This window comes from Pelophylax lessonae (assembly GCF_965119305.1).
Source record: "Pelophylax lessonae genome assembly, chromosome: 4".
Classification (NCBI taxonomy): Eukaryota; Metazoa; Chordata; class Amphibia; order Anura; family Ranidae; genus Pelophylax; species Pelophylax lessonae.
In genome coordinates, this window is record NC_138771.1 from 475,897,963 (window position 1) to 475,970,051 (window position 72,089).

General features: G+C 45.5%; 1 protein-coding gene across 1 annotated transcript; it reads left to right on the forward strand.

Annotated features, from left to right (window-relative positions):
• The first annotated feature begins 2,272 nt into the window (after positions 1-2,272).
• Positions 2,273-57,044, forward strand: LOC309554417 (solute carrier family 45 member 3-like). Its single transcript, XM_082256111.1, has 5 exons — positions 2,273-2,412; positions 41,924-42,227; positions 43,188-44,012; positions 53,220-53,485; positions 56,116-57,044. The coding sequence occupies exons 2-5, from the start codon at positions 42,083-42,085 to the stop codon at positions 56,578-56,580; spliced, it is 1,701 nt and encodes a 566-aa protein (XP_082112237.1). The 5' UTR covers positions 2,273-2,412; positions 41,924-42,082; the 3' UTR covers positions 56,581-57,044.
• The last annotated feature ends 15,045 nt before the right edge of the window (positions 57,045-72,089 follow it).

Consider the following 72,089-nt stretch of genomic DNA (forward strand, 5'->3'; position numbering starts at 1 on the left):
CTTGCAGAGTGGCCCAATTTACTTGAATGAGTCACAATTGGCAGGCGGTAGCACCCACCAATAGCAACAGGGGGCTTACCTTTGGCTGCTGCCTCAGCAGCTAGAGGGAGTAGGGATTGGAGGCTGTAAATCCGCAACTCAACCGCAGGGTTTTACCTACCCAACTTTACATGTGAACGAGCACTAAGGGCGTCATTGCCAAATGCAACCAAGGCCTTATTCACAAGTGCAGCAGGCGCTGCTGCTCCTCTGAAAAGCGTTTGGAATAAACAAGTTTAGCTTTTAGTTTGCAATGCACTGCGGGCAAGCAGCAGCTGTAAGCAAAGAGATGCACCCGTATGTCACTGCCTACTACCGGGTTTAGGGCGCACGCATGCATGCCCCCTACACAGTTTCAGCTGTAATTGTACACAGCGGGAGCCTGTCACCGAATCCTGGTCAATGATTCACAGGCCGAGACATGCTGATCGGCTGTGTACCATCACAGCCCAGAGCTCTGTGTTGGTAGACAACACAGAGCTCTGTACACAGGGAGCGATCTGTCAGTTTCTCATCCCTGCACTGCAGAGTGGACACGGACCAATCATCCACCTACTAAGTGGGGATCACCTGCTGGGCAGGCCAATTCTGCTTGGATGGATCTGCTCTGTTTTAAAGCGGTTGTATCCCGCTTTTTTACACTTTTACCTACAGGTAAGCCTATAATAAGGCTTACCTGTAGGTACAAATAATATCTCCTAAACCGGCATGGTTTAGGAGATATTTACAGTGCATGCAGCCGCTCGCGCGAGCAGCGCATGCTCTCTGAAGGTCCGGGGGGACCTTCAATCTATTTGCCGGGAGCTTGCCGGAAAATCACTCCCACGCGCATGCGCGGGAGTGACGTCATCGCGGCTCCGGCCAATCATCGCGCCGGAGCCGTCTCTTCCAGCCAATCACCGCGCCGGAGCCGCTGAACCCGGAAGAGACGGCGAGGGATCATGGCAGCGCCCACAGCGATGTCCGGGGGTCCGTGTCGGGGCTTCGTTCTAAGGTAAGTAATACATAATGAGCTAGTATGCGATGCATACTAGCTCATTATGCCTTTGTCTTGCAGGTTTTTTTTTTTTTTTTTTTGGAACTTTGGGTTTACAACCGCTTTAAAGAGGAAGTAAACCCTCCTCTGTAACTTTTACCTATAGGTAAGCCTATGATAAGGCTTACCTATAGGTACTGTAAATATCTCCTAAACATGCACCGTTTAGGAGATATTTACCTTACAGGCAGCCAGTGACATCACTGGCGCATGCGCTCTGAAGGAACGGCCGCTGGTGCCGTTCCTTCAGAGCCCTGTGCCGTAACCGTCGGCTCCCGCATGCATGGGCGGGAGTGACGTAATCGCGGCTCCAGCCAATCAGATGGCCAGAACATGTCACCCGTGAGAGAGGTGAGCGGGCGGCACTTCAGGGCTTCGTTCTAAGGTAAGTACAGTATTTCATAATGAGCTAGTATGCGATGCATACTAGCTCATTATGTGTTTGTCTTTCAGGTGTTTTTTTTTTTTTTTCCCCCCAAAATATTTGGAGGTTTACAACCTCTTTAAAGGGGCCTAACAGAGCCCTGGATAGCAGTAAAAACATGACAGGGGTTCTAACCCTCTCTCACTCTATTGAAAACTAAGAAAAAAAAGGTTTTGTCTGGGCTTAAGCCTGGTACACACGATGAGATTGTCGGATGAATGAACGTCCATTTTTTTTTTGCATGCTAGTCTCCATATCGAAAAGGAATAGGTTACTAAAGTACATAAATTCTCGTACGACAGAATGAAAATTGGGAAGTGATGTATTTCTATTGTATTTTCAGACAAAAACTGTACTGATTAAGTGAAAATCGTTGGATCGGGAAATTTTTTTTAATGTTGGTCCCTTTGGAAAATTTCGGACAGCTGTGTACGATTGATCAGATCATCGTACGATCGATATGAAAGCAGTTTTTTTCATCTGATTTTCTTGTGGTGTGTACGGGGCTTTAGACTTTAGGAAATGTGTTCTAGCTGATTGTCACTCTATGAAATGCTCCCTTTAATGACGATGGACCTTACTATCACAGATAAGATGCCAGCACTAGTAGTGCCAACTCTGCTGATAGTCGTAGGTTTGGGTGGAGCTGTCCTTTAACACGTGTGTGCAGAGTGGTGTACCTTTGTCTGCCCCCTCCCTCCCTCTCTCCCCCCCCTGGTAAGCCCACCCCCGTTCATCTCCAGCCTCCTCCAGCCGCCGAGTCTCGCCCAGCCTGTACTGACTCAGGCTCTCCCCCTCTCCGGAGTTTCCGTTTCCTGCCGCCTCCTCCAACTACCGGAGACTCCTCACCGAGCCGGGACAGGCGATCCAATCAGAGGCCGGCCCCCGGGGCCGTACCGTCCGGAAGGATGAGGTAAGAGACTCCGTACATTCTATCTTCAGCGCTGCCCTCTGATAGGCTGACACACAGTACCAAAACTTTCTCCAACTTCATCCTGGGATCGGGAGAGCCTCCCTGCCACATCACCCGGGACTGGGGGGAGCGCACAACTTCGGGGGGATGGACAGGAGGGGGACTCACTTCATTAGAGTCACATCCCCACACCGAAATGTCCCCCCCCCCCCCCAGTCTTATGTATTTAGTATCAATTTATATTTCTACTGCATCGTCCCCAATGTTAGACGTTTAGTAAATTACACCCTCCCTATGTCATGTGTATAGAAAGACACCCCCAATATTATATGTTTAATGCATGATTCCCAATGTTGTACTTGTGGTACATGATCCCCCCCCCCATGTTGTACTTGTGGTACATGACCCCCCCCCCCAATGTTGTACTTGTGGTACATGACCCCCCCAATGTTGTACTTGTGGTACATGACCCCCCCCCCCCCAATGTTGTACTTGTGGTACATGACCCCCCCCCAATGTTGTACTTGTGGTACATGACCCCCCCCCCAATGTTGTACTTGTGGTACATGACCCCCCCCCAATGTTGTACTTGTGGTACATGACCCCCCCCCCCAATGTTGTACTTGCGGTACATGACCCCCCCCCCCCCCCAATGTTGTACTTGTGGTACATGACCCCCCCCAATGTTGTACTTGTGGTACATAACCCCCCCCCCCAATGTTGTGCTTGTGGTACATGACCCCCCCCCCCCAATGTTGTACTTGTGGTACATGATCTCCCCCCCCAATGTTGTACTTGTAGTACATGATCCCCCCCCCCCAATGTTGTACTTGTGGTACATGACCCCCCCCCCCCCCAATGTTGTACTTGTGGTACATGATCTCCCCCCCCAATGTTGTACTTGTAGTACATGATCCCCCCCCCCCCAATGTTGTACTTGTGGTACATGATCTTAATACTTGTGGCACATGTAAGGGTCTTGTAAAGACTCCCCTTAATCTTGTAGTTTCCTTTCAGCACATAATCACCCCGGTGTTGTGCTCGTGGCACATGTCCCCCCCCCCCCCCGGTGTTGTGTTTGTGGCACATGTCCCCCCCCCCCCCCCGGTGTTGTGCTTGTGGCACATGTTCCCCCCCGGTGTTGTGCTTGTGGCACATGTTCCCCCCCGGTGTTGTGCTTGTGGCACATGATCACCCCCGGTGTTGTGCTTGTGGCACATTTTCCCCCCTGGTGTTGTGCTTGTGGCACCTGATTACCCCTAGGTGTTGTGCTTGCAGCACATGATTTCCCCCCCCCCCCCCGGTGTTGTACTTGTGGCACATGATCCCCCACCGGTGCTGTACTTGTGGCACATGATCATCCCCCCCCCCCTCCACCGGTGCTGTACTTGTGGCACATGATCCCCCCCCCGGGTGCTGTACTTGTGGCACATGATCCCCCCCCCCGGTGCTGTACTTGTGGCACATGATCCCCCCCCCCGGTGCTGTACTTGTGGCACATGATCCCCCCCCCCCGGTGCTGTACTTGTGGCACATGATCCCCCCCCCCCCCCCGTTGCTGTACTTGTGGCACATGACCCCCCCCCCCCCCCGGTGCTGTACTTGTGGCACATGACCCCCCCCCCCCCCCCCCCGGTGCTGTACTTGTGGCACATGACCCCCCCCCCCCCCCCCGGTGTTGTACTTGTGGCGCATGATTCCCCCCCCCTCCCCTTGGTGTTGTACCTGTGGCACATGATTTCCCCCCCCCCCCCCCCCCGGTGTTGTACTTGTGGCACATGATTCCCCCCCGGTGTTGTACTTGTGGCACATGACCCCCCCCCCCCCCCCGGTGTTGTACTTGTGGCACATGATTCCCCCCCCCGGTGATTTAACAGAGCAAGATGGGTCTTGCATGCACTTCATACATAATTACAGTTATTTTTACATATAAGAAGTCTCTGAATCTGCCTTGATATCTCATTTGTTGTAGTGTACACAAACCATTCACATCTGTTGTAGCGCACTGGTTGTTTCACACCATAGTGCACAACGCACTGATTGTTTCACACCATAGTGCACAACGCACTGATTGTTTCACACCATAGTGCACAACGCACTGATTGTTTCACACCATAGTGCACAAACCTTTCACTTCTGTTGTAACGCACCACAGGACGCAGATTGCTCACTGCTACAGGGCGCAGATCGTTCACTTCTGTTGTAACGCACCACACTGCACAGATTGGTAACAAATGCACCACAGCACACAGATTGTTCACCCCTATTGTAACATGCACTGCATAGTACCCGTGCATGCTATGGTACATTTATTGCTGTGTGTTTGCATGAATGCAAGGTAAAATGCACATTTTAAAGCACGTTAATTCAATGCACAAGTGGGAACAGACCCTAAGGCGTTTTATCACAGTACGTTAGTTAACACGTGCGTGCGTTGTGGTGTGAACAAGCCCATACTGTGGGTATGCTCTCTGGGTGGTACAAAATGCAGCACTTCTCGGGGACGGTGTACTTTGTTTGACCTTCTAAACTGGTGAGTTAATTAGCGGTAGGGGTCAGCCTCATCTGACCCGAGTCCATAATTTATCTTAAAGGGGCTGTCTGTGTTATTAGGCACAGTTCTCTGCACCTCCCCCCTAATAAATCAGCTCTTTTAATTCGGTGCCTAGCTGACTATGTTAATTAACTGTGTGTCAGCTTCTCTGTGTATAAAGTTACCTACAGGCAATCTTTTAGCCAGACTCCATTGTCATTCCACACTAGAACCAGCAGACAATGAGGACAACAGGTTGTGAATGGGGACTTTCTGTGCATTCCATGGCAGCCAATCAGAATCCAAGTGACAGTCTTCTAGTGCAGCTTACAAAATGAAAAGGAAGAATGTACAGTAATTGCTATAGACAACATATAGAGTCTATTGTTTTATTTAAGGGATGTGCAAAATTGTATTTCCAAATTCTGGCATGTTATGTGGTTCTTTGAAGAACATGTAAACCCTAACAATGAACGCCCTTTATTTGTTCCTTTTTAGTCTGTTTAAATATAACCACTAAAACCATTTTCTTATAGTTGTTCAATCAGTGCAAAAAAAAATATATATATATATATATATATATATATATATATATATATACATACCGTATATATGTTGATCCTTTTAGAAATCCAGTGCTGTTCTGTGCACTTTACAATTTTATGCCCAGTTCACCTCTGTAAACTTCATAGCAACACGCTCCAATGGGGAAGGTGTTCTGTAGTCCTATTACATGTTATATGATGACAACGCTGCCTCATAGTTATAGTACAGCGAGTGAGCATTGTCATCCTGGCTGGATTGCCAGGTGAAAGTAAAGGGAGTTACATTGTCCCAACAAATGCCAGGATTGTTCACTGCATATGCAGAAAAATGTACGCAGTAGGGACACAGTTTTTATGGCAGAAGAGACATAAATACAACTTTGCTAACATTTTTTTAAGTGTTTAGCTGACCATACGCTGCTGGTTGTGTTTTTTTTTTTTTTTAATCCAAAGGGGGTTGTTGATGTTGCTTCCTGGCTTTGCTACCTGAGGGAGGTGACATTAATTCTTGGCCCTGGTGCCAGAGGGAGGTTACAATGATCTCTGGCCTGGGTTCCCAAATGAGATGACCTTGCTTCCAGGTCTTGGTGCTTGAGGGAGGTGACATTCCTCCCTGGCCCTTGTGCTAAAACGAGTTGACATTGCTCATTGGGCCTTAGTGCCCGAGGGAGGTGAAATTCCTCCTTGGCCCTTGTGCCTAAACTCGTTGGCATTGCTCATTGGGCCTTAGTGCCAGAGGAGGGGGGACATTGCTTCCTGGCCAAGGTGCCAGAGGAGGGGGGGACATTGCTTCCGGGCCGAGGTGCCCGAGCAGGGGGGGACATTGCTTCCTGGCCGAGGTGCCCGGGGTGGGGGGCATTGCTTCCTGGCCGAGGTGCCCGGGGTGGGGGGCATTGCTTCCTGGCCGAGGTGCCCGGGGGGGGCATTGCTTCCTGGCCGAGGTGCCCGGGGGGGGCATTGCTTCCTGGCCGAGGTGCCCGGGGGGGGGGGGCATTGCTTCCTGGCCGAGGTGCCCGGGGGGGGGGCATTGCTTCCTGGCCAAGGTGCCCGGGGGGGGGCATTGCTTCCTGGCCGAGGTGCCCGAGGAGGGGGGGGGACTTTGCTTCCTGGCCGAGGAGGGGGGGGGGCGTTGCTTCCAGGCCGAGGTGCCCTAGGGGAGGGGGGGCGTTGCTTCCTGGCCGAGGTGCCCTAGGAGGGGGGGACATTGCTTCCTGGCCGAGGTGCCCGAGGAGGGGGGACATTGCTTCCTGGCCGAGGTGCCCGAGGAGGGGGGGGGGGCATTGCTTCCTGGCTGAGGTGCCCGAGGAGGGAGGGGGGGACATTGCTTCCTGGCTGAGGTGCCCGAGGAGGGAGGGGGGGACATTGCTTCCTGGCCGAGGTGCCCGAGGAGGGGGGGGGGGGACATTGCTTCCTGGCCGAGGTGCCCGAGGAGGGGGGGGGACATTGCTTCCTGGGCGAGGTGCCCGGGGGGGGCATTGCTTCCTGGCTGAGGTGCCCGAGGAGGGGGGGGCGTTGCTTCCTGGCCGAGGTGCCCGAGGAGGGGGGGGCGTTGCTTCCTGGCCGAGGAGGGGGGGGCGTTGCTTCCTGGCCGAGGTGCCGGAGGGGGGGGGGCGTTGCTTCCTGGCCGAGGTGCCCTAGGGGAGGGGGGGCGTTGCTTCCTGGCCGAGGTGCCCTAGGGGAGGGGGGGCGTTGCTTCCTGGCCGAGATGCCCGAGGAGGGGGCTTTCCAAACTGGTCCTTTTGAAGGCGGGTGGTTTGTACATTCAGGTCGAACTGCTCCTTGTTCATTTTTAGCTAGTTATCTAAGGCTCCATGCACACAGGGCGTTATAAAAACGTGCTCAAAAGCTGTTTACTTGACGCCGGGAAAAAGCGGCGTCAAAAACGCGCGTCAAGCCGCGTTTTGCATTGGCGTTTAGGCGCGTTTAGGCGCGTTTAGGCGCGTCAGCGCTAACAAGCGTTTTTTAAAGTAAACACAACTTTTTACATAAATTCACTCACATATTACCCAGAATTCCATAAAATATGATAAATATCACATGACTATGCCATTTTGTGAGGAGAAACTGAGGAGAGAGCATTTGTTTTGAGGAAAATGGATCCTGTGATTCAAAAAATCGATGAGGCAATCCTTCTGATTGCTCTGCATAGGATGCGGCGGAGGAGACAGATGGAGGAGGAGAGAAGCAGCAGACGGCGTAGATTCTGGGTACATCCCATTGTATCCCAGCGTCCTACGTTGGGGTACTTTCAGAGCATGTACACCCATCTTCGCATGCATCCTGAAAAATTCTTCAACTTTACAAGAATGTCAGTATCTGTCTTCGATGACCTGCTGGGGATGCTCAGGCCAAGGTTAGAAAGGATGGACACCAGGATGAGAAGCAGTGTGTCACCAGAGGAACGACTGCTCGTGACACTCCGGTAAGTGATATTTGCTTTGAAAGGGGGGTTAGTGCCTGTTCACACATATGCAATGTCACACATTGCATGACATTGCATGCATGCAATTTGTACCGAACTGCTATGCAAATCGCATGCGATGTCTGTTCATTGCGATTTCTTGCAAACCGATTGCATAGCTTATGTCGCATTGCATGTGTACAAAATGTATTGCGTTGTATTGTTTTGACACTCCCAATTTTGATCTTTTTTAGGTTCCTTGCTACAGGATCGAGTTTCGTGTCCTTACACCACCACTTTCTTCTTGGTGTCTCGACGATTGGCAAGATAGTCCGAGAAAGCTGTATGACAATATGGGAGGAGCTTAATCAAGTCGTAATGCCGGAGCCAACTGAAGACCTCTGGGAAGCAGTGGTTGATGAATTTTGGGAAAAAACTCAGTTTCCCAATTGTCTGGGCGCACTGGATGGCAAACATATCAGGGTCAAGAAGCCTCCTCACTCAGGTTCGTCATATTTTAACTATAAAAAATACTTTTCGGTGGTCCTGCTGGCATTAGCTGATGCGAATCTGCGTTTCATTGTGGTTGACGTTGGAGCATATGGCAGCCAGAGTGATGCCCGCATTTTTCGTGAGTCAGCGTTTGGACGTCGGCTAAACGAAGGAAGGTTCAACATTCCAGAAAGAAGGCCTCTACCTTGTACCGAGGAACCAAGCTTACCATTGGTCATGGTAGCGGACGAGGCCTTCGGACTTAGTGAAAATATAATGAGGCCATACAGTGGCAATTGTCTCAGCGACAGCCAAAAAATATTTAATTATCGTCTCAGCCGTGCACGCCGCGTTGTTGAATGTGCCTTTGGAGTCCTGACAGCAAAATGGAGAGTGTTACTCACCTGCATGCAGCTTGATGTGGAAAATGCCATTAGGGTGGTCCTGGCATGCTGTGTTCTCCACAACTTCCTGCGGGAGAAGGAGAGGAGCACCGTTGAACCGGAACCCCGAAACCAAAATCAACGAGTGCAATATTTGGACTTAAGGTCAACGGCACGGGTGATAGGCATTCGTAACCAGTTTGCCGATTTCTTCTTATCACCTGATGGAGAAGTTTCGTGGCAAAATGATTTTATTTAAAAAAAATGTTGTATCTTTCTAAGCTCTGCCTTCTTGTTTTTTTTAGAAATAAAGCAATTTAAAATTTGGCAGTTCTTTTCATGTCTCCCATTTCTTCAGTTCAGCTGTGCCTTGTACCTTGTTGGGCAGAAGAAAAAGAGTCCTTTTCTTCTGCTTGAGGCAAGCGTACGATATCCCTTGTTGGGCTGCACTTACGCTTGCCCCAGGCAGAAGAAAAAGAGTCCTTTTCTTCTGCTTGAGGCAAACGTATGATACCCCTTTTTGGGCTGCACTTACGCTTGCCCTAGGCAGAAGAAAAAGAGTCCTCTTCTTCTGCTTGAGGCAAGCGTATGATACCCCTTTTTGGGCTGCACTTACGCTTGCCCCAGGCAGAAGAAAAAGAGTCCTTTTCTTCTGCTTGAGGCAAGCGTACGATATCCCTTGTTGGGCTGCACTTACGCTTGCCCCAGGCAGAAGAAAAAGAGTCCTTTTCTTCTGCTTGAGGCAAGCGTATGATATCCCTTGTTGGGCTGCACTTACGCTTGCCCCAGGCAGAAGAAAAAGAGTCCTTTTCTTCTGCTTGAGGCAAGCGTACGATATCCCTTGTTGGGCTGCACTTACGCTTGCCCCAGGCAGAAGAAAAAGAGTCCTTTTCTTCTGCTTGAGGCAAGCGTATGATATCCCTTGTTGGGCTGCACTTACGCTTGCCCTAGGCAGAAGAAAAAGAGTCCTTTTCTTCTGCTTGAGGCAAGCGTACGATATCCCTTGTTGGGCTGCACTTACGCTTGCCCCAGGCAGAAGAAAAAGAGTCCTTTTCTTCTGCTTGAGGCAAGCGTATGATACCCCTTTTTGGGCTGCACTTACGCTTGCCCTAGGCAGAAGAAAAAGAGTCCTCTTCTTCTGCTTGAGGCAAGCGTATGATATCCCTTGTTGGGCTGCACTTACGCTTGCCCCAGGCAGAAGAAAAAGAGTCCTTTTCTTCTGCTTGAGGCAAGCGTACGATATCCCTTGTTGGGCTGCACTTACGCTTGCCCCAGGCAGAAGAAAAAGAGTCCTTTTCTTCTGCTTGAGGCAAGCGTATGATATCCCTTGTTGGGCTGCACTTACGCTTGCCCTAGGCAGAAGAAAAAGAGTCCTTTTCTTCTGCTTGAGGCAAGCGTATGATATCCCTTGTTGGGCTGCACTTACGCTTGCCCCAGGCAGAAGAAAAAGAGTCCTTTTCTTCTGCTTGAGGCAAGCGTATGATACCCCTTTTTGGGCTGCACTTACGCTTGCCCCAGGCAGAAGAAAAAGAGTCCTTTTCTTCTGCTTGAGGCAAGCGTATGATACCCGTATGCTAACATACTGCTGAAGTGTACCTTAACCCCAAAAAAAAAACATACAAATTCTTGTTTAAAGATTTATTGAACAAGCTGGAGTAACAAAACAAAAAAGAAAACTGGAGTAACAAAACCAAAAAAGCTCAAGTTTATAACTGCTGATATTGAGCAGATTGGTCAGCAGGGCTCAGATGAGGTGATTGGGGACGGGGGACAGTGGATTCAGGGTGGGAATGGGTAGGTTGGGGCAGGCGCTCATTCCCAAAGTCCTGGGGATGGTAGGGTCCTTGGAAGGCAGGGGGTATGGCAAAATTGGAGCATGTTGCATGTCCTGGAGGAGGGGGAGGAGTAAATTCCGTGGGGAAATGTGGGGAGTAATAGGAATTGCCAGATGGTGGCTGCCATCTAGGCTGCTGATATGAGGGGGGTGGTAGCATTGCTACAGTCCTGGAGGACATTGATAGATCCTGAAGAGCACTGGATGGATCGCTAGGTGGTCGCCCACCACTTAATTTTGATGTACGATATTGCATAGCAAAAACGTACATGCGATCCATACAGTGCCTCTCCTCGGGTCCACCAATCTCCTCCAGGACGTGGTACAGGTTCCGCAAGAATGAGGCGCGCGCATTCAAAGGATCCAAAAATGGGTCCACGACGCGCCTCTCCTGCCTCACTTCCTGCAGCAAGGCTACCACCCTATCCTCTGTTTCAGGGGCGAACATGCCACCCCTCTGGCGCTGATTGCGGCCTCTGCCACGGGTACTGCCATTGCCACGGCCACGAACTTCCACCTGGTATTCAGGTTCCTGGCGGATGCTGCTGGCAGGTGTAACCTGGCTCGTAGATTCCTGTGAACAAAAATGGGCATGTTCAGATTGGTACATAGACTGACAGACAGAAGAGACATAATGGACAGATAATTACCTGTGCTGGTGATGGGCTTTGGGAAATGGAGAGATTGGGGGATAGCACCTCCGCTTCTGTTACACTCCCACTTTCTATACAAGCTGCATCTGGAGCATCCACCTCCTCCTCGATAGGATCCCTGTGGTCTGAAATGTTTGATGTTGTTCTATAGAGAATTAAAATGTGAATGTACATTTTTTAATTTTTGTTAGGGTATATGTGACATAAAAAAAAAAAAATTAACTTACTCTCTTGCATTTTGCAGCATTGATCGGCGCAGGAACGCTAGGTTGTTATGAAATAAATATTGTTTTCTGGGTGGAGCTGCTGCTCCACTCCGCTGAGATTTTTCTATTTCTGTTAAATCTCTCCTTACTCTGTCCCGTATTGATTTCCAGCGCCGTTGTAATGCTTTGGCTATGGAAAATTGAAAAAAGGGTTAATATGCTTTCTAATAAACATAGCAAAGGAATTAAAAAAAAAAAAAAAAAACTTACTTCGTTCTTGTTTTGATGAATTGCTCAGCCGGGCCCAGTCTGGTATGAGAGCATTTGAAATTTCCGTCCAGATCTTTGTTTTACGTATTCTGTCATTATATGATGGGTGGGATAAATCCCAGAGCTCTGGATTAACTTCAATTGCTGAAATCAGCTCTGCCTGTTGAATGTTAGTAGCCATGCTTCTTTTACACACTATCCACTCTTCTCAACAGGGGCAAAGGTCTCTTGGGTAATGTGGGCATGTATTTGCTGTTTTCCATGTGATTACAGTCACCAATCACATTTTTTCTGTATTTCCTGGTTTCCAGGTCATTACAATGACCAATCACAGTTAAAAAAAAAAAAAAAAAAAAAAACGCTTGACGCTGCTTGACGCGCGTTGTGCCGCGTTTAGCCGCGTTTAGGCGCGTTTAGTAGCGTCAGGCGTTTTTTGCAGCTTGACGCTGGAGCTCCTGAACCCACAGTTTCTGGGTTTTTTTTGGAGCTGTAAAACGCCTATGCCACTTGGAGCTCCTAAAAGCTCTATGTGTGCATGAGTCCATAGAATAACATGGATGGGCGTTCTGCAGCTGCAAAAAAAAACGTCTGACGCTGCTAACAGCAGCTCCAAAAACGTCCAGTGTGCATGAGGCCTTACATATCCGTAGATCTTATACAATACTTGATCTATTTTTAGTATTAGTGTTAGTACGAAGTCACTGCACCTATTGACTTTATGGGGTATATTATTTTAAAGCAGCTTTTAGCATTGGAACCGAACGTAAATCTGTTCCCCAAATGTGAATTGACATTCACCACACCTTAGCAAAGCCTGTAACTTAGAGCCTCATGTGTGCAAGTGTCCATTGCTAAGAGCAGCCAATTGGGTTCTTTTGCTTAGGAAACCTGCTCTGGCTTGTATTTGACTGGTTGCTATATACAGTACACTTAGTTTTTTTTACACACACACACACACACACACACACACACACACACACACACACACACACACACACACACACACACACACACACGTGCTGTATTCTCAATAGTATTGGGGCACATGAACTTTAATGGCACCCCAGTCTTAGTCCGTGGGTTCAATATTGAGTTGGCCCACCTTCTGCAGCTATAACAGCTTCAACTCTTCTGGGAAGGCCGCCCACAAGGTTTAGGAGTGTGTCTATGGGAATGTTTGATCTTTTTTCCAGAAGCGCATTTGTGAGATCGGCACTGATGTTGGACAAGAATGCCTGGCTCGTGAGCATGGCTCTAATTCATTCCAAAGGTGTTCTATTGGGTTGATGTGCAGGCCACTAAAGTTCCTCCACCCCAAACTCGCTAATTTATGTCTTTATGGACCTTGCTTTGTGCACTGGTCCAAATCATTTGGTGGAGGGGGAATTTTGGTGTAGGATCATTTTTCAAGGGTTAAGCGTGGCCCCTTAGTTCCATTGAAGGGAACGCTTGTTCTTGTTCAATGAAGGCATCAGCATACCAAGACATTTTGGACAATTTCATGCTCCCAACTTTATAGGAACCGTTTTGGGGATGGCCCCTTCCTTTTCCAACATGACTGCATACCAGTGCACAAAGTAAGGTCCATAAAGACATGGATGAGCGAGTCTGGGGTGAAGGAACTTGACTGGCCTGCACAGAGTCCTGACCCTAACCCGATAGAACACCTTTGGGATCATATAGAGCGCAGACTGGGAGCCAGGCCTTCTCATCCGCATCAGTGTCAGACCTCACAAATGCTCTTCTGAAAGAATGTCCCATAGACACACTCCTAAACCTTATGGACCGCCTTCCCAGAATAGTTGAAGTTGTTATAGCTGCAAAGAGTGGGCCAACTCGATATTGAACCCTAAGGACTAAAGCTGGATACACACTACACAACTTTTGTTGTTAGTTGAAGGTAAATCTAAAGGAAATCTATGTAGTGCAAGGGCCTGCCGGATTGCATACAAATTGAAAGTGTTTAGATTTGACCCCATATTATATGGTTTTGGAAAATCTAAAGACAATTGTATAGGGTGTGATGCTATTAAAGTTCATGTAAAGGCAGGCGTCCCAATACTTTTGGTAATATAGTGTGTATGTGTGTTTTATATATAATAATCTCAGAAACTCATTGCTCATTGTAACTATTGTAATAAACTGTAATTTTCTAGTTTAGGTGATGAATGAAAGCTCACTCTGGGCTCCTGCTTTTTCTTTTCCTTTGCAGTTTTCTAGGCTCTCCATTGCTGTGTTGATACCATTTGTATACACAAAATAAAGATTCCCTGCAGTGCCCTTCATAGGATTACTAAGAGGAAATTTGCATTGCAAAGGAACACTATCTTCCCCCATGATCTCAAATAGCTTCAGTTCTGATAGGAGCTTGAAAACTTTGCTGTGAATGTTATCAATCTGTCTTTCATGTGAGTATTCCCAGATGGAGGTCTTCAAAGCTGTTTACCCATGAAGGCAGGCCCTGAGCTAGGAATGAAATGGATAAGCGCAGGGCATACATGACAGGGTGGAAGGAGAACCCTCTAGCGTGGGGTTAATTGTATAATAAGTGTCAAAGTTATAGTGTTTACTGGATTGGCTGAAGAGACGGGGTGATGGGGAGCAGTGTAGGAGCACAGTTTGCAGGCAGGGGTGTGGCAGAATCAGTTGGAGAATTGAAGCCATTGGATGAAGTCCCTCTGTCCTTCTTGCGGCCGAGCTGTAGGGATCGGCCTGGGTTCGTAGCCAGGTGCCGGACATGCTGTATGTGGTGGAGCGGGTTCAGCAACAGCCGGAACCTGCCCAACCAGTATGGGCTTGGAGGTCCAAGCCTGTGGAGCACCTCAGTAGACTACCCCTCACTGCCATCTGGGGAGCCCCAGCAGGGATCCCACAGGGCCGCCTGCTTAGCATCCATCTACTGCTGAGAGTGGTAGACCTGGGAGGAATCCTTGTCCTAGGAGGAGCTGGTGGGTGGGAGACTCTTACCATTCAACAGCCCGAGTCCACTCAGCTACCGGCAGGATCCTGGACCAGGCGGCTAGCTCTCGGGGCAAGGTTCCTGGAGGGTTGTCAGCCCAGCATAGGAGCGTTTCGGCAGCGAGCACCGGCCTGTCTCCTGTTACAGCTGGCGGCCCTTCATCTTTACAGCGGGATCAGAGTGGAGCATCTGCATGTGGTATCGGCAACCCAGGATCAGCATGGCTAGATCGGGGCTTGGGAGAGCGGCCTGTGGTAGCAGCAGAGCGGAGCCAGTTCATGAGGTGTCGGCTAATGACATCACCGGGGGGGCAGAGAGGAGCTACCGCTGCTCTGCAAACACAGGAGTCAGGACTGACAGCCTAGCAAGGCTCAACAGCTGCCTACGGGGGAGAAGGCGAGAGCTGCAGCCAGGAGATTTTGCTGTTGTACTAGCCAAATGGGCTGGGCTGAAGGTAGATTGGTATTTCCGAAGAGGGCGAGGCCCAGGAGGCGGCGAGGGCATCCAGAAACACGGCTGGGGGGGGGGGGGGGGCTTCTGGCCCAAAGCAGCCTGGTCAGAGACATCCTTCTGTGTTTCTATATTTCTTCTTCTGTCCCTGTGGGGTCCGAGGGCTTGGGAAGAACAGGGAGCATTGGGGGGGCTGCGAGTGCCAGTCAGTTGGTCATTAGGGAGTCAGTGGGGCAGGCTTTTGGGAGCTGCTGTAGTTGGATCCATGGTTGGCGAGTGAAACCCCCACCAGTGACTGTATGGGCTACGCCATGGGGGACAGTGGAGGTGGACGGTGGGATTTCCGCCTCAGTGGTGGTAGAGAGAAAGTCGGCAGCTGGACAGTAGATAGCTAGTGGGGATCAAAAAAGTGCAGAAAAGCGGACACAGTGCAAAAATATAAATAAATAAATAAATATACTGTGTGTGTGTGTGTGTGTGTGTGTGTGTATGTATATATATATATATATATATATATATATATATATATATATATATAATCAAAAATTAAATGCGTGAAGGGGGGACAGGAGGTGCAGTCTACGTTTGCGTCGCGGGAAATTTCAGGGCCCATTTTAAATGGAAGATATGTGAGAAGATTTGGAAGGGGTAGTAGGTGGGAATCGTTTTTTTACTCCGGTGGGAGAAGTTTAATCTGGATAGGGTCAAGCCGGTTGAGAATGGAAAAGGGATGGGTGCATTCAGCCTGTCCATACATGGTTAGAATCTTGGGCGGTTCCTGCTGAACAGGCCGCGATACAGTACATTCAACCTGCCCATACACGGTTCGAATTTTGAAAACCCTAAAGCTAGTCATACACAGCTAGATTTCTCTAGTTCAGCCCACGTGGAAGCAGGAATCTACAGACCCACAGCTGCCTGAATGCCCAAACTGTGACTGCAGCTGACTGGATGCAGTCACTGTTTGGCTGACAGTCTTCCACCCGACATCTTTGATTTTGTAATTTAAGTTTGCTGAGACAGGTGGCGCCAACAGGGCACTTCTGTTTGACAGGAGTTGATTGTGCTAGCCATACGGCTCAAGTTTCAATCATCATACTGGACTATGGAATGGAGACTATGTATTGCCAAACATGCAATTTTCCTGGTTCCATGGTTGAAGGAAAGAAAATCCCCTTCTTCAATGTTGATGGGGGGGAATCTCTCCTGCTGAGCCATTGTATTCTGACAGCGGGAGGTTTCCCAGCCGTCAGAATACAATGATCGCTGCTGGTGGCTATATCAATATCCAGTGATCGAATGAAAAAGAAACCCAACAGGCTGGTTGTACTGAAGCTGTTCGATTGACTTCAGTACAACCAGCCTGCTCATAGATTAAAGTTCGGCCAGATCCTGCCGACTGGGACTGGGAAGCTGCAAAAGTTTTTCTTCTTAGGTTTAGATAACCTTTTAATGATTTTAGTTAATTAATGACATTTTGTTGGCAACTAGGCCGTAGGGTAGTGTGCTACAGAACAGTAAATCTACTTTGAAATGCACACGATGATCTCGGCTGCAATGATGAATGTTTTACTGAGGATCTCAAGCTCAGTTAATCTGGTCAAACAATGGAGTTGTGTGATACATTCCATTCCGTTCATACCTGGATTCTCCAGTAACAGCTACTTGCAAGGGATCATTCCAGGAATAAGCGTAGAAACATCATTAAAGAAAATCTATGAGAAAAGATTAATTATACTTGGTAAAATGTTTTATTTTTTTAAGTCTTTTTACTATGCATCTGCCTCTAAACCTACAGATAGAGTGCTTCTATACCCCACTCCAAGAGAAGAAAGGGCTGCCACCCAAGGGGTACTTTGTTTCTTTTGTTCCTTCCCATGTTTGTTCCTTCCCATGTTATGTAGGAAGGTGAGGGCAGGCGAGAAGGAGCTGGGCCAGCACAGACAGTATTAGAAGTGGAAAGAGCTACAATATGCACGTGCAGGAGGAGGCAGGGCTGTGGAATTGACTCCTCATGGAGTAGTCCAATTTTTTTTTTTTGCAAATGCATAGCGCATACTCAGACTGGTCTGGGGTGGTAAGTGGGGTCCCCCAAGGCTCAGTCCTGGGACCAACCCTTTTCAATTTATTCATAAACAGTATGAGGACGGGATCAGTAGTTCTATATCAGTTTTTACAGAAGACACAAAATTGGGCAGGGCAATAACTGCACAGCGTGAAGAAGATATCTTACAAAATGACCTGAACAAAATAACAGAGTGGGCAACAACATGGCAAATGAGGTTTAATGTGGAGAAGTGTAAGGTTTTCCAAATGGCGACTAAAAACATAAAAACACAATACAATAGGGGGGGGGGGGGAACCTTTTGTGGGAGTCAAGAATGGAGAAAGATCTGGGCGTCTTGTAGAGGATAGACATGTAATGTCAAGGGGCAGCTGCCAAAGCCGGCAGAATATTGGCATGCATAAAGAAAGGGATGTATTGCAGCGACACTTTATAAAACTCTGGTCTGATCGCATCTGGAGTATTCTGTCCAGTTCTAGTGGCCAGTCCTCAGGAGGGATGTGTTGGAGCTGGAGAGAGTCCAGAGAAGGGCAACTAAACTAATTAGGGGATTGGAGGACCTTAATTATGAAGAGCGTCTACAATCGCTTAATTTATTCTCCTTGGAGAAGAGAAGTTTAAGAGGGGACATGATAGCAATTTATAAATACCTCAATGGTGATCTCGGCATAGAAAAAAGCTATTCAGTCACAAGGATTGCATGAGGACTCGAGGACATACAAAGTTTTTTGACCTCCGGCAACGCAGGGGGTTCTTTACTGTTAGGGCTACAGGATTGTGGAATTCTCTACCACAAGAGGTAGTTTCTGCGAGAAGTATGGCTACTTTCAAAAGACTCTTGGACGTACATCTCAAGGATCAGAACATTAAGGGGTATGAGAGATGATTACGGCCACGCGCGCCTACACAGGTTGAACTGGATGGACTATTGTCTTTATTCAACCTCAACTACTATGTAACTATGTAAAATGCACATTGCTTATGAATAAAAAACAGTTTATAGAAAGGAAACATACTGCAAGTAACCAGCTGAAGATTTCTGTGCTTTTACCTGTAGTTTTTTTATAGTTGGCAACAGGGTCTCTTTAAGAAGCAGCAATAGCAAGGAGTATCCTGTATATCAGCCTTTTTCAACCATGGTGCCTTGAGGTTTCTTCAGGGGTGCCTTGGCAAAACGCCGAAAATTTGTCCTGAAATTGTATACAAGCCGGTGGGTGGATGAAACTGCCTTTTAGTTACACAAAGCCACAGGTTTTCCTTGTACGCCATTACAGCCTTCTAGCTGCTAACTTCCTAACGACCAAAGACATCATCCGTTGATGAGGAGGATGTCAGTTGCCTGCAAATCATCCTTGTTTGACCCTCCCTTGCCTCTCTCCATCAGCTTTGGGGGTCTTAAAACTAAGGGAGAAGAGAAACCTTGGAATACTAGTCAGTACCAGTGTGCAAAAGTAAATTTGCTTTGGTAAGTAAGAGTAAATCACCTCTAACGTTGGGTGTCCTACATGTATTGATGTTGCTGCATTATGTAAAACTATCAGAATAGTTTCGACATTTTAGAATGGAGTTCCTCAATTTTGGAGGGTGCCTCGATTGTCTATAATTTTTAAAGGGTGCCTTGACTGAAAAAAGGTTGAGAAACCCTGCTGTAGATGAATGTCTCAGCTAGGCTGGGCAGTTATTCATGCAGGACACTGGTCGGCCTTGTCCATTACTGATCTCACGTTGCATAGCTGCTTTTCCCAAATATCCGGTATAAAAGGCTTGTTTTATAGCGGCTTCTGCAGACGTGTCCCTGTTTGGTTGTAAAAGGAGATACCGAGCAGTAAATATGTAAATAATTTCTGTGTTTAGGTTGGACTGAGGTCTGCGACGCAGCATAGATTGCGAAAAAATGTAAATGTTAGCAGCAAGAATAATCCTGTTATAGTTAACCTAAAAAAAACATCAAACTGTTATTTTCTTTTGGAACCGTCTGATTTCTTCTCAGTTTGTGAATGTCCCTACTGAACAGAAGTTGATCATTTGATCGATCTTCTGTCAAAGGGACATTTTGGAAAAGATGCAGCCACTGATCGATGTATTCTGACATTGGTGGGTCCCCCTGTCAGAATACAATATCCTCACTAGGGAGATTCTTTCACCTACCTTGCTTTTGTGCAGTACTCCGTGCAATAGTACTGTACAGAGCGCCCCCTTACCTCCTCCTCCTAGGGTCCTCCCCGGTGGCACTGTCTGCTTCTCCTCTTTTTTCAGCATGCATGTAACCTGTGTGCTATGGGGGTACCTGTGCAGGCCAATGACTCCTGCTGCTGCCTCTGTGTCCTGTGAGAAGAGAGAGAGCAGCGCTGCTGCAGAGGAGCACAGCAATGGATTAAATAAGGATTAGGGTAAGTGTTTCAAGGGGCCTGGGGGGAGCTGATATTGGAAGGTTTTTTAACATTAAAATGGAACTTGAGTCAGAAAATGAAGTCCTAGATCACTTCAGACTGGCCCCTTTTGCAGGTTACGCTATATAAAACGATAAAGTTCCTATTCTGTTTAAAATCCAGTAATCCACTGTCTCAAAAAAGAAAGAAAAAGGTGCTATTACCCCAAATCAAAACACCAGTAGAAAGCTGTAGAATGAGTTTTTCAGCGCTTTTTTTTTTTAGCTTTTGTTAGATAAACTATACTTCTACAAAAGCTTATGGCTCAAAAACGTTGATAAACGCAGAATAGCCACGATTTCCAGCAGTTTTTTTGGCGTTTTTCAGCTTTTATCAGGGATGGAGCATTTTTAAGATGAAAAACTTTTCTCAAAACCCACTAGTTCTGGGGTTTCAAAAAACGCCCCGGCCAAAAACTGCTGATAACAGCCTATGCTTGCATGGACATATAAGATAACATGCTGGGGAGTTTACTGGCTGCAGAAAAAAATATCTGACGCCAAAAACAGCCGCTGTAAAAACGTCCCGTGTGCATGAGGCCTTAAATGTTAATGGTAAACAGGACAAATAGAGAGGGTGAATCTCCCCTTTGGTATGGGGACACAGACCCCAAAAGTAAAAAAAAGCCTTTTAGTTATACTTTAAGGTAAAAACCATATGCCTTTAGAATCACTTTAAAGGAAAAAAGCCTGAAAACAAATGCAGTCACCACATCTAAGCACTTTTAAAGCTGACTATGGTCCTAATGAACCGGCAAAAATTAGATCAGTGGGTGATCCTGTCAGCAGTACTCAAAGGAGTTAGGCCCCTTTCACACAGGCGGACCCTTCAGATCCGCCTGTCAGTTTTTTTGGCGGATCTGAATGGTCACCCCATGCATTTCTATGGGGCATCGGATGTCAGTGGAGACATGTCCACTGACATCCGATACGTCAAATCTGGACGGATGGAAACCCTATTTTCCATCCGTCCATCGGATCGGATGAAAACGGACAGACGGTCCGTTCCCATCCGATTCCCCCATGGAGATGCATGGGGACCTGACAGCTGTGTCTCCGCACACAGCATGGAGAACAGCTGTCATCCTCCTGCTCAGCGGGGGATCGGCGGATCGTTCCCCCGCTGAGAAAAACGAATTCCGTCCGATGGACTCCATGTGTGAAAGAGCCCTGAGGCAAAAAACTGTCGGTTGAACAGCACCTACAGTGGTTCCTCCTTATGCCTCATGCACATTGAGCATTAACCACTTGCCTAACGGGCACTTTCACCCCCTTCCTGCCCAGGCCAATTTTCAGCTTTCAGTGCTCTCACGCTTTGAATGACAATTGCGCGGTCATGCTACAGTGTACCCATATGAAATTTTTATCATTTTTTTCACACAAATAGAGCTTTCTTTTGGTGGTATTTAATCATCTCTGGGTTTTTTATTTCTTACAAAAAAAAAGAAAAAAGACAGAAAATTTTGAAAAAAAAAAAAGTTTTTCTTATTTTCTGCGAGTAAATTTTGAAAATAAATACATTTTTCTCCTTCACTGATGTGCACTGATGGGCACTGATGAGGTGGCACTTATGGGCACTGATGAGGTGGCACTGATGAGGAGGTACTAATATGCCGCACTGCTGGGCACTGAGAGGCGGCACTGCTGGGCACTGAGAGGCGGCACTGCTGGGCACTGAGAGGCGGCACTGCTGGACACTGGCGGGTGGCACTGCTGGACACTGACGGGTGGCACTGATGAGCACTGATGGGCAGCACCATCAGCGCCCACACTCAGTGCCCATAGTGCTGCCAGTCAGTGCTCATCAGTGCCTAGATGAGCAGGCACTGATGGGCACTGACTGGCAGCACTGTGGGCACTGATGGGGGGCACTGATGGGAGGGCACTGTGGGCACTGATGGTGGGCACATTGTATTTTATTTACCTCTGTTGTAATCAGGGCACTGGTGATCAGTGCCCTGATTACATTTTACTTTGTCCCTGAACGCAGTCTCTGTGTGAGGAAGGAGAGCTGGTGATGAGAGATGATCTCATATGTTTACATATGAGATCATCTCTCATTGCATGGGCTGATCACGTGGTAAATGGCCGCTGTGATTGGCCATTTACCACGATCTGTGATTGGCTGTGTCCAAGGGACACGGCCGACACAGATTTTCCCCGATGCTTGCGCGCGGGGAGCCTGTCACTGGGAGGCCGTATAAAGACGGCCTCCTGGAAATTAGAGCCCGCGCTGTAGCCGTCTTTCGGCTATAGCGCGGGCCGGAAGAAGTTAAAAATGCTGCTTTTAGGGGTGTCTGGCATTTTTTTTCTGCCTTTTTAAATGTCCCTCCATGTTAGCCTTTTTGTTTCGTGCACTCAGAGGCAGAAAGAAACCCCACTGCCAGTGCTTCAAGGAGCAGCACCGTTTTTGGCATAAAAAAAAAATTATTAACGTTTTAACACTAGAAATGTCAACCGCTTGAGAGTAAATTCATTTCAGTCAGAATAATTAGTTATTCTGACCAACGAAATGTATTAGCACATGTTCTAAACACATCAAGCGTTTTTTTTTTCTGCTAAAATGCTGCTGCCCGGAGGAAAGGCGTTTAGGAGAGCTGGGCCTACTCCTTGTGTGCATAAGGCCTAATCCTTGCAGCATATGTGTACCACCTGGAAGGGGTCACCATTTTAAACATTTTTACAAAAAGTAACAAATGGGCTTTCTTTCTGCTTAACATACTACATGTGTTTATACTAATCTCAGTAACACTGTAGACCCTTTGCTGTTAATGGAAACATCATGCTATATAGCATTAGCATGTAGATGATTCCGGTTCTTTTATGGCTTCCTGTGTCAGTTACTGATGGCAGATGTACAGCTGCCAACATTGTACACTGATGCTCCCACATGGGAAGACACATGTTGCAGAATGAGGCAATGTGAAAATCACACTTTCTCTTTCGTTCATTGACGGACACAGCTCCTGATCTTATGAACCATTGGTTTATACTGCCCCCTACAGGAGTAGGACATTGGCAGAAAAAAAAAGTCTGACTACGCCTATGGACAGTCCCAGGGGGTATACTCCCTCTCTCTGCTATAGGTACTCAGTTTTTTCCTGCCTAGTCAGGAGTAAGGACCTAGTTCCTTGCTGGAATCTGTAATCCTGGCAAATTTTTCTTTTTAGATAGAAATTTTTCTCCTGGGTTTTTTTCCTGTGAGATCTACAATCAATTGCCGGACTGGGCAACAGGCTGGACAATCTAGATCCAGTGGTCACCCTAGTCTGGTCAGCGAGCAGGCACAAACCTCAGCTCTGCACTAGGTCGGGCGCGACATAGCACCCCCTGGACGGGGGCTGGCCTACAAGTTAAATGCCTCGCGAGGTCGCATTCGACTGGGTCTCCGTTCGAGTCGCAGCGTTCCTCCTTGTCGACAGCCTCCCCATTTCGATGGAGGGGAGGTTTTGTCTGGAGCAGTGAATGCCTGGTTCCTAGTATGGTGAGTAGCTGTCCCACCTTCTCCCCCTTGGAAGAGTTTTGGGGTTGATGTGGGCCCCTCCTTGGGACGGTGGGACCCCCGGGTTCCCCTCCTTCCCATCAGGCACCCCTTCATCTGTCCTCTGATTCTACCCCTCCTCCACTTATGCTGGGGCTGTGTGGGTGGGTTGATCTACCTCCTGGGGTGGGGGTAGGGTACTATGCTAGCGATGGGGCGGAGGGGTGCTTCGCCGGTGATCGGAGGATCGGCTGTGCTGGGGGGGGGGTGTTGTACCTGGTGGGGGCTCCTTCCACGGCATGTCCTTGAGGCCTAGGGATCCCTTCTGCGTCCCTGGGAGCCTCGGGTGCCGCCATTTTCTTGTAGCCTGTGTGCTCAATGCACAGCGGCCATGTTTGTGTAGTCTGGCAGGCGTTTTGCTGTGGTTTGCCATTGAAAATAGCCACGGCCATAACAGTGGAGCCCTGCGTGCGGTGAATTTGGTGGTGGGTGCCCCTGGATCTTTTCACTTCCTGATCGCCGCACGTGGAGAACAGATTGTCCTGGTGGCTGCAGGTGCCTGTTTCTGCTGGGTGGGGAGTCTGGTGGGGTCCTCTTCCTCTGCTGAGGATCGCTTGGTGCTTTGTGCCTGGCGACTGGGTGGTGCTGCCAGCGCGGTGGGGGTTGTCCCTTTGCAGTGTTTTACACTTTTTGTGGGGTCCCCCTGGTGACTAATTGAGTATTTGGTGCACATCTCCCCACCTGATCCCCTCTGAGGCTGCCGGGCCCTCCAGGTCCCAACCATCCATCGATGCAATGTTGGCGGTCCTTTGTGTCTGATCCTGTCTGATTCGGCCGCCGCTGACGTGGGTCACCCTGTTGGGTCTGCGACCACGCGCCTGAACTGATTGTATCTGTGCACGAGACCTTAAAGATGGAGGACGCAGCTGTGACGGTCTCTGGACAATCCGATCCGGCTGAGCTGGGGAACGAGGGAGTCCCTGATATGGTGGCTTCGTTCTCCCGCACTTTGGCTGGGCAAATCCATACTCCGCTTTTATTGGACAGTGGTCACCACGGATGCCAGCCTGTCCGGCTGTGGAGGCGTCCTCTGCAAATATTCTGCTCGGGGGCTCTGGACACTGGAAGAGTCCAGACTACCAATCAATGTCTTGGAACTCCGAGCAATCAGACTGTGCCTGGAACAATGGACAGATCATCTTCAGGGATGTCCAGTGTGCATTTAATCGGACAATGCCACAGCCGTGGCTTATGTCAATCACCAGGGGGGCACAAGAAGTGTCCTGGCGGCTCTGAAAGTAGCCGGAATTCTAAGATGGGCAGAGCGGTTCATTCCAGTCCTCTCCGCTGTACACCTTCCCGGGGGGAAAACTGGTAGGCGGATTCGTTTAGTCGGCAGGTGTTGGACCAAGGGGAGTGGTCCCTTTATCCATAGTTACATAGTTACATAGTTACATAGTAGGTGAGGTTGAATAAAGACAGTAGTCCATCCAGTTCAACCTGTGTAGGTGTGTGTGACTGTAATCATCTAACATAGCCCTTTATCTCCTGATCCTTGAGATGTAAGTCTAAGAGTCTTTTGAAAGTCACCATACTACCCGCAGAAACCACCTCTTGTGGTAGACAATTCCACAATCTTGTAGCCCTAACAGTAAAGAACCCCCCACGTTGCCTGAGGTTAAAACGCTTCTCCTCTAATCGCATTGTATGTCCTCGAGTCCTCATGCAATTCCTTCGAATGAACAGCTTTTTTTCTAAGCTGAGATCCCCATTAAGATATTTATAAATTGCTATCATGTCCCCTCTCAGACGTCTCTTATCCGGAGGTGTTACATTAGTTGTGTCTCCGGTGGGGCATCACCGAGGTGGATCTGTTGGTGTCTCTGCTTAACAGAAAGGTGCAGAGGTTTGTGGCTCAGTCACGGGATCCTCTGGCTGTCGCCTGGCAAGTCGTCCCAGTGTAAACCGAGCCTTAAGTTAGCCCTATTTTTTTGTATATTGTGAAAGATGATGTTACACGGAGAATCATGATCTTTATTCGAAGCAAAAAAATTGTGATCCTCGTTTTATCTAGAATCGGGCAGCTCCTTTGTGTTGTTGGTCAAGAGTGGTTGTAGTTTCTTCATTGCTTTTATATGTAAGTTTCAGAAAACAGCATGCAACCAGCTGAGATTATGTAACTCTCGTTTTGAGTATAGCGGCCCTTTAAAGGGTTTTCGGATCCCGGTGATCAAAGCCACCATGCAAACAAGCCTGGTCATGGCCAGTATTTGATCACAATAAATCACTTGTTCCATTTGTCTGCCTTCCAAATGGAGCATGGCTCTTGCAGGGTCTGCTTATGGGTCTCCCACGCCTTCACAGGGACAATTATATTTTAATTTCCTTTTACTGCTGAATAATCCGGTTTGAAGAACTACAGCAGTTAGTGATGTCTTGTTTCACATGACCTGGGGAGGAAATTCCACCTGTGCATTCTTTGATGTGGTGCGGCAATAAAAATACATTAAAATATATTTTCATTTGATCAATGTGCCCTGCCCTCCTTTCCATTCACACCAATCTGTTTTTCTTCTTGCAAATCTGTCCCTCTTTTAGGTAATGTACAGTGTCTCACAAAAATGGTACACCCCTCACATTTTTGTAAATATTTTATTATATCTTTTCATGTGACAACACCGAAGAAATGACACTTTGCCACAATGTAAAGTAGTGAGTGTTCAGCTTGTATAACAGTGTAAATTTGCTGTCCTCTCAAAATAACTCAACACACAGCCATTAATGTCTAAATCGCTGGCAACAAAAGTGAGTACACCCCTAAGTGAAAATGTCCAAATTGGGCCCAAAGTGTCAATATTTTGTGTGGCCGCCATTATTTTCCTGCACTGCCTTAACCTTCAATCTCCGAAGGGTGGGGATCATGCTCTGCTTCAGTATGTCACAGTACATGTTGGCATTCATGGTTCCCTCAATTAACTTGGCAAATGAGGTTTAACGTAGAGAAGTGTAAGGTTTTGCACTTGGGGACTAAAAACATAAAAGCACAATACACGTTAGGAGGGGAACCCGTTAGGGAATCAAAAATGGAGAAGGATCTGGGAGTCTTGGTTGATGATAGACTAGGCAACAGCATGCAATGTCAAACGGCAGCTGCCAAAGCTAGCAGAATATTAGCATGCATAAAGAAAGGGATGTATTCCAGAGATAAGACTATAATCCTTCCACTTTATAAAACTCTGGTCCGACCGAATCTGGAGTATTCTGTCCAGTTCTGGTCGCCAGTCCTCAGGAGGGATGTGTTGGAGCTGGAGAGAGTCCAGAGAAGGGCAACTAAACTGATTAGGGGGTTGGAGGACCTTGATTATGAAGAGCGTCTGCAATCGCTTGATTTATTCTCCCTGGAGAAGAGACGCCTGAGGGGGGACATGATAGCAATTTTTAAATATCTCAATGGGGATCTCAGCTTAGAAAAAAAGCTGTTTAGTCGAAGGGATTGCATGAGGACTCGGGGGCATACAATGCGATTAGAGGAGAAGCGTTTTAACCTCAGGCAACGTGGGGGGTTCTTTACTGTTAGGGCTACAAGATTGTGGAATTCTCTACCACAAGAGGTGGTTTCTGCGGGTAGTATGGTGGCTTTCAAAAGACTATTGGACGTGCATCTCAAGGATCAGAACATTCAGGGGTATGAGAGATGATTACAGCCACACACACCTACACAGGTTGAACTGGATGGACTATTGTCTTTATTCAACCTCACCTACTATGTAACTATGTAACTGTAGCTCTTCAGTGCCGGCAGCACTCATGCAGCCCCAGACCATGACACTCCCACTACCATGCTTGACCGTAGGCAAGGCACACTTGTCTTTGTACTACTCACCTGGTTGCCGCGACACACGCTTGACACCATCTGAACCAAATATCTTGGTCTCATCAGACCACAGGACATGGTTCCAGTAATCCATGTCCTTAGTCTGCTTGTCTTCAGCCAACTGTTTGCGGGCTTTCTTGTGCATCATCTGTAAAAGAGGGATGACAGCCATGCAGATCAGTGTGCGGCGTATGGTCTGAGCAATGATAGGCTGACCCTCCACCCCTTCAACTTCTGCAGCAATGCTGGCAGCACTCATACATCTATTTCCCAAAGACAACCTCTGGATATGACGCTAAGCATGTGCACTCAACTCCTTTGGTCAACCATGGCGCGAGGTCTGTTCTGAGTGGAACCTGTCCTGTTAAACCACTGTATGGTCTTGGCCACTGTGCTGCAGCTCAGTTTCAGGGTCTCTAGCAATCTTCTTATAGCCTAGGCCATCTTTATGTAGAGTAACAATTATTTTTTTTCAGATCCTCGTGGAGTTCTTTGCCATGAGGTGCCATGTTTAACTTCCAGTGACCAGTATGAGAGAGTGAGAGCGATAACACCAAATTGAACACACCTGCTCCCCATTCACACCTGAGACCTTGTAACACTAACAAGTCACATGACACCAGGGAGGGAAAAATGGCTAAGTGGGCCCAATTCACTTAGGGGTGTACTCACTTTTGTTGCCAGCAGTTTAGACATTAATGGCTGTGTGTTGAATTACTTTGAGGGGACAGCAAATTTACACTGTTATACAAGCTGTACACTCACTACTTTACATTGTAGCAAAGTGTAATTTCTTCAGTGTTGTCACATGAAAAGATATAATAAAATATTTACAAAAATGTGGTGTACTCACTTTTGTAAGATACTGTATACATTTGGGTTGGGTTATCAAGCTTCAAATATAGCTGGCCATACACAAGTAGAATTTTGATAGAAACCTTGTGTTTTAATAACATTTGTTTGATGTCTCATTGTTATTGGGGGTCAAAGCATCATTCATGCTGAAAACATTGTTATATCAGTTTGATAAATGCAAAAAAAAAACAAAACTATTGATCTTGCCACAAATCAGTTGACCGCTTCCTTTGTCTTCTTTCTTATCACTTAAAGCGGAATTCCACGCAAAAGTGGAAGTCCTGCTTTAAAGAGGAGTTCCGCCTCCCCATCCAAAAATTAAAAGTCAGCAGCTACACATACTGTAGCTGCTGATCTTTAATATTAGGACACTTACCTGTCCTGGAGTCCAGTGATGTCGGCACCGCAGCCGATGTTTCCATCGGCTGTTGGGTGCTGCCGCCGCCATTGCCGGTAAGGGTACCCGGCAGTGAAGCCTTGCGGCTTCACGGGCGGGTCCCTACTGCGCATGCGTGAAGCGCGCTGCGCATTCCTACTGGCTCGGCGGAGGAGGGGGGCCGAGCTTCTGAGGGACGGCGCCGTATCCTGGAAAGGAGGAAGGGTACCTATCAAAAACAGGTACCCATTCCCCCCCCCTCCCCCCTGAAAGGTGCCACTTTTGGGGGCGGGGGGCAGGTACAGCAGGGAGCAGGGCAGCCACCCCGCTCCCACTTCCGATCGAGCCACCTAGGTGACTCGAGCGGAAGTTCTCTCCCTCCCTGCAATCTTCTGGGATACGTCACAGGTCTCCGAAGATTGCCCAGCCATTGAGGAGGCGCAGTGCACACCCAGATATAACGCCGCAAGCTGTCACAGCTCCCATGCCAGTGCCAGGGAGAGGCGAGGGAGAGAAACAAGGCTTCGGACGGCCGCATCACTGGATTGTGGAACAGGTTTATTAAAAGTCAGCAGATCACCAGGTAACATCCTTACCTGTAAAGTAAGCCTCAAAAAAGAAAACGAATGCAGCCCTCCCGTGGAGATTGCACTGGAAAATCAGAAGATTTTGATCTGTGTGGTCTTACTGACGTTTCACTCTTTTTTAGCCTTTTCGGCCTAGAAAAGGTGAGTGATATACTGCAACATACTTTACCTCTAAGTGGGAGGCAGCGTGCGACGCGCTCTCAGGTTCTGTGAACGCGGCTGTTTCTTATGATGGTGTGTGCAGTACAGAGTAAGGCACGGACCTTTTTTAAATAGTCCTGTAAAAATGTGGTGACCTTTACCTCAGCCATTGCGGCAGCGTGTCATGTGCTGCCCTGTGAGGAGCCCAGAATGCAGATTATGGGACATCACTCACTCCCTGCTACATAGCACTATGTAAACACTCTTCTCTGGCGTCTCAGATCATCTGCTGATCAGAGGAGTGCGCCAATCTTGAGGAGAAGACTAGGAATGTGCGAATCAAAGTTTGTTAAATAACGAGAACTAGGGTTGACTGACCACAACAAGCATTCAGCTTAAAAAATAATTGGGAAGTCAGGACTCCGGATCCATACCAGCAAAGTCAGGACTCCAGGATACCAGCAAGCAACTCTTTCAGAAGAAGTGTCACCATGACAGCCAGGCAACTAGCATTTTTAGAGGAGAAATAAGCAACGACAGTCTCCATGTTTTGCTGATGTCAGGTTTCCTTAAAGCTGAATTCAGGCACATCCACGGATTTAGACACCTTCCTATTAATACACCATTAAATGCATTTTAAAACTAGTATAAATACCTGAATGTGTGCCTTTTGCAGTTCCCTATTCAGCAGAGCTCAGACTGGAAAAGAAAAAAGCAGCACAAGGAGCCATTGCTTGTATATAAAGAGAACACATTTTGATAGGAGGAAACAGCAAAGTGATAGAAAGAGGAACTCCTCAGTCTGCTGCTTCTTTGTTCACTGTCCAGTCACAGGCTGGAGGAAGGGCCCAGACCTGTAGGTTTTATGGTAGCTTTAGACATGCGTCTAAATCTCCCTTTCCCTCTGAAGCGTGATCTGAATTCAGATCGAGCTTCAGAGGCTACAGACAGGTGGTGAGGAAGCAATGTGATGCCTCCTCACTGCCTGTTTGGGCCCCATTTTTGCCGATTTAACTCCATGCATTGCAGACATTTATGGGGCGTTTGCGATGCTTCCCTATTTGCTTGAGTGTGTAGCATTCGGCAAGCTTACTGCCTGCCTAATGCCACGTCAGATAAACGTTGTCTTGAAGCATTGCGACTGTGGCATGTAAACACCCCTGTCCACTGCCAGTTGCAGCGTAAGTGGGGGGCAGTTGATGGGAGGCAAAAACGCATCTCAACCACACATTTTTGCTGCTCAACTGCATGTCTAAATTAAGCCACACTTTAAAGCAGAGATATGCAAACTGTGGCCCTCCCAGCTGTTGCAAAAATAAAAGTCCCATCATGCCTCTGCCTCTGGGTGTCATGCTTGTGGCTGTCAGAGTCTTTCTATGCCTCATGGGACTTGTAGTTCTGCAACATCTGGAGGGCCACAGTTTGCATATCTCTGCTTTAAAGTGTTACTAAACCCAGGACCCTGCATTCACCATGTCTCCTCTTCCACAGTACACAGAACATGGACATGCAAATATTTTTAATAAATATAAACTGCTAAATACCTTTTCTCATCAGCAGTATATAACAGTCTTGTGACTTCTATCAGTTCTTAGTAAGGCTTGTAGGAGGAATTTTCATTTTCCTGGGATTGTCCTATCAGACTGCAGGACCCCTGACCCTCTGTCTGGACAGCGCTGATTGGCCCTGTGCTGATCACAAACACCCTTCCAAGCAGAAAAAAAAAAAGTCTAGCAATATACAGACAACTGAGCATGTGCAGCTTGTCCCCAATGCTCTGTTCTATCAGTAGATGGATTGGGGACTGTGGAAAGAGGGGCAGATCAGAGAGACAGGATCACACAGCCTTTATACACCATGCAGAGGATTAACCCCTTAGATGCCTCAGTGAGTATAACCAGCATGCTTTACTGCATATACAGACTGATTTTACTGTTGTGGGTTTAGTAACACTGCCTGCAGTAGAGAAAAACCAGGTCTACTGTCCTGCCTTGAAATAATCCTATGAAGACACTAGATCTGATGACAAAAAAAGGATGCCCTGACTTTTGAGGGACATCCTGTAACTTCCTGTTTTGGCTATGGGACAAGAAGTGTAGGGAAATCTCAAAGGGGCACAGATGGCACAAAAAAAAACTGACAGGGGTTATACCCTCCCTTTAAAGTGTTACTAAACCAACAAAATGGTTGATTTTAATCAGTCTGTATATGCAGTTAAGCATGCTTGTTATACTCACTGAGGTATCTAAGGGGTTAATCCTCTGCATTGTGTATAAAGGCTGCGTGATCTTGTATTCTCTGATCCTCCTCTTCTTTAACGGACTCCAACCCATCTCGTGATGGACCAGAGCATTAGGAGTCAGGCTGCACATTCTCAGTTGTGTGTATTGCTAGAGTTTTTTTTTTTGTCCAGACGGAGGATCAGGGAAGAATGAAAACTCCTCCTATAAGCTTTACTAGGAACTAATAAAAGTCACAAGACTGCTATATACTGCTGAATGTATTTAGCAGTTTATATTTGCTAAAATAATTATATTTCCATGCGCTGTGTACTGTAGGAGACCAGATATAGTGAATGTAGGTTCTGGTTTTAGTAGCACTTTAAGCCTGCTGCACACTGAGTTTTTGGGTTGAGCGAAAAAAAACAAAAAAAAAACTGTCAGCTCCAGTCGGAGCCACTGTACTAACTATGTGAAGTTAGAACAGCATCCCCCGCTGAGCTGTTATGTTCTGCTCCTCCGCCAGAACTCTCCAATCAGCGCTCTCCACTATTGGCTGAGAGCACTGGTCGAGAGTCGGTTGGCTGCTGGTTTTCCAGCATGCTCATCCAACAGAAGCTGGCCAAACGGGGGCTTATCTCTAGCCAGAATGGGGGGAAAAAAATTGCCTTCAGGCTACGTTCACATCTAGGCATTGCTATTTAATAGGCGCTTTCCAGGCGTTTTTTTATAGGCGTTTTTACAAGCGTTTTACAGGCGTTTTTATAGGCGTTTTTTGCAGGCGTTTGGAGGAAGGCATTGACATCTAAGAAAAACGCCTGTAATCTGCCCAAAAAGAAGCTCATGTACTTTTTGGAACGTCGGGCGTTTTGCTCAAGGTGTTGGAACGCTCAGATGTGAACAGGGGCCATTGAAATGAATAGGATTTGTCTTGTTGGGCGTTTTTTGAGTTGATCCTTAGGCTCCATTCACACCTGGGCGTTTTCAGCTCCAAAAACGCTCAAAAGAAACGTTTCCAAAACGCCCAACAAGTAAAACCCCATTCATTTAAATGGCCCCTGTTCACATCTGAGTGTTTTAACGCCTGAAGCAAAATGCCCAACGCTCAAAAAAGTACATGAGCTTCTTTTTGGGCAGATTGCAGGCGTTTTCTATTGGTCTCTAGTCAATCTAAAAACGCCTGCACAAAAAACGCCCAGGTGTGAATGGAGCCTTGGAGCTGAAAAACTCCCCAAAACGCCTACATGTGAACTTAGCCTTAATTCTGATTTAGGTCTCGCTCACACTGACCGGCATGCTAAAATGCATGTGTGCTGCTATTCGTTGCGTAGTGGCAGTGCGATGTGCTGTTACAAGGCATCACACTGCTTACGTTTTTCTTTTAATTTCTTTAAAGCGTCACAAAATGACACTTCATTCAACTCTATCCACTGCACCACATTGCGATGCACTGCAACGTGCTGATGTGGCGTGGTGTAAAAATGCATGCATGCTGCATTGCGCACAGCACCGTGCATGTATGGGGTAAACAGGATACATAGAAAACAAGTTTCACCCCTGTGTTAGCCTGGGTTGATGAATACATGCCAGTAGATATGGTGTGAATAAGCCCAAAAAAAACCCTTGCGCTTTTTAAAAATCTCCTGCTCTGAACAATAATGTGCTTTTGTGGAAACAATTTAAAAAAAAAAAAAAAAATCTTTAAAAGTATTTGCTGTCATGGTTGAATATGAAAGACTTGTGGAATTGCTGTAGTGCTGCGGCCTCAGACAGTTGTGTGCAGCTGGTGGCGGATGGCGTACTTGTAGGGGCAGAGAGATCATGGCAGATTGTGCCTGTCTATAAACACAGCTGCAGGAAACAACCTGTGCACATAGAATGATGTCACACACATTAGTGCAGGATTGTTCAACGGCGAGCCACTCTGGGAACACTATTATTATGTTTACTTATCAATTATGTTTACGGTGCAGATGTACAAGAACTGCCCCAGGTGGTGGGGGGGGGGGGGGGTCTGCATCATCTAATGGTTGTCAAATATGTTTTGGCTACAATATTTCCTAGTTTCATGGCTGCGGTCTGTGCGGATAGAAAATATACAAATTATTGCAACTCTGTAATCCTCATTTAATGTATAAACCCCAATTCCAAAAAGAACTTGGGACGCGGTGTAAAATCTACATGAAAACAGAATGCAATGATTTTCTAATCTTATAAACCAATATTTTATTTACAATAGAAAACCTATTAAATGTTTAACCACTTGACCTCCGTAAGATTTACCAAGCCATTTTTTGACTGCATTACTGTCACTGACAATTGCACAGTTGTGCGACACTGTATTTAGATAAAATTTATGTTTGTTTTGTTCCCCACAAGTAGAGCTTTCTTTTGGTGGTATTTGATTACCTCTGCGTTTTTTATTTTTTGCACTTTAAACAAAAAATGACACAATTTTGAAAAAAAAAAAAAGCAATATTTTTGTTATATTATAGGCTTACCTTATTATAGGCTCACCCAGGGCTTGACAAATTTGCTTGAAATCTAGGAGCCACCTAAAAAAGTTAGGAGCCAGTTTTTTCCCCGCACATGCCGAATGGCCGGCTTCTGTTGGACCGGCAGCCATACACACAGGCCGACTGGTGGCCAGTTTTTAATGAAGCGGCTGATGTTGCCCAGCATTTGGCCCATGTGTACTTGGCTTGATGGTGTGATGGGCAGTGGCTCAATAGGGAAGGACAGTGCAGCAAGTTTGAGGCGATAGGACAAAGGTCTTCAAACTACGGCCCTCCAGCTGTTGCGGAACTATACATCCCATGAGGCATTGTAAAACTCTGACATTCACAGACATGACTAGGCATGATGGGAATTCCTGACCAAGTGAAGGGCCGTAGTTTGAAGACCCCTGTGATAGGAGATCCAGTAACTCATGCCACCTTAGGCCCTTTTCACTCGTGCTAAGCGGAATCCACTTGCTCAGCGGCCATTTCTACTCTAATCCCCATTGAGTAGGTGGATGACAGGTCTTTGTCCGCTCCACTATGCAGAGCGAACATGGGCACAGTCCTGCTCACCTCTATGGGGCAGTCGGGTTGGAAATGGACTGCCTGTCCATTTCAATCCGATGCCATCTGATTTGATCCGTCGGACGGATGGAAAGTAGGACCACCATCCATTTTTTTGTCGACAAGATCAGATGTTTGTCAGCGGGCATCTGCCACTCCATAGAGGAGACTGGAGGGTCTGACCAGGTCCGCCTGAAAAACTGACAGGCAGACCTGATCAGACAGCCTGTGTGAAAGGGGCTCTTGGCTGTGACTGGGAGAAAAAAATTTTTTTTAATGAAAAAATTTAATTAAATTAACTAAAAAAGCTGTTTCCATCTTTGTGGGGTTGTAAATGGAACTGAGGCTGTTCTGACCAGCTGCCCCACACTCCCTGTCCACTCACCGGTAAGAACAGGGTCGCCATATTAAGTCCTTAACCACTTCAACCTCTTCTCTGAGCAGTGAGAACAGGCAGGGGAAATCCTGAGCACCGCCAGTGACTGCTTGTTGCAGCCCCGGCCAACACAAGAGGGCGCCAGTTCCTTGATGTAAGCGTCTACCTACAGCAGTCCGCAAAGCCGCGGCCTCAATTACCGCCGGCGCTGCATTTTAGTTTACGCACCTGCAGACAGGGGCCGCATGGGGACAAGACACCTGCCGCAGTGTAGCCCAGGCGCCAGGTCACTAATTCTAGTGGCCAATGTGACCTGGCGCCTGGGGTTTGTCGAGCCCTTACCTATATGTGTAAACAATAGAGGGAAGTTTACTTCCTCTTTAGCAATTAATATAGCCCTCTACTAAGAGTAAAAGGTATTTAAAAAACAAATGGGTGATAGGGGTGACAATCCCATGGGGCCACTTTTTTTTTTTTTTTTTCTTTCGTGGCCCAGACATTCTAAACAATGGTGGCACCTAAAGTGGCAGAATTACTGCCATTTTCTTTTGGTACCCCTAGGAACTTACCCTGATCAGGACTGAGATTCACTGCCTGATGAAGATAAGAGATATTGATTAGGTGTCTTGCCTTGATTTCCTCTTTGCCTGTAAAAATCATTGCCAATGTTTTATGACACATTGCTGGTCACGGTTTCTTCCTTGCCTGTAAAGTTTGTCTGGCTTCAAGGACATGACATACATTACAGACACTGCAGTCAGTCTTTCTGTACCCAGAAGACACATTAGCCGCGGCTAACGTTCTGGCAGGAATCAAATAATGGGAAGCTTAGAGATACTTTTACGTCTTGTAACAATCAACAGCATTAACACTCCGGGGTCCAAAAAAATGAACTCAGCGGGTTTACTCACAGTGAAGCAAATAAACAAAAGATTGAAGTTAAATGCTTTACAGGTTGGTTACAATAATTGTTACCATAGACCGTATACTAACATGTAAACCTCTACATGACAGAGATGCCATATTTTCCTTTTAACCGCTTGACCGCCAAAGATTCACCCCCTTCATGACCAGGCCATTTTAGCGACACTGTGTTACTTTGACAATTGTGCGGTCATGCAACGCTATTTTTTCCTACAAATAGAGATTTCTGTTGGTGGTATTTAACCACTTGCCTACCGGGCACTTTCACCCCCTTCCTGCCCAGGCCAATTTTCAGCTTTCAGCGCTCTCACGGTTTGAATGACAATTGCGCGGTCATGCTACACTGTACCCATATGACATTTTTATCATTTTTTTTCACACAAATAGAGCTTTCTTTTGGTGGTATTTAATCATCTCTGGGTTTTTTATTTCTTACAAAAAAAAGACAGAAAATTTTGAAAAAAAAAAAAAAGTTTTTCTTATTTTCTGCGAGTAAATTTTGAAAATAAATACATTTTTCTCCTTCACTGATGTGCGCTGATGAGGCTGCACTGATGAGGCTGCACTGATGGGCACTGATGAGGTGGCACTTATGGGCACTGATGAGGTGGCACTTATGGGCACTGATGAGGTGGCACTGATGAGGAGGTACTAATATGCCGCACTGATGGGCACTGACGGGTGGCACTGATGGGCACTGACGGGTGGCACTGATGAGCACTGACGGGTGGCACTGATGAGCACTGACGGGTGGCACTGATGAGCACTGACGGGCGGCACTGATGAGCACTGATGGGCAGCACCATCAATGCCCATAGTGCTGCCAGTCAGTGCTCATCAATGCCTAGATGAGCAGGCACTGATGGGCACTGACTGGCAGCACTATGGGCACTGATTGTGGGCACTGATGGAGGGCACTGTGGGCACTGATGGTGGGCACATTGTATTTTATTTACCTCTGTAGTAATCAGGGCACTGGTGATCAGTGCCCTGATTACGTTCCTCTGTGTCCCCGAACGGCTGATTGGCTCTGCTCCTTCCTCACACTGCAGTCTCTGTGTGAGGAAGAGAGCTGGCGATGAGAGATGATCTCATATGTTTACATATGAGATCATCTCTCATTGCATGGGCCGATCACGTGGTAAATGGCCGCTGTGATTGGCCATTTACCACGATCTGTGATTGGCTGTGTCCAAGGGACATGGCCGACACAGATTTTCCCTGATGCGCGCTCGCGGGAGCCTGGGAGGCCGTATAAAGACGGCCTCCTGGAAATTCGAGTCCGCGCTGTAGCCGTACTTCGGCTATAGCGCGGATCGGAAGAAGTTAAACACCTGTGCATTTTATTTATTTATTTTTTATTTTTTTGCGGTATAAACAAAAAAAGACTGACAATTTAAAAAAAAAATATATATATATTTTACTGTCCACTATAAAACCTATCCAATAAAAAAAAAAAAAAAATGTAAAAATCGAATTTCTTGATAAATTCAGGCCAACGTACTCTGTCTGCCACATGTTTTTTTTTGGTAAAAAAAAAAAAAAAAATCCCATTAGGCGTATATTGATTGGTTTGCGCAAAAGTTTTAGCGTCTACAGACTATGGTGTATGTATATGTATGTGTGTGTGTGTGTGTATGTGTATATATATATATATATATATATATATATATATATACTGGAATTTTTATTTATTTTTTATTAGTAATGGCGACGATCAGTGACTTATAGCAGGACTGCGATCTTATGGTGGACATTTGGACACTGGGGGGTTGATTTACTAAAACTAGAGCGTTCAAAATCTGGTGCAGCTGTGCTTAGTAGCCAATCGGCTTCTAACTTCAGTTTATTCAATTAAGCTTTGACAAAAAAACTGGAAGCTGATTGGTTTCTATGCAGAGCTGCACCAGATCTTGCGCGCTCCAGTTTTAGTAAATCCGCTCCTAACTGACGCTTTTGACATATTTTGGGAACCAGTGACCTTAATACAGTGATCAGTGCTAAAAATATGCACTGTCACTGTACTAATGACACTGGCTGGGAGGGGTTAAACATCTAGGGCAATTAAAGGGTTAAATGTGCGCCTGGCTAGTGTTTTGGTGTACTGTTAGGTGCTTTTACTAGGGGGAAGTAATGGATTTTATTCCCTGCTTTGCAAGGAAAGAATTGATTACTTCCCTGCTGACAAGACTGGTCTCTGCCTTGTTTATTTTGGCAGGGCTCTGTCCTGTGTAAATTCATGACGATTACCAGGTGCTGGTGGTAATCACTATATATTTTTACCCTTCACCTATTTATTTCATCACAGCGCGGGTATTAAGTTATTGGTTTTACAGGTGCTGGTGGTAATCCATGGGCCGGCATCCGGTGATCGACATCTGCTGTGTTTAATCACAGAATGGTCGGGTAGCCGGTGGTGCGCTCGCGCCTCTTACCCGGAAGTGCTAGTGCGTGATCTGGCTCAGCCGACCCACCTTGCCGCCGTATATCTTTTATACAGTTGGCAAGCAGTTAAAGCACACTTGGACTGGGGGAAAATAATATATGCCAAGGAAAATGCTGTTGGGCAGGCACTTGACGTGCCACAGTCCTATTTTGGGGCCTCCAGAAGAACTACCAGAGCTCCTGAAGTTCCTCGACAGAGACTGACTACAAGTGCTTGTAGTATAAATGTGTATCTGAAAGGACCAACTTCTGGTGAGTCAGCGTCCTGGCATAACTTACACAACATGATGGCAAAAGAACACTCCACGCAACTCCTTGAAATGAGTGAATGAAAAGCACAAGTCAGGATAAGGCCCCTTTCACACTTATGTGACCTAAAAGTCGTGCAATTTTGCCTCAATTTTTATCCCGCGATTTTACTGTGGTTTTGAGGTGATTTTGCCACGCTTTTGACTGGACTTGAAGCAATGCCTATGTCTATGGACCTCAAAATGCTTTAAAATCGGCCAAAAGTAGTGCAGGGACTGCTTTTGAAGTCGTCGTGACTTGAATTCGCACAGATCTGAAAGGCACTCATTGGAAATCATGGAGTACGAGTTGTCATGCGACTAGGAAGCCCCAAGTCGCACAAGTATGAAAGGGGCCTAAATGCAAGAATATTTCACTGAATATCCTTAGGAGTGCAGCTAAATCAGTCCATAAAATGTATCTAAACCCAAAAACAAAATCTGCATGCATTGCAGCTTACCAGTCCTTCGATGTGGTGGTGGCATTCGTTTCCTTTTTTATATAAGGGGTCACTCACTTTGTAGCTTCTCAATTCAGAAAACATCTTGAATAGGGCTTTTGAGAGCACAAGCAACTGTGACAGTTATCATTCACAGCATGCCTTGATTGTAACTGTTTTGGGAAACCATTAGATTGATGGGCTTAGTTCTGCCTTTTTCCGCGTGTTACAAGATCCTGTAAATTCCTGGAGTATCTGTCCTGTACATATGAAAGATAAGTAGAGTAGAGCGTGTAATGCTTGTCCAGCAGAGAGATGATGGGTTTTTTTTTCTCTCTCTCTCTATCTACTGAGAGTCGCTTGACACGATCAGCACATCTGTAAAAAGAGAGAATTTATAGAGATTTTGACACATTTTGTAGGTCTGTATCCTACCAGAGCCGAAAATGGAGTGCCAAAGCTACTGAGAACCAAAATGAAATGCGTAAAAAAATTGTATGCAGTTACAAACCCGGTGTTATAAAGTGGGCTGTCTAACGGAAGGGATCTGATGGTACCCCCTACTCTTGACATGGCGGTGGAGCTGGTTTGGAAATGTGAACCTGAAAGCTGTACTGGCAGGAGCATGGCTATTGTTGGGACTATACTGTCTGGAAATTCTCCATTGATTCTTCACTCACCCCAGGGGCGTAACTACAGGGGTTGCAATTGCTACCGGGCCCCATGCTCCAGGAGGCCCGGTAGCAAACCAGTGGGTGAACTTCCAGGATCTCAAAGGTCACACTTGCGACCGGGCCCTGGCATTGCACCACTGTGGGGAGGCCCCAAGATTGCAGGAAGGGGGCCCACTGCAGAACTTGTGAAAGGATCCTGCTGCGGGACCATAATAAAAGGCCATGCAACGAGAGTAAAGAGCCCCAGGATCAGTGGGAAGAGCAATGGGCTTGAAGGGAAGGGCCCCGGCCAGGGGTCTGGGGGGCCCTTCATGGTTTCTTGCATCGGGGCCCTGAAGGTTCTAGTTACGCCTCTGACTCACCCCTCATACCCAGATGTACTGGGCACTTCCTTTTTGTCTTTCGGAATGCAACAGCTGGACAGGAAAGTATATGCAGGGTTATAGTGCAGATTAAAGTAATTGTAAACCTCTGACATTGAATATGAACAAAGCATATACCTCTATACTGTGTACTTGTCTCAATCCAGAGCACTAAGTGTCATTTCTGTCTGCTGCTTTGTTCCTCTGCTAGTTGCATGAGTCACTTATGGCAAGTTTTTCTGACACAAAGAAAGAAAAAGGTGACAGGGAAGGGATCTTCAGATCACAGTCTCAGCTCTGTTCCCGTGTGCTGTGTCAAGGGTTGTTTGTCTTCCCTCCAGGCATCTCTCCTCACTGAGCTCTGCCGATTTGTAACTGCTTTCTGAAAGCTCAGACAACCTGTATAAAGTCTGGACTTTCAACTGATGTAGAGAAGATCTGACTGCAGATAAACAGGTACAACTGTATGAGGATTTGTTCCATGATTTGTTCCATCCAGTGTATCATCTGAGCCTGTCACTTCACTGGGTATACAACCACTTTAACCCTTTCGCTGCCAGGGCTGACAGTGGGGGGTTTTATCTGACAAGCCATCTTTTGTCTGTCAGATGGAAGTAATCCGGCACCTCTGCAGCTGCCTGAATAAATGGCCAGAGTAGGGGTTTTCCTTAAAGGAAAAAAAACCCCCACAGATTTAGCTTTCCCAAAAGAAATCATAAGTTAGAAATGTTCAGTAAATGCTATGTTTGTAACATAGCCCTCAAAGGACAAAGAGTTTAACAAGAACCCATGTCAGGTTCTTACCTTCAAAACAGCTGTTAAAGAGATTGTAAACCCTTTTTTTTTTTTTTTTTTTCTTTTTCACCCTGAAAGACAAACGCATAATGAGCTAGTATGCATCGCATACTAGCTCATTATGAAATACTTACCTTAGAACGAGCCCCCGCCGTGCCGCCCGCTTAGCTGTATGACAGGAGACATGTCCAGTTGCCCGTCTTCCGGGATCGCGACATCCGGCCATCTGATTGGCCGGAGCCGCGGTGACGTCACTCCCGCGTGGGAGCCGGCAGTCACGGCACGGAGTTCTGAAGGAACGGCACCATCGGCCGTTCCTTCAGGGCGCATGCGCCAGTGACGTCACTGGATGCATGTAAGGTAAATATCTCCTAAACGGTACATGTTTAGGAGATATTTACAGTACCTATAAGTAAGCCTTATCATAGGCTTACTTATAGGTACAAGTGTCAGAGTGAAACAACCCATTCAGTTTGAAATAGAAACAAAAGGCAAAATATTTGTGTATGGATAGAAGAAAAAAATCTAAATACCGTTTCTCTCCTTTTTTTTTTTTTTTTTTTTTGCAAGTGACGACATTCCCTCTGTTTTCAGCTGCATAAGGAGCTCAGAGAGCCAGGGAAGGAGAAACAACATGACACTAATCTTCCCAATGAAAGGCTGTGTGTGGGGGGGGGGGGGGATGTCAGCACTAGTCTAGTCATTGGAGGAGAGCAGGCTGAGTTCTTGGAAACATAGAAAAGTAACAGCAGAAAAAGACTGAGTAGTCCATCGAGTCTGCCCATTTTTTTAAATTTTTGTCTTTTCATTTGCTTTATTATCGGAGTATAGACCTATGTTTGAAGCCATTTACTGTTGACTGTCTTACTACTTCTGCTGGAAGTTTATTCCAAGAATCAACTACCCTTTCAGTAAAATAATACTTTCTAAGATTTGTTTTGAACTTCCCCCCTAGTTAGTTTGAGGTCTTGGTTACATGATACAGTGGGCATATATCAGAAATATGAAATGTTGGGTGAACCTGCAACAGATGTTTCCAGTAACACAGTAAGTGCTCAAGAACCACGTGTAGACAATCTTGAGCTGAAGGTTGATCACCATGGCCATAAAGCCAAAATAAAAAAAATAAAATGACTTTGTAATGTGACTCAGTATAATTTATGGTGGTCAAGGCTGCAGACTATCTCTCTCCACTAAATAATAGTCAGATCCTTAAAATGGCTGCCATGGTAAAACCAAATCCGGCCTGTAACTTAAACATATCAGTATATGATAGCATTCCATAGAAAAGAAAAAGGATAATGCCCCTTTATCCCAGGAGTAAGATATTTTCAGAAGCTTTATCTAGAGTAATCTTGTTTACATGACTTTACCTTTTTTTTCTTTTGTAGTATATTTCACTAAGTGTGGGCCCAGCATGAACAAATGGAGCCAGTCAAATCAAAAGCTGATCAGCCGGATAACGCAGGTTCCAAATCCAGATCACATTACAAGCTGAACAGTCGGCACCATACTCTGGAGTGAATAAGGAGACCTCTCTCTCCACCACCATGGCCTGCAGCCTGCAGTGGCACCTCGTCCTGCTAAACTTCATGACTTGCGGCCTGGAAATCTGCGTGGCCGCTGGGATCACCTATGTTCCCCCATTACTTCTGGAAGCTGGTGTGGAAGAGCAGTACATGACCATGGTCTTGGGTAAGAATTGGCCACGTTTTATTTCTTTTTTTTTTTTTTTTCTTCCATTGAATACAGTGGACCTTGTGTACAGAATCACCTGTAGAGGATTGGCTTTTGTTTGCCATTTATTTTATTCCTTCTTTCCAATTTAAAGCGGTAGTATCCCGCTTTTTGACACTTTTAACTACAGGTAAGCCTATCATAAGGCTTACCTGTAGGTACAATTAATATCTCCTAAACCGGCACGGTTTAGGAGATATTTGCAGTGCATGCAGCCGCTCACGCGAGCGGCGCATGCTCTCTGAGGGTCCGGCGGACTTTCAGCTTTCCTTGCCGGGAGCTTGCCGGAAAATCACTCCATAGCGGGAGTGACGTCATCGCGGCTCCGGGCAATTACAGCGCCGGAGCCGCCAAACCCGGAAGAGACGCCGAGGGATCATGGCAGCGCCCGCAGCGATGTCCGGGGGTCCGTGTCGGGGCTTCGTTCTAAGGTAAGTAATACATAATGAGCTAGTATGCGAAGCATACTTAGCTCATTATGCCTTTGTCTTGCAGGTTTTTTTTTTTTTTTCGGGTTTAGAACCGCTTTAAAGTGAACCGGAGTTAGTTTTTTTTTTTTATTCACCTGGAACATATTTAACTAATTTTTAAACTGGAAATTTTGGGGTTTATAAAAAAAAAAAAAACATATCTCTATGCTGCAGCATTAGTCCCACATTTGGCTGTAAGCCCAAGAACTGAATGATCACATGACCACTGATCTCTCAGTTCTCGGTCAGCTTGGAGTGGGGAGCAGTGACCGTCGGTCACAAGAGTAAAGATTGAAGTTACCACCTGCTGGACTGTTTTTTTTTTTTTTTACCATTTCAATTGTAAGGTAACTTACAGCAGAATCTCTCTATAGCATTTTTTTTTAACAATTTCAAACCTTTTACCTTGTCATAAGGACCCTTTATTTACTCTTTTTGTCTTTGGCAGGTATTGGCCCCGTCCTTGGTTTAATCCTTGTACCCCTTATTGGATCGGCTAGCGATAACTGCCAAAGCAACTATGGCAGAAGACGTCCATTCATCTGGATATTGTCCCTTGGTGTACTCCTTTCACTCTTCATCATTCCACATGCTGACTCCTTGGCATCCTACTTTTTCTACGGTGGAAGCCGCGTCCATATTTTCTTCCTAATTTTCGGGGTGGGATTATTAGACTGCTGCGTTCAAGTCTGCTTTACACCGCTGGAGGCTCTTTTGTCTGACTTGTATCATGATGACGAAGACTGTGGCCAAGCCTTCGCCATGTTCTCCTTCATGATCAGCATTGGCGGCTGTATTGGCTATCTGCTGACCTCTGTCAACTGGAATTACACATACATGTCTCGTTACCTCGGCGGGAAAGACGAGTGCCTGTTTTTATTGTTAATGCTAATATTTATTGTAAGTGTCCTTGTCACTATGAAGACTGTGGAGGAACTTAGCCATAGGCGCCAGCCAACCCTGGACCTCAAACCCTCCGTCACATCGAAGTCCTTCAGCAGAGGATGTTGTATACCAAAATGGAAGCTGCGATCCTGGAAATGCAACCCAGTCCTATGCCTGTTGAGTCTCTGCTGGTCCGTCACCCCCAGGATCTATCATAGTTACTGTCGTATCCCTGCTGTCATGAAACAGTTGTGTGCTGCCCAGCTGTGTAGCTGGATGGCGGTCATGTCTTTCATGCTCTTCTATACAGACTTTGTTGGAGAGGGGTTATATAAAGGGATTCCAAGTGCAGCACCAGGAACGGAATCGAGAATCCGCTACGATGAAGGTAATGACGTCTGATCACACACTCTGCTAAACTCCCTAAATAAAACTGGCAGCATAGCAATTGAAATTTAAAGTTTAAATACGGGCAAAACTTTTTTTTTTTTTTTTTTTTAGTTTTGGATAATGTGGAGATGGATTGGAACACCTGTCAGTTTTATTGCTTTCTGTGCCCCGTCAAGGAGATTCACCCTCCCTATTTGTCCTGTTTACTATTATCATTGAAAGTAAAAGAAAATCCCAAATTTTGGGTTGTCCCCAGAAAAGTAATGGGGGACACTAGTTCTGGTGACCTGGGGGTCCCCAAAGAATTCCCTTAATTTACAAGGATTTCCTCTCACTTCCTTCCACTTCCGGTTTGAGAGGGACACAGGTGGGAAAAAAAATATCTGAGTTATAACCCTCCTTTGCTCTATCCAAAATGAAACAAAAATGATTTGCCTATAGTTCTACTTTAACCACTTGCCGACTGCCGCCCGACTATATACGGCGTCTGTCAGCCGCTCACGGACCCCCCCCCGCGCGAGTGAGCGGCGGACCCGATGTCCGCCACTCACTCGCGATCCTCCGGTACAGTGGGAGAAAGGCAGGCGGCTAATGTAAACAAAGCCGCCTGTCATTCTCCCTTGTGTAAAAGCACAGATCACTCGGTCCTGCTATCTAGGAGCGTAGATCTCTGCTGTTAAACACACAGCCACATCCAATCACAGTTAGAATCACGCCCCTAGGGACACACTTAACCCCTCCCTCTCAAATAAAGTTAACCCCTTCCCTGCCAGTGTCATTTTTACAGTAACAGTGCATATGTATAGCACTGATTACTGTAGTAATGTCACTGGTACCCCCAAAAGTGTCAAAAATGTCAGTCAAGGGTCCGATCTGTCCGCCGCAATGTCGCAGTCCCGCAAAAAAAAAAAACGCAGATCGCCGCCAATACTCGTTTAAAAAAAAAACAATAGAAATGACTATTTCTCCCTTAGTTAGTAAATGCAATAACTTTTGCGCAAGCCAATCAAAATACGCTTTTTGCGATTTTTTTTTTTTTTTTTTTTTTTTTTTTTTGTGTTTTTTTTTTTTTTTTTTTTTACCAAACATATGGTAAAAAAAAATTGGCCTAAAATGTTAAAAAATTTAGATTTTTACATTTTTTGGGGGGGAATTTCATATAAAAAACGTGAAAAATATTGTTATTTTTGCAAAATTGTCGCTCTTTTTTTTGTTTATAGCGCATGATCAAAAAATCGCTCAGATGATCAAATACCACCAAAAGAAAGCTCTGTTTGTGGGAAAAAAAGGACGTCAATTTTGGGTTCATTTTGGGTCCGTTAAAATCACGCAGTGCCGAATCGCATAATAGGCCCTGGTCAGGAAGGGGGTAAAATCATCCAGGGCTTAAGTGGTTAAAGTGGTCAATCTGTCACAATGTTTAAAAAAAAAAAAAAAATTCCCATCCTTTATTGCATTGCAATTCTGCTGATTGCCTTAACTTCTTTACACACTCTCCAGCGATAGCTGTAAACCATTTTTAAGATGGGTTTCTTGATCACAGTAGACCATGCCTGCCTGCATAATGCCACACCTAGTCTTTATTAGGAACCTGTGTGATAGGGTGACATGAGCAAAATTGGGAGATGGGGCAGAGTGTTGTCACCCCATAGGATGGAGTTGGGAGGAGAAAGAGACTGCAGAAGGACATGAAGAGTAACATTTCTTTCAAAATGGCATTTGTTTATATAATTGGTTTTTTATATATATATATATATATATATATATATATATATATATATATATTATACACACACACTCTTTAAAGGGGATAGTGGATGGGGGCTTGTTCCTTTGCCAGGACTATAAAAGTGTGGGGAATCCATGTGGGTGTAGGACCTCCACTTACCCACCTTGCAGCCTACATTGTAGTGGAAAAAATGTTGGAGCGGCCTAAAGATAACATCAGAGGGGGCAGCGCAGAGTAGAGACTCGGCAACAACAGGGTGACCACCAGACCCCTGCTAACCCAATGGGGCCTGGATCTGGTATGGGAGTACTGCCTGTGACCCTTGTATTGGTGACCCTACCTCATTTTGCAGGTATGCAAAATGTAATGCGGAGCTCTCTCCAATAGAATCTCACAGAGATATAGGAAACTGTCATGTTGTTTAACTCTCCAGCATCTGCCAAAAACTGAAATCTGAGTTTGAAGTGGACCCTTTAAGTGCCACTCATGGGTCAGTGGAAATGCTGGAATTTCTGGACGTCTGTTCCATAACATTTTAATTCAGTGATGTTACGATGCAATCCTTGTGCCAAATTCTGAGCAGATTCTCTGCAGTAGTAACAAAGTATTTATATGTATGTGATATAGAGGGAACAGCTGACAAGCCCAGGATCCCTCAGCTCCATGCAGTCTATATATAAAATCTAAATGAGCCACTCTGTACCCACTTCATACCAGCAGACATTAGCTGCCATTACTGAATAAAATGCCACTTTATGGATGGTGTTATTTCAAGGCGTGGCCTGTCTGCCAAAGAGGAGTAGGCTGTGTCCTTTGGTCTTGTATGGGTGGTCTATTATTAAATAGATAAGATTGTACAGGCACCAAATATACTATAGAAGTTTGAATGAAATTATTTATTCAAAACCAAAGATGGATAGAAAGTCACAAATGTATCTAATAGGTATAGATTCTTAAAGTGTAAATCAGGATTTATTATGGTAAAAATTAACTCCTCCGGAAAACTTCAGTTTTGGAAAAGTAAAGCCGGCCATTACATACATTTTTTTTTTTTTTGTCTTGCCTGTGGGCTGAAAATCAAACCGATTCCTCCATCCACAATACACAATGAGGATGGACAAATCTCCCACTGTGGCTAATGTATTTTGACAGCTGGTCCCAACACCTGTTGAAAGACCTGAGCAGTGCCTGCATCTGATTGGATGCAGGTGCTTTTTGGCTGACCATTTTCTGCCCTTCTTCTTTGATTTTTTTTTTTTTTTTTTTTGTTAATGGATGTCAGCTGGGAGGTTGCGGACAGGGCCACTCCAACTGAGTGAATTTCAGACAGTTCCCTTAGGGAGATTGCCCTTTTACTTCCTGTCCAAGAGAAAGGAACTCCTCCCCTAAGGCGGCCATACATGGATCAAAATGCAGCCAGTGCCACCAGCTATAGCCGGCAACACTGATCACAATAGCACAGGGGGAGAATTCCCCCATCCACATTGAGTGTGTTGATGGCGGGAACAAGATTATTATTTTTTTTTTTTTTTTTTCTGTTCAGCCCACTGGTCGAACGCAAAAAAGATTTGCAAGAAGGCAATTGTCCCAATTGGAAGAACTTCCCTCACCTCCTTTTTTTTTTTTTTTTTTTTTTGGTGACAACTGTAAGATTTTGGATTACCACTGCCTTCTTTCTCAGGACAGTAGGCTACAGGTGGTATTGTCCCTAGCGGGTGAACTTTTGGTCATAAACAGATGATGAGTACCTTCTTGTTAAATTATACTTAAAGCAAACCTTCACCCTAACATTGCACAGCCAGTTTTACCTTTGCCATCCCAATTTCCAGCTTCAGATTTTCAGATGAACTGTGCGTATTATTATTCTTGGAAGGGTGTGGTCAGTAGCATGCCACATGTGACCGCAGTACCTTTACCTCCTACCCCTTTGACACTAACTCCACCCCCTGGGCAGCAAGTAAATCATTTTTGTGAATTCAAGGGATTCTGCATCTTTGCACTGTGTACCCTATGTCTTAAATAGCAGGACATAGTTTACTGGCTGAAGAGACATGAGCCTTGTCTCGTGTGGGAGTTGAGTTCCTAAGAGATGCATCTCCTCAAATCAGCTCCAACTATGTAAATGGGATGGTGGTTTGTTTGGTTTTACAGCTGTCTTAAAGTGAGAACAAAGAGGTGAATCTGGGCGAGGAATGAGCTGTGCAAACATTGTGTGCTTCCACACATTTCATTTTATGAGATAAATACACATCTAAAGCTGGCCATACATGGATCGAAATTTGTCTGGTTCAACAGGGACCGGTCGAATTTCAATCTATGTATGGGCAGGCTGGTTGTACACAATTTGGTCTATCGATCGACTTATGTACAACCAGACTGTCGGGTTTTCTCTTTCGTTCATTGACGGACACAGCTCCTGATCTTCATAACCATTGAGTTTTACTGCCCCCCTACACGAGTAGGAAACTAGGCAGAAAAAAAGTCTGGCTACGCCTATGGGCAGTCCCGGGGGGGTATACTCCCTCTCTCTGCTATATGTACTCAGTTTTTTTTTTCTGCCTAGTCACTGATTGTATCTGTGCTTGAGACTTTAAGGTGGAGGACGCAGCTGGGACGGAGGCTCAGGTTCCCTTTTGGCACTCACAAGCCATCCAGAGCAGCAAAGGAGTTCCTTTCCCTTCCTATTTTGACAAAATTGTCATTGAAGAGTCGGGACAACCAAAGCATTCCCTTGGGGTCCCTAAGCAAGTTGCTAGGCAATACCCCTTCTTAAGAAGTGGACTTTTCCACCGGTGGTGGACTCTCCAGGTTCCAGATTAAACAAGGCAACCATGATTTTGGTTGAAGAGTCCCCTACCTTTAAGGACCCGGCTGACAGGAAGGAGGAGGCTGTGGCCCCCAATTTGTACACAGTGGCTGGTTCAGCACTGAGGCTGATATTCACCATTGCCCTGGTGTCGCAGACTCTGACTGAATGGGCTAAGCTTTTATGCCATGACCTGGAGGGGGAGTAGCTCCCCCCCTGCCTTTTGCTGAGCTGGCGGACCAGCTGGTCCAGGGGCCGCAGTTTATCTGTGATGCCTCCTTTGGATGCGGCTCCCCTAGTGACCCGGCTCTCTGTTTCGGCAGTGGTCCTTTGGTGTGTCTTTTGGCTCAAATGCTGGTCTGCAGACCAGACTTCTAACAAGGCCTTGACTGATCGAGGAGATTGCCTGTTTGGTGCTACCCTGGAAGACCTCATTAAGGGTCTCGCAGGGGGCAAGAGTATCTTTCTTCGGCAGGCTACTGAGGGTAGGGACCCTCGTTGTAGACATGGGCCCTTCTGCTCGGCTCATAGGAAGTGGTTTCATCCCTCAGGGTCGACTGCCAAGGGATCGGAGCCCTTCGGGTCCTCCTTTTGGAGGATCCACTCCAACTTGGTCTGGCAAGTCAAGTGCGGGCTTCTCCAGACCCACAGACGAGGCCCTTTCAGCAGGAAGGTGCGCTCCTACCCGTATTTGGGGTGGGGTGAGGGGAGGGGGGGTGTGTCTTCGCTGGTTCCCGGACCTGTGGTTTGAGAACAGGTGGGTACGCTAGGTCATTCGGTCCGGCTACAAGTTCGAGTTTCATTCTTACCCTCCGTTAAGGTTCTTCCTTCCTACCTGCGACTGTCCCCCTGTCCACTTACAGGCTCTTTTTGGTGTGGTCCAAGACCTTTTCTTTACAGGTGAGAGTCCCGGTTCCAACTTCAGGACCTTTTCAGGGGTTTTACTCAAACCTGTTTACAGTCTCCGGGAAGGAAGGCAGGTGTGTCCAATTCTGGATCTCAAGGCACTAAACTGCTTTGTGCAGGTGCTGAAGTTCAGAATGGAGTCCGTTCGCACGGTGGTGGCTTCCCTGCATCAGGGGGATTTTCTTGCCTTCAACAACATCAAGGACGCTTTCCTTCACATTCCAATATGTGTCAGTCTCCAGCTCTTTCTCCGCTTTGCCGTGGGAGAGGAGCATTATCAGTTTGGGGCGTTACCTTTTGGTCTCGCTTCTCGGGTCTTCACAAAAGTGTTGGTCCCGGTGCTTGCGTTGTTATGCCAATGGGGATCGCAGTACTTGGCTACGTGGACTTCGTCCTTCTGCGAGCCGAGTCTCCTACAGCTCTGGTAGAAAACCTGGAAATCACCATAGCAGCTTGACACAGTTTGGCTGAATTCTCACATTTCTGCAGTCTGCTCTGGTTCTGTTCACAAGTTGAACTATCCGAGTCTGACTCTGGACTCTGCCTTAGCCAGAGTGCTCCTTCCTCTGGACAAACTTCAGAAACTACAGGCTGCAATTCATCTCCTGCAGTCCAACAGATGGTCATCCCTTCGGACTTGCGTGTGCGTGCTGGGCTTGATGGTGTCTACCTTCAAGGCGGTTCCATTTGCACAGTTCCATACGATTGTCTCTGCAAGGGAGATTCTGGCCAAATGGGACAAGAATCCGCAGTCTCTGGTTCCTCCACTTGTATTGGACAGTGGTCACCACAGATGCCAGCCTGTCCGGTTTTGGAGGCGTCTTTGGCAAATATTCTGCTCAGGGGATCTGGACACTGGAAGAGTCCAGACTTACTGATCAATGTCTTGGAACTCCGAGCGATCAGACTGTGCCTGGAACATTGGACCGATCATCTTCAGGGATGTCCAGTACGTATACAATCTGACAATGCCATGGCCGTGGCTTATGTTAGTCACCAGATGGGCACAAGAAGTGTCCTGGTGGCTCTGGTGTAGCCAGCATTCTAAGGTTTCGTTCCAGCCCTCTCCGCCATCGACATTCATGGGGTGGAAAACTGGCAGGCGGATTACCCCAGTCGGCAGGCGTTGGACCAAGGGGCGTGGTCCCTTCATCCGGAGGGGTTTCATCAGTTCTGTCTCCAGTGGATCTTTTGGGCTTCCCAGCTCAACAGAAAGGTGCAGAGGTTTGTGGCTCGGTCACGGGATCCTCTGGCGGATGCCTCAGACGCGCTGGTGGTCCGTGGGGTCAGTATCGACTGATTTTTGCCTTTCCCTCCTCTCAAGCTTATACCAAGACTTCTACGCAAGGTCGAGGCAAAAGGGATTCATCTTAGTGGCCCCAGGCTGGCCTCGCCTTGCTTGGTACGTTGATCTGGTGCGGCTGGTTGCTGACCTTCCTTAGAAGCTTCCTCTCATGGAGGATCTGCTGTCCCAAGGACCAATCTTCTGTCCTGCTTTACAGTCGTCAGTTTGTGTTTCCAACGCTGTTAAAAGCTAAGAATCCTACTTCTAGGGAGATCTACTGTAGCACGTGGAAGACGTACATTGCGTGGTGTGAGTCTCTTGGGGTTCATCCTCGCTCTTGTTCGGTGGCTAGGATCTTGACCTTCATTTAACAGGGGAGTTGAGCAGAAACTGGCCTTGAGTACTATCAAGGGTCAGGTGTCGACCTTAGCGGTCTTCTTTCAATGGCCTTTTGGCCACATACTCCCTGTTAGGCACTTGACAACCTCCAGTGTGGTCTCTGTTGCCGCCATGGGACCTCAATTTGGTGCTCTGTCCTCCAGAAATCTCTTTTTGAGAATCTTTGGGAAATCCCCTGCTTACACTGTCCCAGAAGGTGGCCATTTTGGTGGCTTTTACCTCTGCGCGCAGGGTGTCGGAATTGGCGGTGTTATCCTGTCCACCTTACTTGGTGGTTCACAGAGATAAGGTGGTTCTTCGCCCCTGTACGTCGTTCCTTCCAAAGATTGTTTCTGATTTTATTTGAATGAAGACTTTGTGTTGCCTTCCCTGTGTCCCAGGCCAAAACATCTAAAGAAAATTGCCCTGGATGCCTTGGACGTGGTCCGGGCAATTAGGGTGTACTTGGCAGCTACGGAGTCTTTTAGGAAGTCAGACTCACTATTTGTGCTCAAGGATGGGCCTCAGAAAGGTTTGTCCGCTTCCTCTGAGACCATTTCCAGATGGATCAGACAGACGGTGATTCAGGCCTGTTCAATCAGGGGTAAGGTTCTTCCTTTCCCTGTCAAGGTGCACTCTACTCTGGCACTTAGTGGCTCCTGGGCCTTCCGTCATCAGGCGTCAGTGATACAGGTTTGCAAGGCGGCCACCTGGTCGTCGGTGCACACTTGTACAAAGTTCTATAAAGTGGATGTGTTAGCATCTGCGGCTTCTTTTTGCAAGGATTTGCAGGCTGCTGTTTAGAGGACCTGATCCTCTTTTGAGGGTGTATTTTTTTTTTTTTTTTTTTTCAGGTGGGCTCCAGTTGTTTTGGTTGAGCTCCTGTTGCCTGATTGGCTACGGTTTAGCCTTGGGAATTTGTTGCTATGTTTAACACTGCTTTGGGACGTCCCAATAGTTATGAAGATCAGGAGCTGTGTCCGTCAATGAATGAAAGAGAAAATGGGATTTTTGACTTACCGTAAAATCCATTTCTCATTGATGGACACAGCACCCATCCCTCTGTGAAGTTGTATTTCTTCTGACACTGCTTGTAACCAACCTGGGTACCTATAGGAGAGAGAGAGGGAGTGTACCCCCTGGGACTGCCCATGGGCGTAGCCAGACTTTTTTTTTCTGCCTAGTGCTCTACTCCTATAGGGTGCAGTATAACCCAATGGTTCTGAAGATCAGGAGCTGTGTCCGTCAATGAACATCAGAGAAATGAATTTTACGGTAAGTCAAAAATCCCATTTTTCCTTAACGTAAGAACAGCATTTAATTACCCACTTCATCACTTACACTTCTACACCTATGTGGACTAGAGCAATTTTTACATTTCTACCATGGGCCTGTTTATTTGGCAAAAACTTTTTATTACACTAGATAACAAATTTATATCTTCTTCTTTTGTTCCTTTAAAAAAAAAAAAAGACTATTTTTTGGTGATAATATCCTGCAAAAATAATTTTATTTTTTATGAAATCCAGAAAAAAAAGTTTAGTGTAAAAAATTGTTACTGTAGATAAAAAATGAATTTTATTTTATTTTTTAATTTTTCCCATTTAAAATTAGACAAAAACGATATATTTTTTCAAGGTGTTTTGTGTTTTATTAAAAAAAAAAAAAAAGAAAATGAAACCAACAAAACAAAGAAAAAAAAATGTTTCAACATTTAATGATTAGAAAAATAGAAATTAACAAAAGTATAATAGTTAAGGGGATGAAAGAGTTAATTAGGGCCGATTAAGATAAACTAAAACAGATTTTATTAAAAAATAATTATTTTCACTTCATCTGCAGATCAAGGCTCATCCCTTTGATCCACAGATGAGAGGAAAAAGAATAGATACAAAAGTAACAATCTTACTTTGTATCTTTCTTTCCAAGATCTAAATGTGTTTATAAACTCTGCGTCAGCATCTGAAACTACTGCATTTACACAGCGACTGTGTGTGTTTGTGGGGGAGATAACGAGGCATTTTAGTGATGTAATAAAACAAGTCTAGACCAAGAATACTGTGTCCCTTTAAGTTTAAAATGATACATTGCTCTCTTTTAGGAATCCGTATGGGAAGTCTCGGACTTTTCCTCCAGTGCGCAACCGCGACCTTCTTCTCCATGATCATCAACAAACTGGCCAAACATTTTGGGTCACGGCAAGTCTACCTGTCCAGCATGATCACCTTCACCTCCTCCGCCCTGGTCATCTGCCTGTCCCAAAATATTGTCATCGTCACCATAATGTCTTCGCTGACTGGATTTGCCTATGCTACACTCCAGACACTTCCGTACACTTTAATATGTCTCTATCACAAGGAAAAAGATGTAAGTATTAAAAGGGGAACTTCAATAAGATTTTAATGAGTATAAAGTAATTTTTATAATTCTTCTCAAGTCCTCTCCCTTCAAACAATATCAACTCTGGTGGAGTCCTCATGCTGTATTGAAATACTTATGGCTCTTTCCTTTACAGGTAGGGAGCTGTACAAGGTCAGAGCCACAGTATGGCAGATTGATTGTGAGAACTTTCATAGAAAGATCATACACTGGATATTCACAGTATCTCATGTCACACGATCAGTCACAGAATCTGCCTACCGAACCTCCCTGGATTTCCCATAGTCATTAGGTGTCCCTGCAATTTATAAAGTTTACTACATTTTTCAGTACTCTACTGCATTGGCACTTCAGGACTTTTACCAAAATACTGCTATTATTGAATTGTAAACCTTTTAGTATCTACACTATATGGCCAAAGGTTTGTGGAATGTCACCTTCACACCTATTTGAGCCTATTGGACATATCATTCAAGACCTTGGGCATTCAGTTTGCAGCTTTGACAGCCTCTACTCTTCTGGGAAAGCTTTCCAGAAAATATTGGTCTGGGAATTTGTGTCCATTTAGTCAAAAGAGCAATTGTGTGGTCAGGTACGTATGAGAAGATCTAGTTTGCAGTTGGCATATTCATCCCAAAGATATTTGGTTGGTTAGTGGTCAGGGCTCTACACCAAATTTATCAAACCGTTTATTGATGGAGCTGGCTTTATACGTGCGGGCACAGTTATGCTGCAACAGGAAAGCACCCTCCCCAAACAAGGTTGGAAGCGCACAGTTGTCAAACGCAGCCTTTTTCGGTGGGACGGGAGACCCGGGCGAGCCGCGGAAGGCGGTGGGTTAGGGGGGAAGTCCCCTCCTGCATCGGTTGTCATTACAAGACAGCCGACCGTCGGCTATGGGCGCCGGTACCGGGGTTATGCCTCTATCTGCAGGCATTACTCCGGTACAAGCACTTTCCCAAAATATCGGTAACCTCCGGGGCTGATTCCGATATATCGGGGAAAGTGCATATGGGCCCTCGATATATATGGGTCGATCCCTAATTTTATACACAGTATATAAAAAAGGTTTTAGGTGTAAAGAACATTCACTTAGAAACATAGAATGTGTCGGCAGATAAGGACCATTTGGCCCATCTAGTCTGCCCAATATATCTGAATCCTATGAATAGTCCCTGGCCCTATCTTATATGAAGGATAGCCTTATGCCTATCCCATGCATGCCTAAACTCCTTCACTGTATTTGCAGCTACCACTTCTGCAGGAAGGTTATTCCATGCATCCACTACTCTCTCAGTACAGTAATACTTCCTCATATTACTTTTAAACCTTTGCCTCTCTAATTTAAAACTGTGTCCTCTTGTGGTAGTTTTTCTTCTTTTAAATATGCTCTCCTCCTTTACCAAGTTGATTCCCTTTATGTATTTAAAAGTTTCTATCATATCCCCTCTGTCTCTTCTTTCTTCCAAGCTATACATGTTAAGGTCCTTTTAACCTTTCCTGGTAAGTTTTTTCCTGCAATCCATGTACTAGTTTAGTAGCTCTTCTCTGAACTCTCTCTAGAGTATCTATATCCTTCTGGAGATATGGCCTCCAGTACTGCGCACAATACTCCAAGTTAGGTCTCACCAGTGTTCTGTACAGCGGCATAAGCACTTCTCTCTTTCTACTGCTTATACCTCTCCCTATACATCCAAGCATTCTGCTGGCATTTCGTGCTGCTCTATTGCATTGTCTTCCCACCACTTCTCCAAATCGCCCATTAAATTTAGCTTTCAGAAATTGTTTTCTGGTCATGTGACCGGAGAGATCTTTCTCCCCGTTCAGGGCTTGGATAAAACTTTTTAAAGGGAGCTTGATCCATTGGCTTTAGTACCTTCTGATTACTAACCTTTTATACAAGTACATTTTTAAAACTATGCATGTTTGTTACTATATCAAATATAAGCATACAGAGCAGCACTTCATTGGATTAATTGCAGTCAAAATTATTTAAAAAAAGTATATTCTTATTATAAACATGTTTAATGTCCATCAGCATATCCCCATGTAAAGTGCCAGACTTTGAAACTTCTTCGCAGATCACCGTGTGCATCACCACCCAATGGGAACACACACACACCAACTGTTATGACCACCAAAAACAGAGGTCAGTCTCTGCTCATATATCCTAGATTGAATTTGCCCAATCAGATTGAGGACACTTCAGATAGATTGAGGACACTTCTGGCAATCTGTCACAACTTTCTGTTGGTAAGAGTAATAACCAATATGTATAGCCACCAATTAGGAAGGACATGGCAGAACCAAACTTTTCACAAGCATCATAATATGGCTGCTAGGTAGCCGCCGGATCAACAGAGATGAACGAATGAGATTATTATAGTCTTCAACAAACCAATAGATAGCAGACCTCCTCAGCGTACTATGTGTGTGCGTGATGTCCCCTCTCCATACGTGTTGGCATAATGCCTGCACCAGAAGCGTTCCTGACAAAGGCATTATGGTCAAATGGGTCAAGTGGTTACATTTGTATAGTTATTTCATATAACCACAGTGATATAAAGTGATGTATTTCCTTTACTATGTATTTCAAATATAACTTTACTTCTCCATAGGTTTTTATGCCAAGACCCGAAGTGCCACACACCCGCAGTGGAAATATCCTTACCAAAGAAGCGGTCTGCTTTTCACCCAACTTGCCGTACAGTCACCAGAATGGTACTTATAAGCACAAAGAGCAAGGACACAATAAAGATGACAGCTACATTTCTCAAGAACTAGAGATCTACGTCCATTCCCAGGAGCGCCATCACTGCCCAAAAAACAATAATAACCAGAGTCCAGATGGCACGGATGACACTTGTAAAGATGTTTACACCAAACGTGGCATTGGCCTGGATTTTGCCACACTTGACAGCGCATTCCTTCTTTCTCAGGTCTTTCCATCCCTCTTCATGGGGATGTTGGTACAGCTGATGGAAAATGTCACTGTCTACATTGCCTCATCAGTCATTTTTGGTGTTTTCTCCATTTATCTGGCAAACCGCATTGTTTTTGACCAAAAAGACGTGCGGACATAGCCCGATTGTAGCAGGGCAGGTGAGGCGTCCAGTACCTTTTTGTTTACAATGTTCGCGTTTACAATAACTGAAGTTTCTCTGTAATTTTCAGTCTGGCCAGTTACTCCAACCAGGCCACCACAAGCGGTGCAGTGGTGATGTACAAAGTTTCAGTAAACTTTTAGCAACCAAAAATATTTTTCCCTTAATTTTAGGGAACTGTAATCTGGTTGCTATGAGATAACCTACTTTTCACATCAGTATTGGTTTTCTCATCTACTATATGTAAAGCCCATTTCTGGACTCATCCTTCGGCCCCTAATTACCCAAATGCCCATCCCCAGCCCCCCAAACTGGAATCTTTTTCTTTTTAATACTTAATAGACTCTTTTTCTCTTTGAATCTTTACCAAGCACTAGGCTTTCCTCAGTGACGCAAAGAGCGCCACGATCTCTGCATCAATGGATGTGAGTGCAGGGCACCATTACCCCATGCATTCACTGGATGTCCTCAGTCTTCCATGTTAATAATGCTGGGCGTCATTCAATCCGGAAAACAGGACATCTGGTGACACAAAGCTTTTTTACTGTGGAGGACAGCTCTAGAAAAGAGGAAAGATCTGTAGCCCGAGTTTGTTTTTTCACATTTAGAGAGACCTTTTTTAAAAAAAATAAATAAAGTTGGGCTTGATGTGGAGTATTGTATGAAGTATAAAGGGAAAGAACCATGCATAATTCTCAATATGTACAGTTCAAGAGTACCTGTCATCTGTGCATATTAAGGCAGCTTTTCTTTGCCTTCTTGGTAGCTTTCTTATTATTGTCTCTTTCAGAAAATGTTGACACCCATTGTCTGTAGGAGACAGGTTTATTTATAACATGGTATACTCTGTACCCTGCTCTGTGCAATGCTGTTCTTTAGAGCTGCCGTGTACCCCTCCCCCCAGCAATCTTGGCTCCTCCTCTTCTGTGCCTGCCCCCGAGCAAGCCACTTGCTATGGGGACGGACTTGCAGGCCCATCTCGGCCCTGCCCCATGCTCTCTGCTGATAGGATTTGACTAATTTATTAACAGCAGCAGGAGCCATTGGCTCCCCCTGCTGCCCGTTCCTCCTGTAAAAGGAGAAAGAGAGGGGAGAAGAACTGCAGACGGGCATAGCGCTGGATCGATACAGGTATTTGGGGAATGGGAGAGGGGGAGTTGCAGCCAGTGGCAAAATGTTTCTTACTTTAGGGCCAATTCACACTGACTTGCGCTAAAATGCATGTAATTACCATCCATTTTAGTGGCGTGTTAACGCACGCTGACATCCGTTGACTTGCATTTTGACCTCCGTTGGCATGCAAGTGCAGTGTTGTAGTGTGACAAGGACACATTGGAAATTGTTTTTCAGCTGTCCTTCCGTTGATCTGCGTTTTTACAGCTGTGCTAAAACGCAGTGGGAATTGCCCCTAAATACAGAATATGCATTAAGGTAAAAAAAAAAATGTTTTTTGTTTTTAGAACCACTTTAACAAGACAAAAAACCTGCTGTCGGTTAAAAAAAAAAAGTTGGCATCTAGAGATGGCTATGCAGATGGCATTTTTTAGTGCCCCACTCTGGCTGGGCAAAGCATCAATCTTTACAAGTAGTGTCGGCGCTTGCCTACCACCTCCCACACATTCTTCCAGGCCCGATCCTTTGGTGGCCCACCCCACTGTCCAATAGGAATATGTGAGGTGGGTGGGAAGTTTTAACACTATAAGGAAGAGCTGAATCTTTACCCAATAACAAGCCTAACACTGGGGTAGGGAAGAGCCATTAGGTGTCCGCACTTTTTAACCCTTTTATTAAATTTTTTTTTTTTTGTGGCTTTTGTTGTTAAAGTGAAAAAGCAACTTTTAGGTTGGCCATACACGGTTCAAATCTTGCCTGATTCCTGGTTCGAGCTGTTAATGGAAACGCTAAATGTACCAACTAGATCGATCAACTTGAGTACGACCAGCCTGCTGTATTCTCTTGTGATTATTGCTAGCGGCTGCTATAACCACTAGCGATAATCACTGTCTTCTCCTGGCGGGGACAGCTTTGCCCGCCCCTGCCCAGAGTAGACAATGGCCCGATAGGAGGGATTCCTTCATCAATACGGACTGTGTTGATGGTGAAATCAAGCAAATTTCAGTCTGTGTATGGCCGGCCTTATAATAATTTATAATAAATGTCAAAAACAGAATGATAACGTTCTAAAGCTGTTTAATATATGGAAATTAAAATTTTAGAGAAACCCTTTTTCCAGCACAAGTTCAAATGTACTGTTGTTTTATTTCACATTTAAAGACAATGGGTGAAGCAATGCAAATCATTCCTTTATGCCTTTGTAGCTCACTATGTATTTGGACCGACTAGTATAATGTGTACAGATACTGTCTAATTTTGCATGTAGCTCTTCCAGGGATAGTTGTCATCAAAGGCAATAGCAAACAACTTCTGGAACATGGAAACTAAAGTTCTCATGCATCAAATCTCCCATTTTTCTCTCCAGTAACTTAAATATTGTGTATTTTACTAAGAAGCATTCAAATGTTCATGCATATAATTTATTATTATTTTATTTTTTTTTAGGTTTTATTCATATATTGTTTTAAAAAAAAATCTGTACTGTAAAATGTTAATCTGTCCTATTAAGGATTATTAACTACTGTTCCAGAATCAGCATTTAGCTGCCTCATTGTAATTGTAATGTAGGATAAAAGTGACGCTGCTAGCTTTTGATATTCCGATTTTACAAATTGTACATTTTTGTTGTTTTGTTTATAGGCTGAGATTTATGTGTTCAAAAAGTGGTGCTGCTACCTGCACAGGGGGATATTATGGCCTTGGAAGGGGGTGTAAGCGTTTCTTACTGGGCCGCATGTTGTTTGCGTGGGAATTAGAGACATGACTAGATGGTGAGGTTCTATGCAATACCTCATCCTGTAGTGATGTCATCAGTTAGTGGTAATTACATAACTTAAATATTCCATTATTATACATAAAAGCTAGAGATACCTGAGATAGCTCAGCCACTCCTAAATTTGCATTTATTTTTTAATTTTTATCATCTACAGCTATAACTGTTTTTATAATTTTGTTGTTTTTTGCTTGTTTGCTCTGTGTCCCCACTGGGGGTGATTTGCCATCTCTCTTTGTTCTGGTCTCTTTTGCCACCAGGACAATAAGTAATGGGAAATCCAAAATGTTACCACTGTCACCAGAACAAGTGATATGATAGGTGAGGGGAAGTCATTCACTGTTAATGCGCTGATGGGAGAAAGCAAAGTGGCAGAGAAAAGAGCTCATTGCTGTGCCTTTTCTCTTTTCACTGTCCATTCACAAGCTGGGGTGGGTCCAAGATGACCTGGGCTCAAAGGAAATGAATTGCATCATACTGGTTATTAGACTGAGGACATCTAGCAGCAGAATAAAATACTGCTGGTAAACTCTCTTGATTGATAGTGAATATTTTGGCTGCTATAAGAATGATTTCTTCCTTCATGCTGTTTATCCAGCATAGGAAGTAAAAAAAAAAAGTACCAATTAGATACAGACCCAAAAAAGAAACCTGGCTGCTTTTAATCATTCCCTGCTCCATCCAATACACTGGTCATAGATATACCTTTTAACCTGTTTTCAAATGTTAAAGTGTATTTAAAGTGAAATCATTTTTTTTTTTTTTTTATCATTTTGGATACAGACAGAAATGTCAGGTTTCATTTTGCCATTTGTGTCCTACAACAGGATTTAGAGGGTAATCTCCTGAAAATTAGGGAAATCCTCTCTAAGGTCCCTTTCACACAGGCGAACCGTTCAGATCCGCCTGTCAGTTTTTTTGGCGGATCTGAACGGTCACCCTATGCATCTCTATGGGGCATCGATGTCAGCGGAGACATGTCCGCTGACATCCGATCCGTCAAATCTGGATGGATGGAAACCCTATTTTCCATCCGTCCAGCGGATCGTATGAGAACGGACACACGGTCCGTTCCCATCCAATTCCCCCATAGAGATGCATGGGGAACTGACAGCTGTGTCTCCGCACACAGCGCGGAGAACAGCTGTCATCCTCCTGCTCAGCCGGGGATCGGCGAATTGATCCCTCGCTGAGAAAAACGGAGTCCGTTCCAGATGGACTCCATTTGTGAAAGAGCCCTTACTCAGTTGTCAACAGAACAGGTGTCCCCAAATGGGATGATTTATCCTCTACTTTTTTATGGTAGCAACTAAAAATTTTGAATATTTCTCAAGTTTCATTCCTGTTGACAGGGGTCACCAAGGCATTAAAATAGGGCAAATTTCACCAGTGGGAACACAGACAGCAACAAAAAAAATCTGTAGAGCTCAAAACCCTACACTACTTTGCTAACTTTTTTTGTTTTGGACAATCTAGCCCGGGTACATACATAAAGACAATTTGAAGGGCTAAAATACCGTTCCTGCAAAACATTCTGCTATCTTCAGCGCTAGTCACATGACCAAACCCTTGGCCAAATGATCTTTAATAAAATCTAGGATTAGCCGGTTTTAACACTAATCCTAGCCTTTAAAAGAGACCACAAAATCAAATGTCTTGGCAAGGCAAGTCAGACCACTCAAACAGTATAAATCTTTGGGGCCACTTGTAAATCAAGAAAAAGAGTTTAGCATGTTAGTAAAATTATAGTAGTGCTTGCAATTTATTCAAATTTTATGCCAAAGAAAGAGGTCATGAAAGTTTTTTTGGGATCAACTTTATTGCTATCACAAGGGATAAACAACGTTTCTTTTAATAGCACACCACAAACCAAAACCAGAAGTGACAAAATCCTTACCCCTTTCAGTTTCATATCTTTACCAGACCTCACAGGTGGCAGCAGTCCTTGGCCTTGCGATCGCAACTGAATTCCCGGGAATGGCGGCGTTGGAGGGCCCACTTTTGCGTACTGTGGAAGTGATCGGGCAGCTGCAAAGCCCCTCAGATCACATCTACAGGAAGCCCATTGCTGCCTGATAACAGGATGATGGATGCAGCTGCATGCATTGTGGAGAGTAATGGGTGTCCTGGGGGCCATATATCAAGTCAAAGCCTGCTGTGTGATAGCACAGCAGGCTTTGACTTGATGTGTGGCTCCCGGGACACCTGTCACTCTCTACCTTTGCCTGAAGCATAGACAAGCTCCCTTTCTGGCCAGCACTCACAGTGGTGGACACAGGACTTCATTCCCATCCAGCCTGAGCAGCTCACACACATATATTGGTTCGCAGCGCATGCATTGTGATGTGTTACAGCACATCGAAACGCGCTGCTCAAAAATCATAACGTCCTGTCCTGCTTTTCATGCCATAGCTCATAAGGAAAATTGCCTTTTCTATGCATTGGGACTGTTTTGGGGAATGCTCTAAATTCATAAAGAGGGGGTTCATCCCCCCTCTTCTTTTTTTTTCAACCCTTTACGTTGTCCACTAGGTTTTCCTTAAATCAGTATTAAACACAAAACCAAAAATGTAATTTATTGCAGATTGTCAGTTATTAGATGTTTTCACCTGGTGATTTAGCCAGTAACACACCTCCTGTATTCGTGAGGCACCACTTTGGATGAATGAGCACAGGAAGCACAGCAGACAGCAGCATTGTCAGTCTAGGGGAAGAGGAGTGTTACATTTATGAGCAGACTTGGATGCACTAACAAATTGAAGCCAAACTCCAGCTCACACTTTATCCCAGAAGCAAAAAAAAAAAAAAAAAAAATATCTTGCAACTGTTATTAAAGGTTTTACATGAATAAATAAAAGGTGATCATTTTAGGGAACCCTTGCCAGTGTTAAATGGTTTGTCTCATCCATGTAAACGGACACAATCTGCTTGAGAGCTTGTGCTTTTTAAAAACCACAATTTTGCTGGCTAGATCACTAGATGAAAATAAAAGGAAAAAAAATAATAAATAAATAAGAAAACAAATGCAACCATCACATCTAAAAATTGGTAAACTGCAATATAATTGTTTGCTTTTGGGTTTAATACTGCTTTAAAGCTATTGTGAAGTCTGATTTTTTTTTCCCAAACATGTTATACTCACCTGCACTGTTGCAGTGGATTTGCACAGAGCAGCCCAGATCCTCCTCTTCTTGGGTCCCTCTTCTGTGCTCCTGGCCCCTCCCTCCTGTTGAGTGCCCCCATAGTAAGCAGCTTGCTATGGGGGCACTCAAGCTGAGTCACAGCTCCCTGTGTCCATTCAGACATGGAGTCTGACCCCTCTCTCTCCTGATTGGGTAGCTGACTTTGACAGCAGCAGCGGCCAAATGTCGCCGCTGCTGTGTCTCAGCCAATCAGGAGGGAGAATCCCGGATGGCTGAGACACTTGTGGACATCGCTGGGCAGAGAGGGACCTCAGGGAAGTATTAGGGGGGCTGCTGCGCACAGAATGCTTTAGGATAAAAAGCCTTCTGCCTTTACAACTCCTTTAGGAAATATACTCACGTGCCCAGCATGCCCAGCACATCCAGCATTGCTTGTTGTAATCCACTGCATGCCTAGGCCCATGCTTCCACCATTGTTGTTTACATAATCAGGAGCTGGCCATTTTTTCAGGTTCCACTTCTGCCACTAAGCATGTGCAGTGCGTAGTAGTTGGCAGCAAAGCGTCCTGGGATGCGTGGCATGAGTATTCCAGGAGGCTGCAGGCAGAACCGCTACGTCATTCTTGCCTAGGCAAGAAACCTGGAAATGCAGGACTGGCTTAAAAAATATATATCTACAAAGAATAGTTTATTAATAATAATATATTTTGTGTTACTAAATTGGTAAACAAACATTCCAGCTGCAAGAAGCCATATTCTCTTCTCCTGCTGTCCAAGATAGTGTGCACAGTTGGAAAAGTGAATATTAAATATCGTCTTTAGGTCATTTTAAAGCAGCTAAGGACCACATAGAAAGTATGAGGAGGGCTTATGTGTCTCAAAACCACCAGTTTGACATGCCTGTCCTGAGCCTTTGGTTATGTGAGCAGCACTGCAGCGAACTGGGAGCGGCATTTCTCTAAGACATTATTCTGTTACTCTTCATTTATGCATCCAAACAAGTCTGTGAACATAGCATTACGTTCACATCACAGTTTGGGACCATTTCTGTGGGACTCAAGAAAATACATTTTTGTTGCTGCCTATCTTTGTGTTCTTTCCCCCCCTTCCTTTGTCAGTGACCACCATGGCTCTGCAATTTCCCATATCTGAAGTGAACTCTCCATGTATCTCAGGTAAGAGAAGACTGACTTCTGGCTGGACCAGCCTGGAGTTCTTCCTAAAGCTATGAGGCACTACTCTTTTAATAGTTGATACTTGCAGCTCACAGAAAGAAGCGTCTGAAGGGAACCGCTAGGCATAGCAACCCCATTTTCCTAGTAAAGATTAGAAGACATAACTAGAAACCTCGTTGGTTGTTGTGTTCACCAGGAGACCTTCCTTACACATACAGTTCAGGGCCTATGTCCCTTTTTTTTTTTTTTACAAGCTGGCACAGAAGTAAAATCTGTATTGCTATAGTGACATCTTATTCTAACACTGATCAGGTATCCAGTGGACTTCACAGCTAACATTACCAAAACCTAATTCCTAAGTGCCTAAATATAGCTGGTTTTCATACAAAAATAGAATATTTATGGGGAGTTTTTGTTTCCTTACTGAAATAATTTATAGGATGTTTTGTAACTTTTCGATCAATGTATCATTGTATATATTGTGTATACAAAATTGCATAAAACTCTTTTCAATAAATTATTATACTACTGCTACTGTTTAATGCATTTTATTTGGGTGAATTAAAGTTTATGGCTGGGCAAAAAAAAAAAAACTATGCAATACATTTTCCTATGTTTTCTCCTTTTTAAAGAATCTGCATGTACAGGAAAATACCTGGTAATATTGCAGAAATGAACTCTTAATTTCCTCTTGTGTAATGACAGCGCATGCATTCTTGTGTACTGAACTTGCAAGAATTGGGGGTTGACTTACCAAAACTGGAGTGCAAAATCTGGTGCAGCTATGCATGGTAGCCAATCAGCGTCTAACTTCCGCTTGTTTAATTAAGCTTTGACAAAAAAAAAAAACTGGAAGCTGGTCTCTATGCAGAGCTGCACCAGATTTTTCACTCTCCAGTTTTAGTAAATGAACAAAATCACAAAGTCAACCACACTGTCCTCTACACAGCATTGATATGGCCAAGGAAGTGTGCAAAGGGCACAAGACAACTCTGAGTTTTTGCTATGATATATAGGTTGATTTTTTTTTTTTTTTTTAATAAACATATATCAAAATGATTTCAAAAGGTAGCACATAAGAGAAGCTCATTGTTTTAGCTTACGTGCACTCCGGTCTCGTACCTAAAAAAACAAATGGAGTTCCTGCAATATAGGAACTATACTCTGGTACCCCTTGTCTCCTACCTTCCCTCGGTTCCAGCTCTTCAGCCTCAGATACACTGTTCAACATTCAAATCTTCGAATAGAATGCCTGTCCCCTAGCCACACCCTGAAGTTCCTTCCTCTGACCCCTACAGGGCTCATAGAGTCAGAATACGGGCCATGGTATGTTGCAGTGCCTTTAATTTTAAATGCTTTTAGAAGGTTCTTATTGAGGTCACAGTATACAGTACCTAGTAGCAGACAAGGGAGTAAGTCACACATGTGCAAGTCTCAAGTCTTAACCTTCAAGTCTCAAGCAAGTCCCAAGTTACTATGGCGAAAAGCAAGCAAGTCAAGTCATTTATTTTGGTCAAGTCACAAATCAAGTCAAAATACTGATCTACCCCAATTTTCACCTTTACATCGGTTAAAAGTCAGTGGTCAGGAAAGTTTTTGTTTTTTATTTTGAACATTAACAAAACTGCTTAGTGCTTTTTTTTTTTGCATATTAAAGAAACACTTTGAATGGCCAAACAGCTCAAAATCCTTCATCCGGTCATGTTTCAACACCACAGTACACCACAAGTATTTCCATTGTTAAACAGCCAGTGTCCTAAAAATCAGAACACACTGAGGTGTTTTAAAGCGGAGTTCCAGCCTCAAAACGAAAATTTGGCATCCGCTTGCTCTAGGTAACCTGAAAAAGAAATGGATAATGATGATTTTTTTTTTTTGCTTTACTTACCTGGTTTTTGAAGAAAATATACTTGCCTTCCTTCCACTTCCTCCCTCTGCGGCTGCGGCCTGCGCCGTCACTTACTGCTTGCATTGACTCCTGGGAGCTGAACGTCATTGTTCCCAGGAGTCAATGCGCCTGCACCGGCCCTGCTCGTCACTTCCAGTGCAGGCGCGTCATTCCCTGCTAAACCGCTTCGGGGCATGCCGAGCAGGGCCGGTGCAGGGCAATCTGGGACCGAAAAGGACGCTCTGGCTTCAGCTGCCCACACCTGAGATGGCAGCGCTGGACAAGACTCAACACATCTTGAGAAAATGCAAATATTTAATAACTTAAAAAAAGTAAAGTCATTTTGAGTCATATGTCTCAAGTCAAAGTCGAGTCTTTTATTAATTTTAGTCAAGCAAGTCTCAAGTCCTCAAACTGGTGACTTAAGTCAAGTCATGTGACTCAAGTCTCCCACCTCTGCCTTGTAGTAGTTAGTCATATTCAATGAGACGGTAATTTTGTAATGTCCAAGCCACTTCTGCAGTGTCCAAGAACAAGATGTCAGTCGTTACTTCCCGACCATGCTATAGCCAGGATGGCTACAGTGCAGTTGTCCAGTTCTGGGACGGCGTCCATGGATGTCTTCCCAAACACGCCTTCCGCACACCTTTCTGTGACAGCTGTGTTCTTTAGACACAGCTGATCACGGCAAAGGGCCAATCATAGTGGCCCTTTACCATGTGATCAGCTGTGTCCAATCACAGTTGATCACATGTAAACAAACTTTCTGGTTATTGGCATTCCTTTCCCCACGCAATGTCGCAGCACGAAGAAAGGAGAGCCGATAACCAGCAAGTCAGACGGGAGAAATGTACACTGAGCCCTGATGATCAGTGCAGCCCCATCAGTTCAAATCAGTGCTGTGTCATCAGTGACCACTAGTTCAGTCTCCTCAGTGAAGAAGGAAAAATTACTTTTTTGCTAAATTTTATAACAAACTAAGAAATAGTGTTTAGTAAAAAAAAAAAAAAACCCCAGTGGTGATTTAACCGCTTGCCGACCGCCGCACGAACATATACTGCGGCGGTCAGCCCCTCACGGGCAGAGTGATGTATCAGTACGTCACTAGCCTGGGAGGGTCCCGCGCGGTCACGGACCCCCCCGCGCGTGTGACCGGCGGACCCGATGTCCGCTGGTCACTCGGCGATCGGCGGGGGAGAGGGAGAAAGGCAGGCAGCTTGTATAAACAAGCTGCCTGTCAGTTCTCCCTGTGTAGAAACACTTATCATACGGTTCTACTATGTAGAACCGTTGATCAGTGTAACTACACCTCAAGCCACAGCCAATCACAGTTAGAATCACGCCCCTAGGGACACACACAGCCCCTCCCTCTCAAAGTTAACCCCTTCACTGCCAGTGTATTTTTACAGTAACAGTGCATATATATAGCACTGATTACTGTAGAAATGTCACTGGTAACCCCAAAAATGTCAGTCAAGGGTCCGATCTGTCCGCCCCAATGTCGCAGTACCGCAAAAAAAATCGCAGATCGCCGCCATTACGCGTTAAAAAAAAAAAACAACAAAAATTACAAAAATCTTTCCCTTTGTTAGTAAACGCGATAACTTTTGCGCAAACCAAAATACGCTTTTTGCGATTTTTTTTTTTTTACCAAACATAGGTAGCATAAAACAAATTGGCCGAAAATGTTAAAAAATTTTGATTTTTACTTTTTTTTTGGGGGGAATTTCATATAAAAAAATGTGAAAAATATTATTTTTGCAAAATTGACGCTCTTTTTTTGTTTATAGCGCGTGATCAAAAAATCGCACAGGTGATCAAATACCACCAAAAGAAAGCTCTGCTTGTGGGAAAAAAAGGACATCAAATTCGTTTAGGTACAGCGTCGCACGACCGCGCAATTGTCCGTTAAAGTCACGCAGTGCCGAATCGCAAAATACCCCCTGGTCTTTTAGCAGCCAAATCCTCCGGGGCTTAAGTGGTTAATACTACTATAAAAAAAGCTCTATCTGTCTCAAAAAAAGAGAAAGATTGAATTTGGGTACAGTTTTGCATGACAGCGCAATTGCTATTCCAAGTGCAACAGCATTGAAAGCTAAAAATTGACCAGGGCAGGAAAGGGGTGAAAGTGCCCAGTAAAAAAAAAAGTGTTTTTTATGACTCCTGTCTCTTGCCTAAAAATCCAAATGGAGGCTCCCTGCAATATAAGACCTATTATACTCTGGTAGCCCATTTCTTCTACCATCCCTCGGTTCTAGCTCTTCAGCCTACATTACACTGTTCAACATTCAAATCTTCCAGGAGAATGCCTGTGCCCCAGCCACACCCTGAAGTTCCTTTCTCTAAACCAGGGATATGCAAACTGGCCCTCCAGATGTTGCAGAACTACAAGTCCCATGCGGCATAGCAATACTCTGACAGCCACAAGCAGGACACCCAGAGGCAGAGGCATGATGGGACTTGTAGTTTTGCAACAGCTGGAGAGCCACAAATTGCATATCCCTGCTCTAAACCCTACATCACTACAGGGCTCATAGGGTCAGAAGATGGGCTGTAAAATGTGGCAGTGCCTTTCATTTTAATTCATTCAATTTTCATCTTAAATGCTTTTGGAAGGTTCTTATTTATTCAGGTCACAGTATAACCTAGTAGTAGCTAGTCATATTCAACTGGACAGTAATGTTGAAGAAGTTTTGTAATATCCAAGCCACTTTTTCGGTGTCCAGGAAGAAGATGTTAGTCATTAAGGAAAAGAGTGATTCTTTTGAGGACAGTAACGTGCGCAAATAAGACAGCGAGGACCACTGGCTCACAAGAGGTGTGAAATAGGCCGTCAACATCAAACTGGAACAACCATCAATGAACAAGAGTGGGGGCCTTCAACACTAGTCCTCATCCATATATAATGACATTTAAAGCGGAGTTCCACCCTAAAATTATACTTACTTCCATCTTCTTGCTCCGGGTCACCAGAAAAACAAATGGATAATCACAATTTTTTTTACGTCAGTTCCGGTGCAGGCGCCGTCATACCTTGCTAAACAGCTTCTGGGCATGCCCAGAAGCTGTGCAGCGATGACGCTGCGGCACCGGAAGTGACGGCGGGCCCGGGGCAGTGCATCGTGGGACCGAAGAAGACGGAAGAGGACACAGAAGAGGATGGCGCTGGCTTCAAGCTGCCCACACCTGAGATGGCAGCGCTGGACAATACATTTTCAAGGTACCGTATTTTTCGCCGTATAAGATGCACCCAATTTTAAAGGAGGAAAATCTAGAAAAAAAAAGATTCTGAACAGGCTGGGCACTGGTGAGTGTAGAGACCACAGTACCAAATAGGTACCCCTTTCATTGAAATTAGGGGGGGAGTTGCTCTACAGAACCATGAGCTGGGAAGTGTGAGGTGACTAATCTATTAGAAGAGTTCAATCATGCAGAGACCACCAGAGGCAGAGAGACTTACCTAAGGTAACGGTTACAGGTAGAAGAAGAAGTGAAGAACACAGCCTGACACAGTGACATCCATCCCCGGCCCGCAGCTAGTTCTTCTCTTGACCGAGCGGTGAGCACAGGCGAACCAATCATGTCGTGAGTAGCGGCACAGCGAACCAATCAGGTGTGCAGGCACGTGTGATTGGTTAGCTGTGCAGCGGCTCACGGCGCCACCCGCTGCTACTGCTCACCGTGCTCGGCTCAGACAGTCACAGTCAGTCAGTCTAAGTCAGGAGAACTAGGCGCTGCAGGCGCCCACTCGTTCAACTTCAGGGCAGCTAATGTTATTTATGACTGAGCGTATATTTTCAGCGAGCGTGAGGCGCGAACGGGGCCGGGGTGGCAACAGGGGTGGCAAGGACTTCCTCTGGGGTGGCAATTGCCATCCCAGCTAGCCCTCTGGCTCCGCCACTGGCAGGCAAAATGTGTATTCGTCGCTTTGCCTGTGAGGGGCTGACGGCCGCAGTAAATAGTCGTGCGGCGGTGGGCAAGCGGTTAAATAAACAGCACCACAACAAGTTAATGCAGCGTTTCTCAACTCTGGTCCTCAAGGCACACTAACAGGCCAGGTTTGCAAGATAACTAAATTACATCACAAGTGATCTCATTTGCTGCTCAGTGATTGCAGTATTCTAGTCTGCATCTCCCCAAGGTAATACTGGCCTGTTAGTGGGTCCCGAGGACCGGAGTTGAGGACCACTGCATTAAGTGATCTATGCTACCTAGTGGGGTATTTTCTGCCACTTGTTAGAACGGAAGAAGTTGCTTGGATAAACAATAAAAGGTCTTCTACATTACAGAGGAAGTCCAGATGAATATGAACTATTACTAGATATTTATTTTAAATGGCACTCTAATAAGTAGAGGAGAACTTACATGACCTGCATTGAACCTCAAAGACAAGGGTCATGTCTCATTTCTAGTCCATTGCTGATTTCAGGTCTGGTGTGTTTTTCAGCATTCAGACTACATGGCACCCAGGTGGCCTACTGTACTCTGGTCACCAAGGTTAAAAAATAATACATGTTCTCCATTTGCGCCGTTTTTATAAATCAGGTCTGAGAGTTTTCTTGTCTTAATATGTGTTCCTTCCTACAAAGAAAACCACAAATGGTATTTATAGTTTAATGTGATTTCTTGTTGGGGTATTATTTATGTGTCGGAGACATATGGCGCCTGCTTACCATGGCCAGTAATAAAAATAACACCTAAGGAATTTGTGCTATCATGGTGTTGTATGGGTATTGTTAACTGCTGTGGTTAAATCTAATGGAAACATTTTTCAAAGAGGAAAGTGACTCCATCTCCTGAATTAATGTTTTTACTCCCATCCCCTCCACCCCCTCTGTCAGATGCTCATATAGGGTCACAGCGGTGCAAGGGGTGTCACAAGACTAAAACGAGCTATACATGGCTAGATCTGGGCTAAATGAGAGAAAATCTATAAATTCCCCCATTCATGTTAAGCAACAAGGATTGGGGCGTCTACACTGCTAGCTATTGTATTCAAGCAGCTGTGGCACCTGTGCCTGTCCTGAGCAGTGACAATTTTAAACTAGGCAAAATTGATTTTTAAATCAATGAGGCTATCCATGGCTTAAATATCGGCCATTTCAGCAGGACGTCTGGAAGATGGTGCAGTACAGGAGCAGGTAACCGTGTCAGGGAAATCAAAAGTAACCCTCATTGACTTTATCATAACTGTCTGGTTCGTTTTAACCACTTCCCGACCGTGCACTGTAGCTTTAGTGCTACAGCACGGGATGGCTGCACAGAATCGTGTATATATTTATGTGCTGTGATTAGCCAAGCTGATCAGCGGGCGCCGGCCAATCTTTGGGTTTTTTTTTTTTTTAGTTTATAGCGCAAATAGAAAACCCAGAGATGATCAGCACAATTGTCAGTCAAAGTAACGCAAAGCCGTATTGCAAAATATGGCCTGGTCCTGAAGGAGGTTAAATCTTCTGGAGGTCAAGTGGTCAATGATATTTATTGACCAGGGGAAAGCATATTTCTCTTATGGTCATTGATGGACACAGCTCTTTTCATTCTTGACCATAGTGTTTTAAAGCACCGTCTGCAGGAGCAGGACACTAGGCGGAAAATAACACAGCCCCCCCCCCCCCCCCCCCATGGGCAGTCTCTGCTGGTATAAACCCCCTCACTTTTATAGACAAGCCAGTTATTTCTGCCTGGTGTTTTAGAAGTAAGGACCTAGTTTCCTGCTGGGACCATTTTTTTCCCCCTTTTTTTCTCTGTTGAGTTGACAGGCTGGATAATCTAGATCCAAAAATCTTGCGGTGGCACATAGGACCGGGACCCTGCCATCACAGTGCTACCCTGGCCGACAGCCCCCACACCGGTGGGAGGCAAATCTGTCTCGGGAGGGTTACCCACAGCCCTCATGGATGGGTAAGTAGGTTACCCCTCCCCCAAGGTGTGGGTACTCCCTGGGGTGATCGGTCCTGCAACATTCTCCTCCTCTCCAAGCCTGTCTTTCCTGCCAGTGCTGTCCCCATCAGTGCTGGGCATCAGCGTTTCTTGCATTATATGGTCAGGGATGCACATTATCAGTTTGTGATGATTACCTTCAGCTTGGCCTCCACTCTTTAGGTTTTTACCAAGGTATTGGCGTCAGGGCTGCTTGTCGTGGGGCATCCCCCCCCCAATGACCAAATAATGGCCCCCCCCCCAATGACCTCTGAAGACGTCTAGCCAATGACGAAACGCGTTAGATGGAACGCACGTCGTGACATCACTTGGGTCCGGTGGAACGCAAACCGGAAGTACCGCTTTCCTGTAACGCTCCTGCGTTTTTGTTATAGGCTGGATTTGCAGCTGCAAAATCTCCACTCAGTAGTCATGTAGAGATGTGTTGAATACCAGATCCAACTCTCCAGGACTCA

What these genes read in the sequence shown, in the direction of transcription:
- LOC309554417 (XM_082256111.1), top strand. Translation starts at nt 42,083, where the DNA reads ATGGCCTGCAGCCTGCAGTGGCACCTCGTCCTGCTAAACTTCATGACT. An exon ending in GAGAATCCGCTACGATGAAG is followed by an intron (nt 44,013 to 53,219) that starts GTAATGACGTCT and finishes GCTCTCTTTTAG; the next exon opens with GAATCCGTATGGGAAGTCTC. An exon ending in TCTATCACAAGGAAAAAGAT is followed by an intron (nt 53,486 to 56,115) that starts GTAAGTATTAAA and finishes ACTTCTCCATAG; the next exon opens with GTTTTTATGCCAAGACCCGA.